This window comes from Cornus florida, unplaced genomic scaffold (genome assembly GCF_030987335.1).
Source record: "Cornus florida cultivar Cherokee Brave unplaced genomic scaffold, ASM3098733v1 CherokeeBrave_3.0.0_Hap2_Chr07, whole genome shotgun sequence".
NCBI classification, from domain to species: Eukaryota; Viridiplantae; Streptophyta; class Magnoliopsida; order Cornales; family Cornaceae; genus Cornus; species Cornus florida.
In genome coordinates this window covers 20,774,480-20,831,856 of record NW_026775577.1, presented here as the reverse complement: position 1 = coordinate 20,831,856, position 57,377 = coordinate 20,774,480, and the positions used below count along the sequence as shown (strand labels likewise).

Here is a 57,377-nt window from a genome sequence, read left to right as displayed (position 1 = left end):
GCTTTGTAAATCACCCAAGTTCACTCTCCGGTTCTCTCTCTGTTTTCCTTCTGTATCTCACAATCTCTGTTTTTTTTTACAGAACTTACGTTTATTTTTCCGAAACCCTAAACCACCGTATTGCATATATTTATAAGTGTAAATTAACAATAACCCAATCCATGTACAATTAAAGACTAAGCCCTAATTCTAATCCTAACAGCCCATGAAACTATCTCAGTTGTAACATACGGCGGCTTACCTATACGTAAATTTTAATCCAAAGTTTAAAACTGTAACTTAAAAAAAATACTAACTCAATTTTAAGACTACAAGAAATATAGTAATTAATTACCTAAGTTTAAAACAGTAAAATACAACTAATTAATTAAAACATTTAAACAATTAATTCCAATTAAATAATCCAATTAAATAATTAAAACACTTAATAATTAAATAAATAAATCAATTAAGTCAATTAATCACCATAATAGAAAATAAATAACCAACTAATCTAATAAAATGACACATAATCCAATAAAATGCGATTAAATAATAAATGAAATAAAAATTAAATACCAGGAATATCCTTTTAAAATTAGGGGTATTATAGTGGTCCACCCATCTCTTCCACGAAGTTCCTGACCCCATGAAGACACAGCTGTCATTGAAAAGACAGAGGGGATTTCCCATTTTGACCTAGAGATGCAGGATCTCAAGGTGAAGATGGAGGATGTGATACAGGCCATGAAGGGGAAAGGCACTGCAGCCATAGATGGTTTGGTGCAGAAGACCAACTTGCCGTTCAGCCCCTCAGTTATGAAATGCCCCATACCTAGCAAGTTCAGGATGCCCTTGTTCGAAAGTTTCGATGGGACCAAAGATCCCCTTAATCACCTAGAGACTTTTCAAGCTCTTATGCATTTACACGTCGTGCTAGATAAAATCATGTGCCGAGTTTTTCCCACTACACTTAAAGGATTGGCAAGAGTTTGGTTTAACAAGCTAAAGCCAGGAACCATCGACACCTTCGAAGAACTGAGTAAGCAATTTGTGAGCCACTTCATTGCAGGTCAAAGGCATAGGAGGCGGGCCACCTACCTACTTACTGTGAAGCAACAGAAAGAAGAGTCTATTCGGGAATACATCACCCGATTCGACACATAAATGTTACAAGTAGAAGAAGTGGACAACAAGGTTGCTTTGACCACTTTCATAGAAGGACTCCAAACCTCCAGATTCTTGTTCTCCTAATCAAAAGAACCTCCCACCAGCATGGCAGAGTTGTTGATCAGAGCGTAGAAACACATGAACGCTGAAGACGCCATGAATGCACGGAAGGGAAAGGGAGGAGAGGATAAGAACAGGTCAACCCCTCTCGTCAGGGATGAAAAGGATACCAAATATAAGAGATCATTTTTCAACCAAACTAATAAGACATATAGTGAGAAGGACTCAGATAAGTATGTCGACTACTCTCCTCTGAATATGTCAATTGATTACATTTTCTTATAGATCCAAGACGATGCGTCATTGAAATGGCCACAGAGGATAAAGTTCGATCCAGCAAAAAGATCTCGAGATAAGTATTGCAGGTTCCATCGGGATCATGGGCACGCTACGGATGATTGTTTTGACCTTAAGAATCAGATTGAGAATCTGATTCAAATGAGTCACTTACAAAAGTTCGTTGCCAATAAAGGGACAAACCCTAATAAGCGTCTTCTGGGGCTGCAAACAATTGGTGAAATCAATATCATCTCTGGATAAGTTGACCTGGGAAAATCCAACTAGGCTCTGAAGGCTAGCGTGATAAAAATTGTCTTACAGCTGGAATTAACCTTATCAAGTCATTCAAAATAAAGATTGGGGGCATCTCAGTTAATCATTTTAAATGGAGGGTAGCTCCCTCACTTGTTATTTTGTTTTCCAATAAAGTCCCCATCACCGATGAGATGGATGACCCTCATTTTTTACGTAATAAAATATTATGCTTTCAGTTACCTACCTATATGGTAGTTAATGCTTTACAGAAAGCTAACAAAAAACCAAACTCCTTTACTAAAGGCATTAAACGAGTAAAGCTCGTGAAAACAGTTCCCTTACTAAAGGGACGAGCTAAGTGAAGCTCGTAAAAAAAAATTCCCTTATTAAAGGGACAAGCTGAGTGAAGCTCGTAAAATCTAATTCCCTTACTGAAGGGACGAGCTGAGTGAAACTCGTAAAAATTAATTCTCTTACTAAAGGGATGAGCTGAGTGAAGCTCGTAAAAACTCATTCCTTTATTAAAGGGACGAGCTGAGTGAAGCTTGTAAAATTTATTCCCTTGCCAAGGGGATGGACTGACTGAAACCAATAAAGTTTACAAATAGTGTATTGGATTTTCAAAAGAAAAATCCAGTTTTACGTTACTAAGAGTTATTGACCATGGATTTAAACACATGCCCTTCCAAAATAAAACCTTGATTTGGTATCTGTATTGATTCCACCATTGGGAATAGTACCCAAGGGAAGATTACCCAAGGGAAGAGTATCCAGGGGAAGATTACCCAAGGGAAGAGTACCCAAGGGAACATTACCCAAAGAAAGAGTACCTAGGAAAACATTACTTAAGGGAAGATTACCCAATGGAACATTACCCAAGGGAAGAGTGCCTAAGGGTACTAAAAATAAAAAAAAATAAAAAAAATTTATTGTTAAGTGAATAGTACCCGTGGCACTATTCCTGAGGGAACAATGCAAGCAAAAACAAAAAAACAAAACTTGCCTATGGGAAAAGTACCCAAGGGAAGATAACCCAAAAGAAGAGTATCCAATGGAACATTACCTAAGGGAAGAGTACCCAATGGAACATTACCCAAGGGAAGAGTACCCACGGAAAGAGTACCCAAGGGAACATTACCCAAGGGAAGAGTACCCGATGGTACCAAAAAAAAAAGGGGAACAGTACCCGAAGGTGAATAAATAAATTTTACATTCCCGTAGCTAGACGAACAAGCTTAGGAATGGGGGACAACTGATAGGGAAAAATAAACCTAACTTACCTTGACCTAACAATAGAGGCAACTAAGTGTTGACCAGCCGCCACACTTCTTCGACTTTCGAACGATGATATTTCCATTGGATAAGAATGATAATATTTCGTTATCCAAGATAAGGAGAATTTAAATGAGAGATAAGATGACGTGGTTCAACAGAGTAAGGATAACCTTGTTACAATTTGAAAGTCAAAGAGGTAAATCATATTCCCAACAAATCTAGCAACAAACGGATCTCCTCTGATCTCGCGCAAACGGATCTCCTCAACCACGGCCATTTTATTACCAATAGGCTTAGACTAGATGGTACAAACTCTCCTCAAAAAGAAAGTTAATTAAGATTTAAACAGCACCATTTTATAAATTTATGATACATACAGAACAAGAAACATATTTCTCTAAATTTATACATTCTTTTTGAAAAGCTTATGGTCATTAAATTGTATATTGTGTGTCATATAACCAGCACGTAATATTTTACGGCAACAAAAATGTATAGTTCAGAATTTTTTTACAACTTTTATAGTTTAGGGATTTTTTGTAGATTGGTCAATAATTCAGGATTTTTTTTGCATTTTACCCTATTTTATATGACAACTTTGATTTGAGGAATATCTTTCGAAAAAAAAAACTTTGCTGAGGGGAAAGAGAGATAGATGGGCTAGCGATCTACGATGAGAGAGAGAAAGAACAGTTGTCGCTGCTGCAATGAGAGAGAAAGGAGAGAGCTGAGCTTTCGATTGAGAGAGGGGCCAGGGCTAGGGCCGCTGCGCGAGAGTGATTCCGAACGAAACTTGTGCATTATTATTAGGAAAAAAGTCACAAAACTCTCCTATACTATCATTTTCGTTCAAAAAGTCTTACTAAAATTAAACACCCCCGAACTAACAAAACCCATCAAGTTGCCCCAAATCGGTATAAAATGACAAAACTGCCCTTATGAGTTAATTGCTAAATTTAAAATTTATAATATTATTATAAAATTACAAAACTACCCCTAGTCTTCGTCCTCAAAACAATGGGTGATGCTGCCACCGACGCAGCACATATATAGAGAGAGAGTTGGTGGGTGCTTGGGTTATGGATGGAGAAAAGAAGGGAAGGAACGGTTTCAGCTTTTTCTGGGGGGTGGTGGTGAGAGTGATGACTGATGAGTTTCAGTGGGGGTTATAGTTTACTCATATAATTAATTGGGTACTTTTTTTTTCCTAAAAATAAATAAGGAAAATTAAATATTCCCCTATTTAATTGTGGTCCCTTCCGGCACCATCCGGCATAGATTGACCAAGAGAGAGTCGTTAAGCCATCAGGTCGCCGACCGAGAGAGTCGTGATGGCCGCTACGATCGTCTCGTCGCAGTAGTTGAGAGTGAACGGCGAGATCTCGCCAATCAGAATTACGTCGTCGACTAGGGCAACGGATGTTTGGTCGGCGAGAGAGCTGGATATGGCTCCAATCGCCGATGAGGCCAAGAAGTAGTATCTGATCGACGAGAATTCGGTGCGGATGAGTCTGAGCGTGTCGATGGAGAATTCTTCCCATACATATGCAAGGATGTAAATTCACACACCAAGTCCAGTGTATATATATGTGTTTATAGAATCTCTCTAATTTTCTGTGAATAAAACTACCTTGAGCTAGTTAAATAGCATTGTTGACAAATCCATATGTCTGAATCTCTCTGTCCTGTGCAAATTTGATATCACTCACCGATAATATACCAAGAATCAAAATGAATATGGAGATTGTACCTTCGCAACTAGGATCTGATCTGAGTTTAATAATCTGAGATCTACCCAGGAAGTTTAAAGAGAGAGGGACCTCTCGGAGTGGGGTTTCTCGACGAGCTCAAACTGCAAATCTCTGCTCCGGTGAGGTTCGACAGTCCAGGAGTCAATGCCGAGAACGAACCCGGCCCTAGACTGAGAGATCTCCTCGACGCGTTTAACTTCCTCACTGTCACGTGAAGCTTCCTGTCATCTCCGATTTCTGCATCGGTCCCCAGAAAGTCGTGTCCGTCGAGCAAGACGACGTGGGACCCGACCTTGAACGAGACTATGGACGCGGCAGTCTCAAACAAGAACAGGGGTACCAGATAATGCACTGTAACACCACCCACCTGAACCATGAGGCTGCCGAAGAAGTCGCCCGTACATGGTGATCAAGAGTGGGATACCCACCAACTCGGGTAGTTTTGTAATTTTACAATAATATTTAAGTTTTAGATTTAACCATTAACTTATAAGGATAGTTTTGTCATTTTATATCAATTTGAAAGGTTTTATCAGTTCAAAGGTGTTTTATTTTAGTGAGGACTTTTAAAACAAAAATGATAATATAGAAAGGTTTTGTGATTTTATTATTATTATTATTAGTAGTAGTAGGAAAATTACAGTGACCTTTCTGAAATTTTTATTTATTAGTTATAGATTAATTTTTTAAAAAAATGATGCTCAACCTCCCTTAAAGTTTGCTTAATTTAACCCTGACCACCCTCTACTAAAGTCAAGTAAAAAATGCAATTTTTCCTTAATACCGGCAAATCTGTTCCTGATAATGATAATGTTTTGAAACAATCAAGAAATGGGCACATTACAAAAGATGAAAAGAAAACACCACTTTAAATAAACAGAAACTTTTTCCATTACCCCTGTTTGAAGTACAAAAAGGGTCGGAAGGCACGGGCTACTACATTTGCACATTTAGATGTCAATGCCGTACTATCAGGGGGATTCGTTGCCAAAAGCATCTATGTAGCAGTAAATCCTTTAGATTCAATATCAACATTATGAAATTGTGTAAAAAGTTAAAACGAACTTTACAACGTTACAAAGATCTTCAAGACATTATAGCTATCATTGGGTTGGACAAAGTATTCGAAGAGAATAGTTTGACCGTAGCACGAGCACGAAAAATTGCGCGTTTCTTATCACAACCTTTTTTCGTAGCTGAAGTGTTTATGAGCCAGAGAAATTTGTTGGTCTAGCAGAAATAATTAGAGGGTTTCAATTGATCCTTTATGGAAAATTAGATTGTCTTTCCGAATAGGCCTTTTATTTGGTAGGTAACATCGACGAAGCTACCCACAAAGGCTATAAACTTAGAAATGGAGAGTAATTTGAAAAAATGATTTTAAATCTTTGTATACTGACCCCTAATCGAATTGTTTGGGATTTAGAAGTGAAAGAAATCATTTTATCTACTAATAGTAGTCAAATTGACGTATTACCAAATCAGGCCACTATTGCCCCAGTTGTCTATATAGATATTTTGAGAATACGCCTTACCGACCAATGGTTAAGGAGGTTCCACGGAGCTGAAAACTTAGAAGTAGTAGTACAAAAAAGAGCTCAAATGTAACCAAGGTTTTGGTGGTAAAATGGGATTTCATGCCTAAATTGCTACAGATGATAAGTCATTTGGCCGGCCAAAACAAATAAACATGCCATTAACAAGCTTGTTAACGAGTACAGGTAAAATCTTGCAACAAATGGTCGATGATTACAGAGGTTCAAGGACAACTTAAGGACTTGTCTAACTGCAGGTGGACCATGTGACAGAAGAGGAAGCCTCGGTTGGAGACATTGATGGTGCAGCAGCAGAAGTTACAGCAACTACAGTAGTATTGGGATGAGGCACCACTGCTGGAGCCTTTTTGGGAGCAGGGTGAGAGCCGGTGAAGAACTCAGTAAACTTGACCTCATCAGAGGACACCCGAGGATCTTCATAAGGGTAGACAGCTTGTGAAAAGTCTGGGTTTTTTTTATCTTCTTTTCTCTGTTCCTCAAGCAGTTTGATGAGTTGTAGTTCATTATAGGCTTCACAAACTGAAAACAGTTTCTGAACTCGAGGAAAACAGGCATTCGAGTAAATTAATGATCTTCTTTGCAGCCTCTGATTTTATTTTTCCCCTATTATTGTTAATTTTTCCGTTATGTCTGTAGCATAAACTGGTGAACAGACCCTTGTCAATTTCATAGAGGCCGCAATGCAGTGTGTCAAAAAGTGGAGATATATGCCAACAAATGGATTGGTGTTTTTTTTTCTCAATAAAAGAGGGTTCATGAACCCTCTCAGTGATCATTCAAAATTTAGCTACTGAAATTTTGAAAGCAGTAAAGCATTGAAAATTACTAGGGCACCAATTTTCTCTCAAAATTAAGACATTTGGATCAACCTTATTTGGAAACCCTCTAGAGACTAGAGTACTCTAAGATACAATAGCACATCTTGTTGGATTTTTTTAGTCGTTAGATTCGATTTCATTATTATTTATTCTCCCTACCACTAAAGAAAATCCTGATTTCTTCCATAATGGCATATATAATCATATTTTCTATGACAAACTTTGATTTTAGGAACAAGATTATAAGAAGCGCATTCAAAAAAGGATGTCAAAAATAATACTAGGACTTGTTTTCCTCCTTTCTCTTTACTTTTTTTATGTTTTATTTTTTTGTTACAATTAATTATAATAGTAAGTCCATGAAGATCACTAATGAATTTTCAACATCCAACAAAAGGAAGCAGGAAGTGTTCATATGGCCTTTTAAGGTAAGTTTGTATATAAAAAGAACTGTACAAACACGGTAGAACCAAACAAGGCATAGGCCTACACAGACAACAACTCGGGCTAGTTGAATGGTTGGAGAACTTAGAGAAAGAAAGCTACTCGATCTCCTCCATCAAGAGAACCTTGGCTTGATGTCTGAGTTGCAGAACAAACTCTCTTTTCTGCTATAATTTAAGTTACTGGACCACAGTCACATGCATTGTGTTGTGGGCGAGGAGGGAATCGAACCCCCCCCCCCCCCCCGACACCATGATTCGTAGTCACGTGCTCTAATCATCTGAGTTACAGATTCCACCCCGTCTCCACTGAATTTGTTTTCGGGAGTACCCTAAAAAAAAAAGAACCTTTCCTGTCCCCAGCCCTTTCGGGTTAAGATGATATGAAAGTGCTTTTTTATTCTGTAAGAACGGTGCGTTTCAAAGTGTGAAGTGGGAAAGAAAGTGTCATAATCGGGGTTTTGAATAAGACGATTTTTTTCATTTTTCATTTTTTCTTTTGCATATTGAAAAAGTAATTCAATAATAAGAATGAGAGCTCCATAATTAATAAAAGGTAGTCTTATTCAAATAAGAATGAGAGCTACCGGGATACTTTGCACATCATCAAAGTATCAGGATAGCTCCATAATTAATAAAACACATCATATAAATTACAGTTATGTATTGATAATTAAAAAGGGTAAAAATATTAAGTAAACCTACCCAAGATCTCCTCCCTCCCACTCATTATAGTAAGGTAAAGCGTAGTAGTATGTTGATACAAGTTCCCAATAGTTTGGAGAAACTCACTCAGCTTCTTCTTGATCTCATCCACGGCTACCATCACACCCTCCTCTTCTCTAACATCAAAATCAGCATTCTTCAACACTAGTGCTTCAATGCAGTCGTCCAAGTCCCCGATTTCAATCGGATTATGAATCTTTGATGAAGGAGTACTCATCATCTCTTCGTGTCCTTTCACCAAATTCTCATACTTGTTACAAAGGGTATCAATCAATTCACCCATCCGCCCCAACCAAGTAGTAGCACCCGTCAACACCATCAGAATCGCCGCCACCGCTGCCACAACAGAAACTATCAGAACAGAATCAAAAGCCACCGCAAAAGTTAAGTTCTTCCACTTCTTAACAAGCTTACTCTTCTTAGCTTTCAATTTCTTGAACATTAACATTTGCTTTGTGTAAACAGATTGAAACAAGAAGAAGAACTCTTGTATTAAAGGGTGACCTACAGTCTTGTGATTCTTCAATTCGTGAAGCGTGTTCAAATAGATTATCTTCTTCCCATGGAACCCTAATTCTCTCCCTTCTTCCTCAAATTTGTCTAAAGCAACTCGAATTTTCGTGAATTGTTTGTCTTGGAGGCACTTGTTGAGAGCAGTGCAAAGTTGCAAAAACAGCATGTTGTTATCCACGTAGACTTTCACAAGAAAGAACAGGTCTTCTTCATTCTTCCATATGTCCTCTAATTTTTTGCATTCGTGAATGGACTCCACCACTTGTTGTTTCGTTTTGAGGATGCAGTCTGTGTGCTCTCCCAGTGAGTCCACAGAGAATGAGCCACCCTCTCTGAGGGTGTTGATGACTCCGTTGCTGTTTTGTTGGAGGGTCTCAAGATATGAGTCTACCGACGTGAGCTTTGAATATGGATTTTCTTCCCTTAGTTTGCTATACAGGAGACCCATTGTGGAGTCACAGTGAAATTAGAAAAACCCTAAATCGAAATTTCAAAGCTTGGGATGTGTTAGACATGAAGATAGATAGCAGGGATGATGATAATCACCATATTTTTCAGCTGCAATGACACAGAGAAAGATGCTTAGTACAATAACTAATTACAGAATTTTTTTTTTTTTTTTCATTTCAAATTTTGATAGTCTAAATTCATTTTATTTGCATTTTCGTTTTACACATAAATGATGGGTTTAAAATGATTTTTCAAATATAAATCATTCTCTTTCAAATATATATTTTTTTTATTTTTATTTTTGCCATTGTAAAAGTAGTAGCATACATGTCATTAGAAAAATAAACGTCAGACATTGGATGAATTAATAAATAAATAAACTAACAGTGGAGATGATTCATATTTTTTCATATTATTTTGGACATAGAACATGGATACGATTTGGATACGATAAGGCACAATGACAACACTATATAAACTCTACAATATAACAAATTAAAAAAATGAAGACATAATATGATATTTATTACAATAAAAAATTGATTTTTGCTCATTTTATCTACATTATTTTATGAATATAATTACTATTTTGGAGATTAGAAAGGGATGAGTATTTTATTGTTTTTTGCAACTTTATGTTATATTAACCTATATATATATATATATATTTTAAAATTGCATTGGAACCTCAATTCAAAACTCTCACAACAATATTACACAAATCTAGCAGCAGCAAATCAAAACCCCAGAACAGCTTCATTGAATTAGCTTATGCATCTAGGCCGTGATCCGTTGGTTTGATGTAAAATATTTTTAAGAAAATATTTTTATTTTTATTTTTTTAGTATTTGGTTATCAGTAAGTAAAATATTTTATTAAAATCTAATAAAAATAACTAAAATTTTAAGAACAGAAAATAAAAGATAAAAAATATATTTTATTTGAAAAAGTTTTATATTAATAACAGTTTTTGAAAAATATATTTTAAAGCCTGAGAATATGTCTATTGCATATACATATATAGAGTGGAGGAGGAACGAGGGCAAATGGAGGGAGAACTCAAAGCCTAAACCCTAGAAATTAAAATAAGCTTGAATCTTACCTAAACTGAAAACGATGATGAATTCGTGGTTGAAAATTTAGAAGCTGGTTTCGTCGCCGTCGTTGGTTGTTCCTGAGGCCGTGAGGCGCACGCTGTTGCCGTGCGACTGAGATGCTAATCTGGTGTGAACTGAGAGTGGGAGAGAGCGACAGGGAGATAGATGACGTAGCCGAAGGTTCGGTGAGGAAAGATCGGGGGTGACGCCGGTGAGGTAAGACGATGGTTGAGGAGCAGGAGGTCGCGGCGGTGAGGACAGAACGCGTGTGTGCATTAAGAACCTTGTTTGGAACCAAAATTTTTAAAATTTGGATTTAGAATTTAAAAAGGAACTGAATTGTGATTAAAATAGAATTTCATTTATATACTTGGAATAAATTGGAAATTAAATAAAGTAAATTACCTTTTTGTGTTTAGATCTTAAAAAGAAGTTGGAAAAAAATAAATAAATAAATTGCTTTACCCTAAAGATATATGCACACGTATAAAAGCATCCATTGGCCTATTTTTTTTTAAATATATAATAAAATAAAATAAAAAAGACATCCAAAAAAAAATGTCCAGTAAATTTAGAACTGTCCTATAATTTTGTCAAGTGCCTCAAACAACTCACCCTTATTATAAGCTTCCAAAAAATAAAAAAATACCATTATTATATTTATTTTCTCTCTCCTTCTATATCTCTATCACTCTATTTTCTCCGCACACCCCCATCCTCTAACTATGGCCATCTCCGTCTCTTACACCTCTACCCTCTAACAATGGCCATCATCCCTCCCATCTCAACAACTTACCACCACCTCCCTCTCCACCAACCACCATATTTATTGCTTCTAAATCCATATGTATAAATCTAATTTGAATAAAAATCAATACATTCACGCAAATACACTCGTGAATCAAAACATATAATATATATATAAAATCACACATTGTTCTTCTCTGTTGAAAATCTTTTATTTTTTCTAAATTAATTTTTAACAAGTTGATTTATTTTGAGGGCTGATTAATATTTCAAAAATAAAATACACCTTAATTAGTTTTAAGTATTTTTTTAACTTAAGGGGACTGTGATTGACAAAAGTAACCCTCAACTCAACTATGGCCTCGGTAAGGCTTTTACTTCTTCTTTTATAAAGAAGAAAAAGAGAAGCACAGGCTATCACTTCTACTTGGCTATATGATAGTATTTGGAACTGCATTTTAGCTTTTAATGTTAAAAGAGTTTTTCTTTTTCGGTCTGTTTGGCAAAACGTTTGCTAAAGCTCTTCTACTACTAATATAACTATTTTATCCTTAGATTGGGAGGAAATGGATTTTTTTTTTTTTTTTTTTTTTTGAGTGTTTACCAACCTAAATTGAAAATAAATAAACCTAAAAAAGAAAATTAAATACAACGTTTTACATACAAGTTCACCTAATTTATTTTTTCTTACAAGTTCACCTTTTTTCCAATTCAATTTTGAGGTGAAAAAAAAAAAAGAAAAAAGGCTAAAGATGGAAATATCTTGAGGGGAGTATGGAACCTACAAGAACAAGAAAACGCAGAGATCCACCTAAGCTAAAGCTCTTATGCAACTCCAAACCCAAATCAAAAATGGAAGAATTCTTAACCCTGCCACCAAAGAACTATGATCCCACTATGTGGGCTGAAGCACATGATTTTTCATGTTCCAACTTGGGTAGCTATGGGCTGAAGAACTATGATCTCTGCGTTTTTTCGTAGCCCCGTGATCTTTCTTTTTATTTATCAAAAATAAAACAAAGAAGAGAAGGAGCCAAACAAGAATCTTCTTTTGGGTTTCCTTCCCGTTGAATGCTCGATCAGATCAGTCTTGTCTTTGAGTATGAAGGGGATATGTACTGAGTGCTAAGGTTTGGAAAGAAAATTAAAGGGACTTTCATAGGGACACGTTTGGAATTACATATTTTTATTAAGTAATAAAAAGGGTACACTTGGCATTTAAAAAGTTTCATTAAAATGCCAGAAGTCTTCCCGTGTTATTTCAAAAGAGCGTTTTTAAAAAGCTGGGGTACCAGCTTCTCCAAAACTCCCTTCCAAAACTCAGAAGTTCTTTTAAAAAACTAGTCAAATACTACTCAAAACAGTTTTCAAGTTCAAAAAGTTAAAAACAACATTTGAAAAGCCAATCCAAACTGGACCTATGTCTCCTCCTTTTTCTCAACTCTGGTCTCTACGGCTCTCTCAAGTCACTGTCACTCTAATTTCCATCTCTTTTCTTTCTGTTTCATTATCCTTCCTTCTTTTCGTTTTTTATCGACTCAATCACGATGACCTATTATTTACAAATGAAAATGAAAAATGCTAAAAATCACGAAAGGAATGTGATAATTTTATCATAATTGCCGTGGATTTTTATTTATGTAAAGAACAAAGTCAAATAATTAGGTCAAATAATAAGAAAGAGATTATTTATTTTTGTACAGAATTAATGGGAGAAAGAAAAAAAAATGTCTCGGAAAAACCAATTTTGCAAATTGTTTTGTCTTACGTCTCTCAATCCGGGGTTAGTTATTCTTGTTCATCTCTCAATTTAGAGTTAGTCTTTTATCTTTACACATGATATATATATATATATATATATAGTAGTGATCTCTTTATTCCATAGGGAATAAGAAAATTCTTCCGCACTTTTTATAATGACCATTAGATTAAATTTAATGGTCAAATTCCAAGCACACCTATATATTTTCCTTTTAATATAAAATTACTATCATTATTTCTAATTTCTAAATTTAAAATTTACCAATACCACTAATTACAACTATAAAAGATAAGTACCAAACAAATAAAAATATAAATCGCTTCACCTCTGGAACGTCTCACCACCACTAATAGAATTTTTATTTTCTTTGATGTCTTTGCTATTACTTTACATATTAGCCGTCTTTTACACTTTTTTTGCTTACAAAAAAAAAAAAAAAAAAAAAAAAAAAAAAAAAATGATGATAATAATAGCAGTTTTAAAGAAAAAACTAAGAAAAACAACTAATTTACAACAGGAAATTTCATAGAATAATATAATTTTTTGTCATGAATCTCCTCATTATGTCAATAAATTTTTGTTGTTATAGTAGAACTAGAAAAAAGATTTTTTACGACTTATTATGACATTTGATTAATTGGAATGTGTTTACAACTAATTAAAATCTGGAATAAAATAAAACAAAATTAATAAGAAAGATGACACAATTTGTGACAAATGGGTTGGAGAACAATAGATTGAATTTCTAATTTTTAAATAGCATGCATTTAGGGAGGTATACGATAATTTAAATTGTGAAGTGTTGTGCAAATCACATGTTACCTTAAGTTAATCAAGTGGATAAAAAAATGCACATTTTTATTTTTAATTTTTTTTTTCACACTCAAACTAATACGCAATGTCAACCTTAGTATCAAGTTATAGATACAATTCTCTAACACTTATAATTTTTTTTTTAAAGAAAATAAAATTCCGATTAGTGATGAGACATAATTTCAAGAGGTGAAGAGATTTCTATTTTAATTTTTTAGTACTTACATTTTATTGTTATAATTAATGGTATTGATAATGATGAGACGTGATTTCAAGAGGTGAAGAGATTTCTATTTTAATTTTTTAGTACTTACATTTTATTGTTATAATTAATGGTATTGATAAATATTAAATTTAGAAGCTTGAAATAGGATGATAGTATGTAGTCAAACCTGGTGAACAATGGTTTTGTATTGAAAGAAAAGCATATAGATGGGTTTAGAATGTGACCATTAGATTTAATTTAATAGTCACTATAAAAAGTGTGGAAGAATTTTCTTACTCCATAGAGAGTAAGAGATCACTACTCTATATATATACACACACACACACAAGATGAACGGATATGTTACAATTTGAATGAAATCTATTTAAAAAAACTCAAACCTAGTTTTGATGTTATTTTTACCAATTCTCTTACATATTTAAAGGATAAGTCACTTTGTTATTCAATTGGGATTGAAAAGATGTAGATAAAGCATGAAAGATAGAATTCATATATATATATATATAATATACTTATGTGAGGTAGTGTTTAACTACTCTCTTGCGAGTAAAAAGTTATATACTCACTTTTAATAGTGGTCTTAGGATCTAATCCGACGGATAACCTTCCTTTCACTGTCTTTAGGAAACTGAATAATTCTTTCAATTACCATCTAATTAAAATGATAAAAGTAGACAATCCCTAAAGGAAACAAAAATAAAAATATTTTATAACTAATTTTAGCAATTGAATACCCCGGAATCAAATAAAAAAATTAGCGAGTCTCTTCTACCCAGAAAATAAAATTAGAGATTATTGTGTACTTTGTGCGAACAAGAGAGAGCAAAAAAATTTGAATTACAAGAATTACACCAAAAAGACTTCCCTGAAGTACACTAAAAAGAGTTATCTGAATTACACTAAAAATACTTATCTGAATTACACTAAAAATACTTGCCCTTCCACTAATAATCACAAGAATTTGTGGTTGATGTTTTGATGGTTAGGGTTCTTTTAAGATACGTGTTCTTTAAATCTAATTCTAAACTATGTTTTTTGGGCACATGAACAATAAAGGTTAGAGATGATACAACCCTAGAGATTACAATCACAACACTGGGGCGGAGCCAGGAATTACAGTTTGGTGGGGGCCGAATGAAAAAAAAAAAAAAAAATTATAATTAGTGGGACCATAAATTTTATATGAGTTTTTAAGTAACACAAGTTATACTTATTTCTAAATTTATAATTAGTGGGACCATAAATAAGTAAGGATATTTGTATAACATAATAATATAAATAGGGGTATAATAAGAATTTAAAAAAAAATTGGGGGTGGCCCCCCTTTGGCTCCGCCCCTGAGTCAACACATGACTTCATAAGAGAGAGAGAGAGAGAGAGAGAGAAGAGAAAAAAAAATATATGGGGCGTCAGATTAACCATGAACTAAATAATTTTAAACCATCTTAGACTTTAATTGATTTTCTGTCAAACATAAATAATTTTACTGGCCTAGAAATCCCTTGTTCTTTTCTCTTCTGTTTTGTTCAGGGTTGCGGTGTATTTTTTCCCTAATTTTCTTCTGCTTTATACAAGGACTGTCATACATGAAAGGAGTCAAACCTATACTACCTATAAATTAGAGTTCCACAAAGATTAGAGGAGTCAGAATGTTTGTTTTGCAAAACAAAAACAAAAATCAAATCTTGAAAATTGTAACATTATATCCATAAACAAACTTATTTTTTATTTTTTAATTGTGATCCTATTTGATAAAAAAATTAAAAATTCAAATCTGAAAATGGCTTATATCTTATAATACACACACAATTTCAGCTAACTATATTTTTTTTTCCCTAGTTATTTCAGCTAACTATGATAATCTCTAATTTTGTTTTCTGGGAAGAAGAGACTAATTGCAAGTGTTTTATTTGATTATGAATGCTCAATTGACAAATTTAGTAGCAAAATATTTTTGTTTTTCTTTCCTTTAAGTAGGTGTCTACTTTTATCATTTCAATTGGATGGTAATTGAAATAATTATTCAGTTTCCTAAAGATAATGAAAGAAAGGTCGTCCGTCGAATTAGATCCTAAGGCCACTATTAAAGTGAGTATACATACTCTCTACTCACCATAAGGCAATTGAACACTTATGCGTGTATGTGCATATATACAGCTAAAGAAAGAAACTAGGGGAAATATGAGAAAAACAAAGTAATTAAAGGACTAAAAATGCATATTTATCATAAATGTGCTAGTTTCGTGATAATGTTACGAAAAACACTGCTCTTTACAAATACCTATTTACTAAATGAGTAGTGAGACACAATAAATTTCATGATTTGGATCTTTTGAGTTCTTTCATGATTTTTTTGTGACAGCATTCTATTTGCCACGTTTTTCTTTTCTTTTTTTTATATCTCCTTATTTTTTTATTTGAAAAGTTTTTATTCCTTTTTTGAAGAGGGAGTAGATACAGATTTATTTAGAGAACACATCTCTCTATATATCTAAGAGAAAAAAAAAAAAAAATTAATACATACACACACACACATATATATATAAAGAGATAGAGAAGCGGAGTTTTTAGTTACACAAAGGATTATTATTCCATGAATATAACCTTCCTATCAAATTTTTGGGATCAAAATCAATATATTTTTCTTTGCAATAAACTTCTTCGCGAATCATTTCTGTGATGTTAATTGAAAAACTTTATATTGTGTTTGGTGCGCAGAAATAGAATGTTCATTAATCTAATCATACATTTATTTGGTATGCAATTTAGAGTGGGAATGGCCATTCCATTGGAATGAAAATTCATTTCATAAATAAACCTATGGAATGACCATTCAATTCCCAAGTAATTTTTTTAAAAAAGTCAATTTCCCAAAAAACCCTCATGCTCCAAGTCCAAAAACCACCACTACCACTTCCGCATTTCACCACCGACTTCCACCACTACCACTGCCTTCCAACACCATCGCCACCACCTTCCACCACCGACACCACCTTCCTTTTCCGCAACCACTACCACCACCTTTCACCACCACCACCGCCACCACCTTCCACCACCGCTTTTGCCTTCCACTGCCACCACCTTCCATCACCGCCACTGCCGCCTTTCACCACTGCCTTCCACCACCACCGCTGCCACCTTCACTTCCTTCCACCACCATCACAATCACCTCCATTGACTTCCACCACTCTCTCTTTCCACCACCACCACCATACTAACTACCACCGCCTTCCACCAACACCACTTCCGCCTTCCACCACCACCGTTGCCGCCACCTTCAACCATTGCCACCACCGCTGCCTTCCAACACTACCACTACCGATTTCTACTTCCACCACCATCCACCACCGCCACTGCCACCATTTATTTTTAAAAAATTATAAAAGAATGTCATTTATTTAATTTATTTGTTACTAAGAGAGATATTTTGGATAGCTCAATTTGAAATTTATTCCATTTTAAATTTTAAATTGGTCCAATCAAATACTAGAATTATTATTATTATATTCCTACACATTTCATATTTATAACTAAAAAATAAAATGAGAATGATCATTTCATTCCATTCTCCCTTGCATTTCATTTCATATCTGCACAGGAAACTTGGGGATTAGTTTTAGTCGAATAAATGGAATCATTCTCCGCACAATTAGGATTAAGGCTTTGAGAAGTCAGTCTAGCCAGTCCTGCATAATAATTCAAGCGTTGGGGGTCAATTTTTATAGTTGTTGGTTAAAATGCTATCAACTGCTTCAATTCCAAATGTGTTTTATATTATTAAGTCATATTATTAAGTTTAGCTTGAGATGCTTGATTACATGAGAATAACACTTTAATATCCAACACTCACTTCCAAAGAAATCTTTTTAAAACTTGTTCAATAAAGTATATAACATGCTTTAAAAGCATGAACATAGCTGCCTAATACACTTGCACTTAGAAAAACAGAGTTTTTATAAATTGCACTCAGCAGCATAAGGCAGTAATTTAATTTTTTATACCGGTGTGAACTTTGGCCATCATTTTTTTACCAAAAGAGGCTTCCAGGAGCTCTAATTTTACGTTTGGAAGCACGCTTAGAAATTGGAATAGGAGAAAAATGAGTTTAAAAAATAAATTAATATCTTCTAATCCCAACTCATGGATTCCATGCTATTTCAGTCCTCAAATTGCACAGTTTGTTTGAGCTAGAGCAAGGCATAAAACTAACATGTTACAGTTCACAACTGCCGTTGAACATCAACCCGTTCAACCACACGATTCCATTTAATGTATGTAATGAAAAAAATATAGTGGGTTGTTTTTTATAATTTTTAAACATCAACCCGTTCAACCACACGATACCCTAATAAACGTCAGATGTTTAACCACAATAATTTATTTACCAATTCCCACTTGCCAAGTACATTATTGTAAAGTTTACCCTTAATGTTAACCAGAAATTTTAGTTTTTAATAAATTTCGTATGTCAAATATTGCATCATATACACGGTTAATATACATTATTGTGGATAGAAGAGAGGTTCGTGTAAGTTAGTTTCAATTTTAGAGGATGTTTCAATTTATAACCTAGTAAATGTCAGATGCATGTTTAACATTAAGAACACATATTATCAATATTTTTGAAAAAATCTTTGATGTTTATAATTTTTGAACAGCAACCCGTTCAACCACCGATACCCTTAATAAATGTCAGATGTTTAACAACAATAATTTATTTACCAATTCGCACTTGCCAAGTACATTATTGTAACCATTGGATCGTCACAATATATTGTATTTTTCTATTAGTTTACTCTTAATGTTAATCAAAAATTTTAGTTTTTAATAAATGTCAGATATTGCATCATATATACAGTTAATACACATTATTGTGGATAGAAGAGAACTCCGTGTAAGTTAATTTTATTTTTAAGAGAGGTCCGAATAATTTCTCAAATCATAAGAAAGGTCCTTATAATTATCGTAAACTATAAGAGAGGTTCATATAATTAACCCTATATTATATATATAACCATAAGAATTGTGTGGTGGTATTTATATGGGGTAAAATAGTTATTTTATATTCATTAATGTTTTGATATTTTCAATCATATAATAATGATGATAGATAAGTAAATTCACTACACAATCTAACATAAGAGTGTCTTTGTTAAAAAAAGCTCTGAATATTGGATTTATTTGCAATTGGACAAACCTTACAACAATATAAATGTGATACATTGCCTTAAACATTTATTTTATATATATACCTGCAATTGCAATTGGAAGAAAAGTCTACATTGAGCGTACAAGGCTGGCTCTCAAATATTGCTCTCAACGTGCCCTTTACCTCCCAGCCCCACATTTACAATAACGATGTATCCTAATCTACAATGGAGATTATTTCTCTAGAATTCCCTCCTAACTTCTTTACTCTTCTCGGACCACTACTTATATCTTCAAATATTTACACAATTTTATTCCAGTTTAGAATCATTCGCAAAACTCTACATTACTCCTGAAGACTTCATAATTACCATGCAACATCTTACTTAAAATAGGTCCTTAAACATTTATTTTGAAAGTCTACTTTGTACAAGCCTAGCTATCAAACATTGCTCTCAACTTACACTTTAGGACTTGATGGTTACAAATGAAGTCCTCCTATTTATAAGCACCACATCTCTAATGGACTATAAAGATGCATCCTAATATATGGTGAAGATCATTCCTCTAGAACTTCCTCCTAACTTCACTACTATTCTCGGACCACTACATATATTTACATAATTCTGTACAAGTTTGGAATCCTTCACAAAACTCTACATTACTCCAGAAACTCCATAATCTCCTCTTACCGTGTAGACACCATGCAACATCTTACTTAACTCGTGTTGCCTGCCTGGTGTAACCTCCAAAGACAGGTGTGACAATATTATGGGTTTCATTCAAATATATGACCAAGTTATATGTCTTCTTAATATTGATAAAAAAATTTGAACTTTGTCCTTTAAGAAAACCTAATAGTACCTAGTTGAATGCCAAGATACTTTCTAAGATCTCCTATTTTTCTTGATAAATTATTACGTGAAGATTCTTACATTAAAATGCTACATTGACATGATATGTACAAAGTGAATGAGGCCATTCAATTTTAAAGAAAAATGTATCCAGTATAGATGCATTTGAAAGGAGTGTGTGTTAACTCAACTACAGTGGTTTTAGTGATGGTCTCCTCCCTCTAAGATGCATAGGGTAGAGGTCATGACTCAAATATGACATTAATTAAGATTTAAACAATACAATTTTATACATATGTGTGTGATACAGAAAGAGGCCTATAATTTGCTGATGCAATGATATTTTTTAGAAGATTGTGATCAATTGTTCATGTTATTTTTCTAAATGCATACATTTTTTAAAAAAATTGATTTAGCCTGACAAATTTATTTTCTTATTCAAAATAGAATTAGCTTCATTTGTTGGACGTTCGTGAAAACTGAAAAGTTTTTGTTTTTTTAATCTACTTTTCTTAGGAAAATACGAATTCGTGTCTTTGCAGCCTCTAATCGACTTGGTTTTATCTGTGGGTGCAATGCAGTGTGTCAAAATGTGGAGATTTTAACCTATGCTAACAAATGGATTGGTGTCTCTTATATATATTTTTTCCATCCATAAAAGAGGGTTAAAGAACTCCCTCTGAATTATTTAAATTTATGTTTCGTTTGAGAGTATTGAATCAACGCCTTAAAACTCGAATTAAACTAAATTTCTCCAATTCAATTTCCAAAACTCGAATTAAACTAAATTTCTCCAATTCAATTTCCAAAATGCTGATTCGATATTCTCAAACATAACTTTACTATAAGCTCAAAGCATTAGAAGTGATTCTCATATTTTGACCCTATTATTGTGCCATTTGGTTTCAACATCAGTTTGAAAACGATCATAAATTTCTCTGAAAAATGAAAATTATGAAGCCACCAATTTTATCTCAAATTAAGTCATTCAGATCAGCATTGTTTGGGCACCCTCTGAGTCTAGGATACAATTAGAATTTAGAACACATCTTGTTGGTGGATTTATTTAGTGGTTACACTATTATTTATTCCCTGCCACTAAAAAAATCCTAATTTGTTCCATTATCGTAAATATGATCATATTTTCTATGGTAACTTTGATTTTAGGAACAAGTTTATGAGAAGCGCATTCAAAAGGAAGTAAAAAATAATACTATTAATAAGGATATGTTTTTTTTTTTTTTTTTTTTTTTTTTTTTTGTCATTAATTATAAAAGTCCACGAAGATATATCATTAATGGATGAAGTTAACAACATTCAAAAATTTCAAAAAAAAAATCTCAAATTTCAAAATCCCAGAAAGAGGAAGCAGGAAGTGTTCACATAACTTGTTTTCCATATTTTGTAAAATATTTAGTCTTATTTTTGCTTTATCGATCATGTTTTCTTTAATCTTGAAAATTACACACACACACACATATATATATATATATATTCATGTGCAAAAAACCACTAGACACGTGTCTGTACATATATATATATATATATAATGGTAGCATAGAGTAAAGCTTCCTTCGGGTTCTTAATTTTGAATCTTCCTTCTCATCTTTGATTACTCAATAATGTCCACATGCACAAATTTCACTTTTTATAACAGAAATTCTTCCACAAAGTAATTCATGTTTTTTTCCTAATTTATCGGTTATATAATGAAAAGTATAGGATTTTGTCACCTCTCCACTACGGTTCCAAGGGATTGGACCACATAATTCAAAATTATTTAATAAGTTTTTTGAATGTATCACCTTCGATATATTTGAGTGTTTAAATTGCAACAATGCATATGGACAGGTGTCTTATGTAGCTAAAAAAACATGAGTAAGTAAATAAATAAGAATGTTGATAAATAGTCTGAAAGTTAAATGTACATAGATACTATTTTATGTAAATGAAGTACGACATTAATATAATGTCATGAAATATTACGATGTCATCATGACGTTATTTTTATTCACATCATTTTAGTCCGTTACCCTGACTCTCACACTTGGTATCATTACTCAATAAATAATTGTTCCTAATTTTGTATTTAGATAACAATAATTATTTAGAATTGGATTAATTTATGTGAGTGAATATTAATGTTATTAAAATAATCACATAAAATCAATAAAAGATTATTCAACTTTATATTATTACTCTTACACGAATGACTCTATTTAAAAAATTAAGAAAATTTATCACATGCTAATAAATTAAATTAAGATAATGAACCAAAAAACTTGTCCCTCGTGAAACAAGCACTATATTATTTTGAACATGCGTTCCACGAGGAAATTAGGTTTGAAAAAGTGGGTCAATTTTGATTGAACGATTAATAAGAATGGGACAATAAAATAGTCTCAAAAGGAGTTATCAAGAGTCTCTTACATTGAAACCAATTGTAATTATTGGTGGTGGGGTCGGGGTAAGTGAGGGGACACCCACCAAGAAATCACACATCAATCTTTCCAAGGTTCGAATTACACTACTAATATTACATGTGAATAACGTGCGGTATTAAAGTAGTAAGATCTCTCTACGCGCAAGGATAATTGATCCTATGCAACTTTAACATACAATCATGATTTTCAAATAACCGATTTTAGGGCGAGGTTAAAATTAGTCAAAATTCGTTAGTGTGAGGTTAAAATTGACAGAATTTATGCAGGGAGTAACTAGAGAGACTGTATTAGCAATTTGATGAGGATACTTTGCACACAATTTGCAGGAGAAACCAACTTTTACAGGCTTCACGTGATCCGGCCATTTATTGGCCAGAATAATGAGACATAAAAACCTAAAAATCACGTGCATATACGTGATTAATCATTGTGTTCTTGGAAAAGTTCTAAGTACCAAAGCTATCACAATTCACAAAGCTATCAACCACTTTTACCTGATTCAATATGAAAATTTGGAATCAATCTATGCACATTGTACAATGAAGGTTACACAATTTTCGCAAAAACCCGAAAATCCATTGAAGAACTGAAACAACACAATGAGCATCAATTCCCAATTACAACACATACAATGAGCATCAATTCCAAGTCCAAAACAGAGCAACAAAATGTGGTACAACAGATCAATTTTCCCTGTAAGCAATATAATTCGACAATGCAATCAATGGCGTGGCCTTCTCCGGATCGAATCCAGCAAGATGACTCTTAGCCTCATCATTCAACTTCTCAGCAAACTCTCTGGACTTGTCAATGCCAATCAGCTTTGGATATGTGACTTTATCGGCCACCAAATCTTTGCCTGCAGTCTTTCCCAATTCTTGGGAGGACTTGGTCACATCAAGAATGTCATCCACAACCTGAAACAACAATCCAATACATCTTGCAAATTTTCTGAGTTTTTCTACTTCTTGATGTGACCCACCTCCCAAAATTGCCCCCAAAACCACTGAGCCCTCCAACAAAGCTGCAGTCTTGTGGACGTGAATGAATTCGAGGTGTTCCAACCCAATTTCAGAGACGACTCCTCCTTCAGAACTTATATCAACCACCTGGCCTGCAACCAACCCTTCTGACCCAATTGACTTCGCCAATTCTCCGATCACCCGGACGATTCTCTCCGACGAAACCCCCACCGTGGCGGTGGCGATGTGTTCGAACGCGAAGGCAAGGAGGGCGTCGCCGCCGAGGACCGCCACGTCCTCGCAGAAGGCCTTGTGGTTGGTGGGCTTTCCGCGGCGGAGGTCGTCGTTGTCCATACAGGGGAGGTCGTCGTGCATCAGGGACATGGTGTGTATCATCTCCACCGCGCAGGCCGCCGGCATCCCAGTGGACTCGTGGCCGCCGACGAGCTCGCAGGCCGCGATACATAAGGCGGGTCGGATCCTCTTGCCGCCGGCGAGGAGTGAGTACCGCATGGATTCCTGGATCTTCATGGGTTCTCGGAGCGAAACGGCGGCGTCTAAGGCTTGGTTGACGGAATTGGCCTTTTCAAGCATGTAGTACTTGAAATTGAATGGTTTTGATAAATGGGTTTGTTGGTTTTCGTCTTCGTCGTTGACAGTTCGTTCTTTGGTGAGAATTGCAGAGACGGAGAGAGAAGAGAAGGAGATGGGTCGTGCTGTAGGTTTGTTCTTCAGAGGTTGGATGAACATGGAGGTTGTGGATCTGGATTTGATTGGAAGGTCATACATGAAATGGGTTTGGACCGTTGTTGTGCTCAGATTCATAGCCATTCTTGTTACACTTCTATATACTTAGATTGGTACTGCTGTGTGTATATTTTGTAGAGAGAGAGGAGGAGGGGAGAGAATTGTAAGTTGAGACCTTTTCAAGCTGCTATAAAATCGACCATGAAGTGTCTGCTATTGGGTACTGGTGAATCATTCCTCAATAACCAAGGTCCGTATGATTGTTCAGATTCTGAATTATTATATGGAAAAAATCTAGAGAGAGAATTTGTACACACACAGAGAGAGAGAGAGAGAGAGAGAGAGAGAGCAGATGTTTGAAGTATGCAGAACAATAATCGACCGACCACAGTACCCGAACATAAGTAATTGTGATGGACGATTAAAAAATAAATAAATAGATAAAGTATTTAATTCATTTACACCCCAGTGTTTTGTCGATATTTCAAGGAGACTCCTTACATTTGCAAATCTTCAGTTATACCCTACTTTTTTTGTCTTTCCCTCATTTAACGGTCAAAGTTAGTCAAACATACTTCTCACTGACATCAACAAAAATATAAATTATAATACCCATATTGCCCTCCAATAGTCATGTTTGGCTACAAAGACTATATACCACTATTAAAGGGCAACTTTTTGTGTGACTGCCGCTCCACACCATACGTGTCAGCAGCTTATTGGTTGCTGACTTTTTTTTGTTTTGTTTGTCATCTCACTGGATCTTCTCCCTCTCACGTATTCTCTTGCCCTTCTTTCTCTCTCTAACCTCTCTCTGCAGACTCATTTTCGCGTGTGAGAGATCATTCCATAGGTTTAGATTAATTGATCACTCGGTTCTTAGATATTTGTAGAGAAATTTGGATTAATTGATCAATTTGATTATTCTGTTCTTGGTTATTTGCAGAGAAATTGTTAACACAAATTTTGGTAAATTTTGTATTAATGACATGGCAACCAATTTGAGTATAAATTGACACGTGGAAAAGGTAACAGAAGCTGCATGCAGATGCAAAGGAAATTGAAGCATTTAAATTATTTAATGGATAGGGATTATAGTGACACTATTTATCTTTTAATTTGTTTCAATCAGATGCTAGTGGTTATCCACAAATTAGTTTAATTTAAATTCATAGTTAGGTATGTTATAAAATTGTAATGCAATTAAAATACTTGCATATAAGAATTTGTTTTTACGTATTATTCTATAAATAATTGTAGAGGCATGTTGTGTTAGAGGTCCAACACTTTCATAATCTTTTTATTATTGTTATTGCTTTCTCAAGCTCTTCCCCCATATCCCCTTCTCTTTGTCTCGTTATATCTCTCTTTCTCTTAATCTCTTTCTATATCTATATTTTCTCCCCTTTCTATTCTCACAAACTGTTACTAATTTAACTTACTTTTGAAAGTCCTTTTTACTAAGGCAATCTTGAACCCACGAATGAGTTCTACGTTCTCTTTCTCCTATAATCGCCTGAAAGTCAATTTCTCAAAGAGACTACCGTTGACTACACATACTTGAACCATACAATTGGTTTTGGCACCCTCGCATTACATCAAATTTAGAATCGACTTTAGCCAGCTGATTTTAGCGTTAACATTCTTGGCACGCCCGGTGGAACCCCACTAGGTAAGTGCTTTATAGTAAAAATATGCAGTCAGCTTCTCAATCGACGTATAAATATTTTGATCAGTCAAATAAGCCAATGTATCAGTATTCTAATCAGCCATGTGGTTGGCCAGACAATTATCAACAACTAATCCCTGATTATCGACAGACGCCAGCAGCCGATTATCGGCAGGTGATAAATCAGCCACAGCAGCCGATTATTGGCAGGTTTCAACAATCGATTATCGGCAAGTTTTAGCAATTGATTATCGGCATGTGGTAAATCAACCGATTCCTCCTGTATATCAGCCACTTTCAATACATGGGGGGCAATCAATGACTAATCAACCATATGATTGGCCAGAATATTAGTCACAACCCGGTGCAAATCAGCCACCAATGTTATACCACTCGCATGCTACCGATCAACACTATTAGCAGCAAAGTTAGTCAGAAAATCAGTTTCCATCGGCAGAGAATCAACTGCTAGCAAAAGACCAAATAAATGGCTTGTCAGATTATTATCAATCACTAATGGCAAATCTGTTACCTTTATTATAAGAGGAGCTACTTATAACCAGTATCGAAATTGGCCAATCTTGGTGATCTCGGTAGGAAATTTTACCAGAAAATCGGCAGTAAAGTTTGTCAGAATATTATCATTCATTGACTGCCGATTATCAGCAAGTTCTAATAGCCGATTATTAACATGTGGTAAATCAACCAGTTGCTCCTATATATCAGCCATTTTCAGTACATGGGGGGCAATTGATGACTAATTAAACATATGGCTTACCAAATTATCACCAATTGCGCTCGGCAATAAATCAACCACATATAGAAATCAACGAGCCTTACCGATCTCGGCAAGAAAGTTTAACTAAAAATCAGCAGTAGAGTTGGCCAGAATATTACCAACCACCAACGGCTGATCAGATGCCAGTGGTAGAGCAAGTTCAACTAGTTGAGAAGAACGAAAAGAAGATCTAACCGATTTTACAAATTGGCTCTAGTCTTGACGAATATACCATATGACCTGTTATGCCATTAGCGCAGATATTAGAGAGGCTCCTCTAGATGGAAGCCAAAATTAGCGGGTTTAATAACAACTTGGATTCCACGGCAGCCCAGATATCGGCCACTCAAAACAGGCCGATGTAGGCAGAAAATTTCAAAGAATCAAAAATCAACCGCCAGTGGTTGATCAATTTAACAAGCGTATCAACTCGGTGGAATTCCCTTGAGGATACAAAGTCCCAGACTTTGTTACCTTTAGTGGTGAAGGAAACCAATCGACCGTAGAGCACATTGGTAACTTTACAGTTCAATATGGGGAGGGCAGTACTGGTCCCTGGTGAAATTAAGGTTGTTTCCAAACTCCCTAACAGGGGGTGGCCTACTTATGGTTTGTTACTCTGCCTTTCAATTCTATCTATAGTTGGCGACAAATGGAAACAATGTTTCATACTCGATTTTGTCTTACCAAACTAAAATTAATAACATGTGATAATCAGCCATTTACCCTATCGTTTTAAAAAAAAAATGCGGTTGATACTAAGAAGAGGGCAGTTGACGACGGCGCTTTAAAGTTTCCTGAAAAACAACTGAAAGTTAAAACAAATAAAAATGTGATCAACCTTCTTACTAGAAAAAATGTTGATCTTGGTAATGAAAAGAAGCAGCCAAAGGTCGTTGAATGGAAAGGTACAAATCGGCAGAGAGAAAATCGGATAAAAACAAAGCGGCCTGTGTACCAAAATTCTTTGCCGATTGTGATATCTAATAATCGGCAAAAACAATCATCAGCTGAAAGAATTGTTTTAGTTCGCTGTCCTTAGCCCAATTTCAAAAAAAATAAAAAATAAAAAATAAACAAACAAACAAACAAACTAGCCTATATTAATTTCAAAAGGTTACTTAGAGCTCAGTTAAGAAAATCAACTGAGGAAAAATCAGCTAATGCAAAATTGGCTGAGACAAAATCGGCTAAAAAACCAGCGGCTGCGGGGGGCATGTGATTGCAAACCCTCAACAAAAGTTAGTTGATCCAAATGCTCTACTTCAACCTGCCGATTATAATGAGGTCATGCTTGCCGATCAAAGGACTTTTGGGCATGATGCAGTCCTGCCGATGGAGCTGAATGTAAAATCGACTAAAGCAAAATCAGTTGAAAGACAATCGGCTGAAAGGAAATCAGCTAAGAAAACTCCTTCCTAGCAGAATGTCATAGAGATAATAGGCAGATCGGCTAGAATGATGCTTCACAATAATTTAATTTCTGCCAATCATGATCATGATTTGTTAATGGAGTTAGAAAATGCATGGGGGGCAAGTCCTTCCCGGGTTTATGGGCAAGCGATATCGGCAAATTTTTTGAGAATCTAAGAAGAAGCCTAAATCGGCAGATTTGGCTAAATAAAGATCATCTTAGGGGTGTTTCAGAATAAATAAAGCTTTGGAACTCGTTGATTTGCAATCTTATTCCAAGTGACTAGCGCATTCCTTGTTCAAAATTTTCTTCCAATGTTCTTTAAATTTCAAATATCTTATCGGCTTGGACAGCAAACAGCCGATAAGACATTTAAAATTGGGGGGCATTGTTAACACCTATTTTAGTAAATTTTGTATTAATGACATGGCAACCAATTTGGGTATAAATTGACACGTGGAAAAGGTAACTGAAGCTGCATGTAGAGGCAAAGGAGATTGAAGCATTTGAATTATTTACTGGATATGGATTGCATTGACAATATTTATCTTTTAATTTGTTTCAATCAGACGTTAGTGGTTATCCATAGATTAGTTTAATTTAAATTCATAGTTAGGTATGTTATAGAGTTGTAATGCAAGTATTTGCATATAAGAATTTGTTTTCACGTATTATTCTATAAATAATTGTAGAGGCATCCTGTGTTATAGATCCAGCACCCTCAGAATCTTTTTATCATTGGTATTGTTTTCTCAAGCTCTTTCCCTATATAATAACCTTGCTATTTCTGTCTCTCTATCTCATTCTCTCTATCTCGTTCTATATCTCTTTCTCTTAATCTCTTTCTATATTTATATTTTCTCCCCTTTCTATTCTCACAAACTGTTACTAATTTAACTTACTTTTGAAAGTCCTTTTTACTAAGGCAATCTTGAACCCACAAAAGAGTTCTATGTTCTCTTTATCCTATAATCGCCTGAAAGTCAATTTCTCAAAGAGACTATCGTTGACTACACACACTCGAACCATACAATTGGTTCTGGTACGCCCGCATTACATCAAATTTAGAATCGGCTCGCGTCAACATTCTTGGCATGCCCGATGGGACATCAAATTTAAAATCAGCTTTAACCAACCGATTTTAGCGTTAACATAAATCGACAACTAATAAAGCTTAGAACAGCAACATTAAGCTTATCTTTACTGGCTTCTTTGCTCAGTTCATCTTTTACCGCCGGTGCCATTCCACCATCTTGGTCGGTGGGTTTTTCGTTGCTCACAATGGAATCCTTACTCGTCAGAATTCTCTTTTACTATCATTGCCGCCGCTTCCTCACCGATAAGACATCAAAGCTCGCCGACATACATACCTCTATCGTTGTCGCCAATAGTAGCAGCAACAAAGCAAAGGCTGAGCGATGGTTCCTCATCGCCGATAAGCTTCTCGAATCCGACCCCCAGCACTTCAATTTAACTCATCAATTACATCATTCTCATCAATATAGCACTAAAATTATCTAATATAACCATAATTCAACCATATGTATCCTTCAAGCTCGTGGTCTGCCGCTATCCTCTTTTTCGTCGCCGATCTGCCGTTGTCCTTTTTTTCATCGCCATTGTCTCTCATTGCTGCTTTTGTTTCAGCCCTAAAACTTGCGTTACACGATTTGGGACAAACAAATCAATAATATTTTATTCAGGGAAAAAGAAATACATATGGTTTTTTTTATTTTAGAAGAATAAAAGGTGTTTGGTTAGACATATAGGATAATCATTGGTAGGAGTTGCATAAAAGGTGTTTGGTTAACAGTTATATGGGAAAACAACAAAAAAAAAAAATGGTAGATTAGTTATTTTAATCACTTATTAGGCATTGTCAGCCAACAATGTCTGATAGAGGGTCTGACTGAAAATTTACAAATATAAAGGGGTCTCCTTGAAGTATTGACAAATCATAGGAGTGTAAATGAATTAAACCTATAATAAATAGGACATGTTTGTTACATATTTTATTTTTGGTGTTTTTGTTTTTGTATGGTGAAAAAAACGAGTTTAATAAAAAATATATATATTATTATTTTGTATGGTACGAAAATGTTTAGTATAGTGACAAAAAATTGAAAAATCAATTTAATGTTTTCGCACGGCAACAATGGAAGTTATAGTACTCAAAAAAGGATCTGAAAATATTATTGGATGATTTCAAATTCACTGTGAACTCATTATGTGTTAGAAGTCAATTTGGTTGCACACGAAACCATAATAAATTAGGTCATAGTCGTTTTCAGCCAATGTGAAACAACACAATTTGATATAATCACCACCCGCCAATTAATGCATGGCTTTTTGTTAGCCATGCCCATGTCCCGAGGTTTGACCAGGAGATTGCTCACACGGTGGCTAAAGGAGAGATTGAGAATTTGAATTTCGTTTAGGTTGCGTGATTTAATTTAATTTTTTAATTTGCCTTTTTTTTTTTTTAATATAAAAATTTTAATTTTATGCAACTGAATATACTTAACGATGCGGCATAAAAAAATTACTCAACATATAATATAATAAGATGAGTGTTTTTTTGTTAAATAATAAGATGAGTTTTGTTATTACATTCCTGGCAAAATTTACCACAAAAAAAAAGGCATTTTTTTTTTCTTTTTTCTTTTTTAACAAAATTTCTTAATCACTAAATCATCCTCCTCACTTTAATTCCAAGTAAATGTTGTCACTTAGATGGATTTTCTTTCTTTTTTTTTTCACTCTTACCAATTAAAAGATAATTCTTCTACTTAATTTAAGAACATTTTATTACAATTTCATTTCATAGTTTCTATCTTCCTTTTTATTTCATACTTACTTTCTATCTCAAACTTCTCTTCCTCATCTTGTTACTTCACTTGCAAAATTAACATTAATCATGAATCTGATTGTAACGAAACTGTTGTATTGACAATTTGATGTAGATTTTAGTTATTGACATGATCAATTCACATAATCCTAAAAAAAAATAACATAAAAGGCACTAACAAAACACACCGAAACTTACTAAAAAAGATTAAACTGAATCGTGCTATAATTATCGAGAATTGATAACTAATGAGACTCAGGCACATGAGTGTGAGATTCACTACAACAGCTCACAGTCCACCTCTCTCAATATTCTATGCAGAATTTTTCTTTAAAATTTCTTTGATCTGAAAATATTTTTTTTTTTTTCCATTGTCATCATAAAAACTTTAATTAATTATGGTTTATGAAGGTAAGTTACGAACTGTATTTGTATGTGAATTATTAAAATTTAGATAAAAAAAATTTAAAATAAAAGAGACTACCCTTTTATCAAAAGAAGATAATGAACCACACGACATTGAATCCTATTTTTAATTCACAACCAATTTCATGCCTTAATTGTTTTATTTTGTCTCCCAACACATTTGATACACGTGATGATATAGAAACTATCACGTAGTGACATGGTTTCTACATTTTTATATTTGTTTTTTTGTTTTTGTTTTTTTAATTGGGAGGGTGGGGAATTTTTTGTGACTTATCCGCAGATGTTTTATTTTTATTTTTTATGTTAATTTAATAGTTAACCCGTGATCCATGCAAGATTTTTTTTATAATTTTTTATTTTTTATTTTTTATTTCCTATGGTAGGTCACGAGTCTCATGACTCATGCATGATAAGTTAAATACGTATGAACTTTTTCAATTATTTATTGATTTATTATTTTTTCATGGCCGAGGCCTGGATCATCGTTTTACAGTCGTATTGGATATACAATTATAATTTGGTGATCAGGACCAAGCTAGAAATTTTCAGATAGGACAGACATTGTACATTATAGTATATATTTATTAATAATAGATATGCATATAAATAAGTGTTTATGAGGTATTTATATAGAGAGATAAGTGGATGCATAGAGATATATATTTTTTAGATAAGATAAATTAATAAATTTATATATATAAAATATAATGAAATAATTTAAGAAAAAAAATTAAAGAAACACTATATAAAAATCTCTAACTGCTTCCTCACACGAGCGTAATCGAAGAGGCCGATCCAATACTGAAATGTTATAACCGATCGCAGCTCTTTCATACCTTTACTTAACTGGTGTTTTGACAAGTTCATATGGATTGGGTTGGAAGCCTAATTGAGATGGGTGGCTAGGGCAAGTCCCTATAATTTGGGGGAAAATGTGGTGGCCTGGTGGTTTTGGGCCTTTTTTTTTTTTTTTTGGTGTGATGTCTAGGTTTGCCATGGTTATTTTTAATTTTTTTTCTACTATTGTAGTGGTGGTGGTGGTACTATTGTCTGGGTATAATTGTGGTAGTTAATTATGGTGATGTCTAGGTTATTGGGTGTTTCAATTTATTTATTTAAAATTTTTTTTTTCTATTGTGGTAGTGGTGTTATTTCGGTGCGGTGTGGGTGGCAGCGTGGGTTATGAACTTCTGGTATAGTGGCGATGGTGATATAAATTAGTATTAAAGATAGAAAGATTAGTACAATTACCCAAATAATGGGCCAATTAGTAATGGGCCAATTAGTTAGAAAGGCCATTCAAGTTATTACAAGATTAGAAAGTTATTGTTGACTTTTCAAAGGGTATTTAAGTCTTTTTGTAGGTTGGGAGGGGGTATGGATGCAAGATTTTACGTTGACCGAATGACATTGACTAGAAGTGTCAATGCAATTAATCCTTTATTTTTTTTATAATATATTCTTAATTTTTATAATATTATTTATTTCAACAAATATAGAGAAAGATAACATGCAACAACAAAAATTCTCGTGTTTCAAATCATTTAGCATTCTATATAAACTAAATTACTCTTTTCGTATTAGATCCTTTTTTTTATTTTATTATTAAGCTATTCTTTTGTGTTTATTTTCCAATCTCTCTATACCTATTTAAATGTCCATTCGTTTTATATATGTATTTATGACTATCAATATTTGATTATTTTTATTTATTTATTTTTTTTTCTTCCATGTAAGTACTTTATATTCATTGTCTTTGATTTTTTTTTTTTCCTTTACCCTTTTTTTTTTTTTTTTTTTGAATCTCTTATGGAAGCATGATATTGGAGCTAATAACTACATGAAGGTTTGGTTTATTTATTTATTTGGTTTGATTTCTATGTATGTACTTTATGTTCATTTTGTTTGATACAATTTTTTTTTTTTTTGTATTCCTTTTTTCCACCAATGTCGGAGTTATATATGGTAGCGTGATATTGAAGCCAATAACCAAATAAAATATAGTAGTAAATAACACTCTATTTTTGTTGCGGGTTTTTTTTTTTTTTTAATAAACTTATTATAAATATTTCTTTTGTTGGATAAAATTTTTGTCATTGATTTTTAATTTTACTTTCTTTACTAATTTCTCCCTCTATATATTTATATATGTATTTAAACGCCCATTCAATTTATATATGTATTTATTTATTGAATATTGGAGTCTTAGTTTTTTTTTTTTCCTTCAAATTTCTATGTATACTCTATGTTCCTTGTGTTTGATACTGTAATTTTTTTCCTTCATTCCTTTTTTCCAAACTCAAGAGTGTTGTCAAAGCGTGATATTGAAGCTAATAATAAAAACATGCATGTTCATAATTCACTTTCTCTATAAATTTTGTCACTTTTCTGCACTTTTAGTAACTAATTGATAGCCATGCATGATCTCATGTAGAATGGCAAAAAAAGGTAAAATCATGAGTTAAATTGGTTTTTTATTACGTGTTCAATGGATGCTTCCATTCAGTGCTGCGTCAAAAAAAAAAAAAAAAATAGATGCAGCACATCGGCCCATTTTGTTTAGGGTACAAAATTGACCATCGAAAATTTAAGTCCCTAAAGTGAAGCAACAACAAAAATAAAAAAATAAAAAAGGATTATTTCCATTCTTATATTATATAAAATCAAAGTGTTATTTCTTATTAAACTTTCTTCTTTTTTTTTTTTCTTTTTTTTTTTTTTCATTGAAATAAATAAAAAAAGAAAACACATGAGTGTGTGAGTTTCTTGTCAAAAAAAATAAAAATAAAATAAAAATTGAAAGAAATTTAACACAGTATAAAATGTATTCCACATATTATGAAACACAAATTAACCCATTATTCATTTGAATTTTGAAAATATATATATATATATATATATATATATATATATATATATATCAGTTATTTATATATATGAAACACAAATTAACCCACTGTTGGTGCAAATATTGGTCTTCCATATATATATATATTTTTAAGATTTATGGAACTTTTGAAAAGTTGTAGTTATCCGTTTTTTTGCACAAAAGTCCCAAGCTACTTGACAAATTCTTGCTCAATTATTGAGTAAGTTTAATATAATCAATCTATTTATGTGCTATATATATATATATATATATTTTTAATTGACAATAGTTTTATTTATTGTATTGCATTAGATGTAAACATCTTGGAGTTTGTTCTTTGAAAGCTTTGTGCAAAATTATTGCACTTATTAAAATACAAGAAAATAAATGCATGCCTAACGCAAACTCTTATTACAATAAATTATACCAATAATGTGATTCCATTAAAGCCATTGACACAAACTCATAGTTTATATTGTATACTCATAGATTTGCAAACAAAGTAAACAAATCAAGTATAAACTATTTATTCTCAAAGGTCACAACTCAATTATTAACTCTTTTTTCTTCTATGATTTGGGTAAAACTGTTCGATTCACAAAAAATCTCCTTTTGATTTTAGATTATAATTGTTTAATTTTCAGCTAATCCGATTGTTATAGCTTTTATGTGTGTGTATATATATATTATTAAATGCTTTTATTTGAGGTAGATGTGTGGCAAGCAATTAAAAAATATATATATTTTTATGAGATGGTATGGAATTTATTAGTATGGTTTAATTATATGTGTGAATATTTGCTTAAGTTTGAGTATTTTAAATGAGAGTTACACTTCAGTTGCTCTAATATTTTCTTTTAGAATATTGTTTGTTTGCAAATAATAATGTGTAAGAAGATTTATTTCGGGACAATAATCCTCTTCAGAAAAGGAGAGGTTCTGCACACCTACGAATTATTGGATTGGATTCTCCCACTTATAATAATACCATATCAATAATTGGTGGGTGTATAATAGCTTTCCTTTTCTTACTATGCACTAGAATGCATTGGTATTAGTTATTAATTAATTATTAATATATATATTTCAATTTAAATTATGAATTTACCAGATTTGTCAACGTGCACCAAGTAGGAAACACTATATAACAAAGTTACAAAGCCCTAGCTTTCTTTGTGCAGAGTTGGCAGACGACTCTCTTCGCGAAAGCCCTAGCTCCTTGCCTCCGACAACTGGACATCGCAAAAGCCTTGGATAGCTCCTTGCCTCCTCCTTACAGCTTTTCTGAAGTCTAAACAAGGTGTGCTCCTAACTTCCTATGTTTGATTGTTTGAACTTTTCTGTTCTGGACTTTGAAATTTTTCTCTGTTTTTTTTTTGGGAATCTGTTAATCTGAAAGTTTAATTTGACTTCTCATCGTGCCCTGATTTGGAACGCAATCCTTTGGTACTACCCACAATATCACAAGTGTCTGTAATCTGTATACCAATCTGACTGACTATAAGTATAATCCTATATCTATAGAGTCTATAGACCTCAGTTCACAACCTTAGCAAGCAATGGGGATATAAATATATATGTCTGTGTATTTATATGTAATTATATATAGAGAGAGAGAAATTAATTGCAATGACAAAGTTTAAAGATAAGTGATGAAAATTGCCGGAGTGAACTATATATGTCTTTTTATTTATATATAGAGAGAGAAATTCTGATTTCTGTTCTGTTTTTGTTCTGTTTCTGTACCGATTTTTTGAGTTCTGAATCTGCTGTGAATTTATCATCCTTTTGAGCTACATTATCTTTTACATTGTAGGAATGTTATTATTATTATTATTATTTGTGTTTTGGCTATGTTCTTGCTATAGTTTACAACTATTATTGCTTAAGAAGTTAGTTTGAATTGTTTTTTTTACAATTTGGTAGAATCTTATCATTCTACGATTCCAATTCTACGGAGCCCAACATGATTCTACATAAAATCCCGATTTTAACAACCTTGATTATGAGTTGAAATATAAGCTTCGTCTGTTTTGAATGTCATGAAATCATGAATATGGTGTCTGACAAGATTCAATTATGACATTAGTAAAAATATACAAAAAAGTAGTATGACTGATTATTTAAGGCCCTTAATGATTAAGTGTACAAGATGACAGAACAGTGCATCAAACAAGTCCATGTTATGCTTTCAGGAGAAACTGATAATACACATGGTTCAGTGTTGTATTTGTTCACTTTTAATTGTTTGTTTTCTTGATATGGTGAAACTTGTTCTTGTATTTCAGTGGATATTGCTCTGCAGTGTCAAAGGTATTTTTGTATTTGTTATTTATATATATATATATATATATATATATATGTATATGTAACATTGTTGCCAGGGAATTGCCCCCCTGAATTTTTTTTTATAGTATTAATAGTACTAATTTCCTTATTTTGAATTACATACCTATTAAATTTTCATATTGCCCCCCTTGAAATTACAAACCCCCCCCCCCCCCCCCCCCCCCAAAAAAAAAAAAAAAAAAAAAAAACCCAATTTCCTGGGTTGGTTCCCGATTGTTTCTGCATGCAATTTGTGTGAAAGCGAAGCATATATGCCTTGCAGGTTAATGATGTTCCCCCCTAAATGTTTTATGCAGGAACAATGATTAGGCTGTTTAAAGTAAAGGAGAAGCAAAGAGAAGCTGAAAATGCCCATGGGAGGGTTCCCATCAAGAAGCAAAGTGCTGGGGAATTGCGTCTTCATAAAGGTTTTTATTCCATATTTTTTTCTGTGGCACATTTTTTATTTTGTTTATCTATGACAGGAACTATGCTTCTGTTATCCTATAATAGGTTTATTTTAGTTTTTGGTAGGTTTTTGTTGAGCATTGTTGGAAGGAAAAAAAAATGTAATTTGAGCTATATCGCAGGGAGGTCAATTGAAGGTTTTTATTTATTTATTTATTTTTTTTAATTATAAATAATAATAATAAACAGGGTTTATTTATTTTTTGAGTTCAGGAATAGATCAAATTGGTTTGGATTTGATCGGACAATGGTATGCCCGTTGGACTTTATACAATATAAATTGGCACTTTAACCATTGAACCATGGCCTACTTTTGGTTCTCCTGAATTTGATGCAATGGGACTCCAACGAATATAGTACATGCTTATGTCTTACCAACGAAGCCAATTCGAACTGGCTAAATGGGCTATTTAACATTTCATTCTATTTCACAACCAAGCTTATCAATAGTAAGGTAAAACCAAAAGTCAAGAAGCTATTAAGAACAAGCTTGAGCAAGAAAGTGCAAATTCCCATATTGCTTTGTTTTCTCGATCTCAATCAATCTAGCAACAACATCCTCTAACAGGATCCTTGTACATGGTGAATTATGAAATTTCAATTGAAATAAAATCCTTATTAGAAATCAAAGTAGTGCAGGTGGAATCAGTGAAAGGACTTTGTTTCAAATCCCTGATTTTAGATGGATTTTGAGATGTTAAGAATTATAACTATTTCATAGATTCATGGATCCAGTATAATTCAGTGAGATCTTTCTTTGACAATTTTTTTCCACCAAGATCGTTGTTATAGAACTCTTTGACCCCTGAATTGGAGTATCTTACTTTCAACAAGAAATTGATATTTTGCGACCAAGGGTATAGTACCTTTTTGTTGTAGCGGTCCTTATATATCATATGACCAATGGTAAGAAAGATAAAAAATGGTAAGCTGTATAGATCTTTGGTTAGTTTTAAACAATTCTTTCAGAACTCTTTCAGTTTCTAGTAGTTCAACACTTCAACTTATATTTACAAATCATATTGGTTTTATAAACTGATATGATTTGTTGAATCTTGGGTCATTTCTAGGGTTGTCTATAATGTCAACAGGACCTCCTGGTTCACAGTTCAGTTCTTTCTCTTGTTTTGGATAGTACGACAAAAGTATCATGATTTTCTAATTTAAAATGGATCCCAACTACTTTGGCTAGCAAGGCTACAACAATTCTTTTCATTATCGAGCTCTATCTAGAGCCATATTCTCTGTTAAATTGTAGGTTCTGTCTTTCTACTGCATGTCAGTCTTTTTTTAGCCTTTGTATTGTCTTCCTTGAATCATCAACTTGAGTTTGCTCCTCCTTATTTTCACACCATGTTCTTCCCTACACAAGGCCAAACCAGCTATATGACAACTTCCCCCCATTTTGACCATCATTGGTTCTATTATGATTCTCATCTTCTCTCTTACACATTCTTTTGTTCAAAACTTTTTTGTATTGCCACTTGTCATCTCAATATACTTTTTTAAACTTTACACCCAAATTATGGACATGTATGTCGGTTGCCTAACTTTTTAAGTTACAACCAGTTGGCTTTTGTTTCATTAAGTTCTTTTTAATTATAAGACTTTTGACCGATATAATTCGAATTTCAAGAACTAATATTTCTTTATTCACTGCCAAGATGAAGTATTATCATGCTTATGTTCCATTCTGTGCTGTGGAGCCTGGGAGACAAGTAGCATGCTGTAAAGGGTCCAGTTTGATTTTTGAATAATTTATGACTCTGATTTCTTGTTAATCTGCATATTTTGTTATTGCCCATGCTATACTCAAGTTGGACAAGTGACTTATACTATAGATTAGATATCCTGGAATATTTACTTATACTATAGATTAGATATCCTGGAATATTTACTTCAAGTCCACAATGGGACATGGGTATGGGTATGAGATAAATGTCCAACACATGTACGTTAAAGAAGTAAAATTTTGAATTTGATAGCAGAGAAGAGTTTTTTAATTTTGATATATATACATATATACCATTTCCTTTTTCTACCAGATTTAATTACATCAAAATCATAATGGAGTATATTCTTAAAAAAACAGCAGTACTAGGCATTACACTATTTTACACAAGATATAATTAGTTTGCATGTGTAGTACGCGTCCAAATACCCTAATTCAGCTTTTGGACACTTTTTCCCGTGTTCCAGGATTTGTGATTAGTAGAGGCCTGACATTTGGATAATATAGATGCACACCCGCACTTGATACCCTTACCAGAGTCCAAATGGGAGCTAGTAAGGCTGGTGCTGTGCACCTTTTATTTTGTATCAAGAAGACTTATTTTACAAAACGATTTGGTGTCTTGGACAGTTTCTCATGCTGCTCTTGTTTATTTTTTATGTTTCCTGCAGTTTTCTGATTGATGTAACCATTATCCTGCATTGGTTTAGCTTGTATTCAAATTAGGTTCTCAAGTACAAACATGTAGTTTCTTCCAGAAGTTTGATTATTTTCTCATATTGGAGGTTCTTATGCTTCATTTGACATTTTCGCATCTTGTAGACATCAGCGAGCTTAACCTACCAAAATCATGTACCATAAAATTCCCAAATGGCAAGGATGATTTAATGAACTTTGAGATCTCTATTCGACCTGATGAGGGATACTATGTGTAAGTAAAATTTAGACTTCATCTGTTTTTTATTTCTTTGGAATAACTAGCATGATGGTTACTATTTCATTTGTTTACATAATTTTTTCGGGTAAGCATTCCCTTTTTGTAGAAAAGAGATTTCCTATATCGAATTTTTGTTTAGCATTGAAAGCAATACTTAGTTGTATAACCTTTGTCTTCTCCCTACAGAAACGGCGTATTTTCGTTTTCCTTCCAAGTTTCCTCTATCTACCCACATGAGGCACCAAAGGTCAAGTGCAAGACCAAGGTAGAGCTCAGTTTGTATTATTTTTTGTTGGCCACCAGTATCTTTTTCAAAGATGATTGCTATTCATTTTGATTGGTGCTTAAGTTAATATTTGCATCCAAAACCCAGGTCTATCATCCTAATATTGACTTGGATGGGAACGTCTGCCTCAACATCCTACGAGAGGATTGGAAACCTGTCCTTAGCATAAACACTATTGTTTATGGACTGTATCATCTTTTCACGGTATAATTTGATTCATTGTAAGTAAATCTCTGTGAATTTTTAACTGTAGGATATCTGCACCTCATTATCATTATATATGTGTGCAGGAACCAAATTACGAGGATCCCCTCAATCATGAAGCAGCTGAAGTGCTTAGGGATAACCCAAAGATGTTTAGATCCAATGTAAGAACAGCTATGTCCGGTGGATATGTGGGGCAGACACTGTTTGCGCGAACCATGTAGCTTTTCTCAGCAGCATCAAGTGTAAATCAACGTACATCATCAATGCTAGAAGGCCCTGGTTTGTAAATCTTAATCGCAAAATAGCATCGACTTTCTGAAGTGGAATTGAGGCATTAATTCTGAGAATGCCATGGAACCAAGACCCCTAAAATTATTAGCTATAACTTTTATGACTTTAGTGGCAATGTTTGCTTTTCACTTCTGGTAATGCATAACAATATTTTCCAGATTTCTATGCATTTTTTTGTTACCCAACCTTCCCGCCCTTTCTTAATATTGGAGATTGGGGGTGTGTGTTTGGAGATCTAGAAAAGAAACTTTTCATTAGGTTATGCAAGGTATTTTGAACACACCTCTTTTGGCTTCTGTGGCATGCTTTTCTGGTAATGGTTAAACTATACAACAGCTATATCCATATGTTAATATCAGATTGTTCTTCAAGGGCCTTATTTAATCTCCAAAAGAATCAGTACCAAGTGTCGTAATAGTAAGGTTCTATTGTGATTTGTACATTCCAGCGAGCATGCGATGTTTTAGGTTTTATGTTTTTCGTTAATATCAAAACACTTTTGTTGTAGAGAAATCGGAACCATATTTGATAACCAAAATTTATTTCGTTAAATTGAAAATTTGCTTTAATTTCTTAGCTACAATGTTAAATTACACAATATTACTAATTTGGTGATTTAGGTTTGAGCTAAAAAAAAAAGAAAAAAAATCTGATATGTCATGAACTATTTACAAAATAATATTAGCCATTTTAAACATAATTTGGTTTAAATTTGGATATTAATATCAGAAAATAATATCCATAGTATTATTATATTTCTAGCGGACTTTCAAAATAATTTATTTTGTAAAAAATAAAAAATTATTATTTTTACAGTAATATTATTTTTATAGTCCCACTTACTACACGAGTGGGCCCGTCTCGCAATTACTTGTCCCATCCCGTCGTTTAGCTTTTTTGAGTGGGGATGTTTTGATGTAATAAAACTTCACCCGGATTTGGTGCCGGGGCGAAGGTGGTCGCCCTACACCGCCCTATTCCATTTAAATAGACAAATTATATAAGTACCATTATTTTATTAGTATATATCTTATATAACAATATTAAAGTAACAAATGAATTTGATTAGAAGGAAAGTTATAATGATATGATGAAGAATTGAAGACGAGGGAAAAAAAAAAAAGAACAAATTTATTTTAATAATAAATAAATTATAGTCTTAAATAAGATGGGACGGGTATCTACAGGAATAAAAATGTTAAAGAGAATGGAGCAAAAAGACTTTCTACTTTTGTGATTTTGGACAAGGACAGAATAAAATTGTTAAACGATTGCATAAATGAAAAAAAAGATACACTCGCCCAAACCGCTGCCATCCTTAATTGTGTTGGTTGATGGACAGCTAGCTGACCCATCTCCATCATGCTTGGCTGTTTCCCGCGCGTGCCTTGGCCACTGCTATTTGCGTCAACTACTACAGTATCATGACTGTTTGTTTATGTTTTACAGTACTACGTATGATACAATTTTAATTTATAAGGAATGTGATATTTATACTACGTAATTTATTTTATCTTTTAACGTACTCGATTTTTTGAATATTTAAAATAACTGAGTTTCTCATGTTTGAGCCGACTTGGGGCATTACTGTAAAAAAAAATTGACGGGACCACACTCATGCAACTCGGTTTAGCCGACACGTAGAATGTCCGAGTGTGTGTGGAGGCGACTGACACTGCAAAAAGTACTGTGCTGTTTAAAAAATGATGACTTCAGTGTGTCTTTGGGTCCCATCAATTTTTTGTCCATTTATGTACCTTTCAAAGTCATCAGACGGAACACAACACACCACGTGTGATTTAAAAACAGTAAAACTCATATAAATGTGTAATAATATATAATATAATTAAATTAAATCACTTAGTGGATACATAATTCATGACTATTTAATAATTTTTTGACAAAATCTTAATGACATGCATTAAGTGATAATGGATAAAGCAGTTCCATATTTATTCCATTAAAATGCTTATCAAAATTGGGGGAAAAAAAAAAAAACTAATTAATCAATGCCAAAAGACAAAATGTTCAATGAAAATCATACTAAGAAAGATGGAAACTTCTCAAATGTTGTCGTGCAAGTATCAGATACTTCAAGGACAATTTTAGACATGTGTTCAACATTTATGAATGTCTTCATAATTTAATTTTATATTTATTTAAATATCATAAGATTAATGTACCTTGAACACTCAAATCTAAAAGAAATTATTATATAGTTATTTCGCCTTTAAAAATAGTTGGTTTCGATGGAATTCGATGGACGTGTCATAAACTGCTGTACTTTCAAAGAAATATTTAAACAATATTTCAGAAGATTATAAGACCAAACGATTGTGAAGAGGTCTAAAATGAACAAATCTGGATTCTTTTTACCTTTGAAAAAAGACTTCGGGACTGCTATTTGGCTAGGAAGAAGTACCTTACTTTTGCAAGTAAATGATTTGAATGTACAATACTAAAATGTAAAGTAATAAAGTGTAGGACTTAGGCTAAACATATTGAAATTGCATTGTAATGAAAAGATAGATTGCATTGAAATGTTGTTGTAGTTGTGTGTGTTGAACAGGCCTTTTAAGAGAGAGGGAAAAAAAAAAAAAAAAAAAAAAAAAAAAAAAAAAAAAAAAAACAGGCTATCCGGTCACCTCATAACACTCATACCAGGTAGACAATATCATAACATTATTCGATTTAATTCATGTCTCATTAAAATACTTCATAAGACTACCATTCAAATGCTTCCTAACTATCATGGACTTCCAAATGAAGAACCTTATAAGTATTTGGATGAGTTTCTTGAAGTGTGTTTCCCCGTGAAATACACAGGCATGCAAGAGACACATTGTTTCCAATGGTCACACCAATCCCCAGCACCTAGAGAAGCATCAAAATAAAGCTATAAAATGGAAAGGAATAGCATAAAACACAATTCTTGTAGTCGGAGAAGAGACAGACAACGAGACTTCACATTGACGTCTATGGGCTAGATGTCAACCGGTTTGAAGAAACCAGTTGACATTTGGAATTTTACATCAACCGATTTGTGTTACAACATTATTTATAGAATTATGAAATGACAGTTTATAAAATAATTCCATTGTTGTAATATTCAAATCCTTCCAAGTGAATTGGATACATCTGCGCAATGTGTCGCATTATTCTCTTCAATTCTTCTGAAGCTTCCATGTATGAGCCATGTAATTGTACTTTTTGATATCATATTATTCAAAAAACTTGAGCCGTGTAATTGGTAATGGTTATATCGTAGCTTTTAGAAGAAACTTCCTATGCATGTTTTTAGGAACTTTAATCTCAATACTCCTCTACTTCTTCAAATCCCAATCCTAGTGTGGACTCCTTTTAATCTCACAAACCTTTTATAACAATTGCTACGTGTCTTCATTTAACTGGACTAATTACTTTTAATATAACCAACAACCACTTCAGATTGAAATTCCCTAATCAATCTTAACATGATACTTCAACAAAAATCTAATTAAAACTTATATTTATTGAAAGTGTTACATAGTAATTGAACGAAGATCATATAATAATTTTTTGAAATGTAAAATATAAAAAATAATAATAGTATAATAAAATAAAATAGTAACGAGGCTCATGATAGTAGGATCATGCTACCCCTAGTAGTCTAGTACCTTATCGGCGTCCCTACTTGAGATTGTTTGGATTGTGAAATCTCCAATCACAACTTTATGTCAATCATGGAGGCTTCCATATCGCAGCCCAACAAAAACAACAAACCATTGGTCAGTTTCCCACTGCGGTTCAACCCATTTTTTGTTTTCACACTACTGCTCTCCCTTTGATTTTAACTTTTGCGTAAAATATACTCCTTCCCTTATGAATTAAGTGTCTATTAGAAGTGACATTTAATTTAGGACCATTTTGAATTACAAATAACAAAAGTAATAGTTAATTCAAAGAAATATTTCTTATAAAGGATTATCTTTTTTAAATAAAATATATTTTTTAATTTTTAATGTTTGATAAAAATTTAAGTCGATATTGTGGTCGAATTTATAAAGTGAAACGTGTAAATAATTTATCAAAAAATTTTTTCTTCCTGTTTTACGACAAACAAATTCCAAAAATTTTAAAAATATTTTGCGCTCAAACAACTAAAGAAACCAGAAAAATCTTCACTTTTTAATAAAATACTTTTTCTTTCTTTTATTTTCTTAAAAAAAAAATTCATAATTTCAATCTTCCTATTTTATATTAAAATAATGGTGTTGATGTCATAAATTTTGAACGTGACAATTTTTCAATCATATTTTATTGTATTTTTTTTTAACAAACTATTCAACCGTTATTTTGAAATTACCATATTATCCCCCACTTGATAAATTCTTGAGTCAAGGAGGAAGAAGGGTCCAAGAGAGGCAAGCATTTGTTATACATTTCCAATAAAGAAAGTGTTGGAGAGAGAGAGGAGTCGCCGGAGGAAGAATGACGGCCGGCGGATCATCGGGGCGGTTGCCGACGTGGAAGGAGAGAGAGAACAACAAGAGGAGAGAGAGGAAGAGGAGAGCCATAGCCGCCAAGATATACGCAGGCCTCAGAGCTCAGGGAAACTTCAAGCTCCCCAAACACTGCGACAACAATGAGGTCTTGAAAGCCCTCTGTGTCGAAGCTGGTTGGGTCGTCCAAGAAGATGGAACCACCTATCGCAAGGTCTAATTCCTTCCCTTTCTTTCCCCAAATTTCTGCTCATCAATGCTCTCATTAACACACTAAATTTGTGTTTGTGTACTTGTGATTAATGGGTTTCTTCATATATGTTAAATCAGATCTATATTCATGCGTTTTACCCATTTATTTTCACTGTTTATAATGATTTCTATTGATCTTTGGTTTTTTTTTTGTATGTTCTTATTTATGTGTGAAATGTGTTGTTTTGATGTCGGAATTTGGTGAGCGTCTCATTCAATTCTCACTTTCTAAGCTGTTTTTTCTTGGAAAATTTCAATTAGTTTCACTTGGTTTCATGGATTTTAAAGTTCTCCTTTTTTCTTTTGGATTGCCTGTATTGTTTTCTCTCTGTTTGATTAAAATCCTATATGGGTTTTTTTTGGAAAAAAATGGGATCTTTGAGGTTTATGAAGGTGCTTTTTGCTCTACTATTGCTGATTTCTTAGGCAATTTTAGTATTATGTATTGAGGTGTTGTATTTTTTTTTTTTTTTTGGGTTCAAATTCATGGATTGTCCTAATTTTTCATTTCCATTAGAAGACATAAAGGAAAAAGGTACCATTTAATTCAACAGATTGTTGATGCATTTAGTCCCTTAATCCAACCTTGTGCTTGACTTTGTGTTGTGACCTCTAACAGGGATGCAACCCACCCCCAGCTGAGATTGCAGGGACTTCAACAAACATAAGTACTGCATGTTCATCACTCCAACCAAGCCCAACATCCTCCTCCTTCCCAAGTCCAGTACCTTCTTACCATGCCAGCCCCTCATCATCCTCCTTTCCGAGCCCCTCTCGTTTCGATGGAAACCCTTCATCCTACATTCTCCCTTTCCTCCAAAACTTAGCCTCCATTCCCACTTCTCTTCCGCCACTTCGTATATCCAACAGTGCACCGGTGACCCCGCCTCTTTCTTCCCCAACTTCGAGAGGCTCGAAGCCAAAACCTGATTGGGAATCGCTTTACAATGGTTCATTGCACTCATTCTGCCATCCCCTTTTCGCTGCCTCTGCCCCAGCGAGTCCCACCCGCCGCCACCATCTCGCACCTGCCACAATTCCGGAATGTGACGAGTCTGATGTCTCTGCTGTTGATTCGGATCAGTGGGTCAGTTTCCAGACGACGGCACCTCCAGCTGCCCCATCTTCCCCTACGTTTAATCTTGTAAACCCTTTGGCTAAGCAGAGTTCTATCCGGGATGCAGTTGAAGGGCATGGAGAATTGGGCTGGGGAGCTGCGGCAAAAAGGGGGCGTTGCTCTGAATTTGAGTTCGAGAGTGGCACGGTGAAGGCATGGGAGGGTGAGAGAATACATGAGATTGGGGTGGATGATTTGGAGCTCACACTTGGGAATGGAAAGGCCCGCGGTTAAGCTTCTTGTTATTCGTATGGGTCATGAAACGTAATAAGAAGTGCAAAGAGCTTTTATCATCTATTCGAATGAAGAGGTCACTCCATTATTAGGAGCCAATTGTGTGGTATTGCTCTAAGATTTCTGGGAGAGACGTTGATTTCAAATTTGATGCATCGTATAATCTTCTCTCATGGAGCCACTATTCAATTCAACTGGTGAAGATCAGGTTTGGGGCAGGCTGTGTAGGACTGTGATTCTCAATATTCATGCAGTGGAACGACAGAAGCAAATGATCACGAGGTTATGTTTAGAACTTTTTTCTTTAAATCCTTAACTGATAATGGGACCATGTTTAAATTGTTATTGCAATGGCCTCCCAATCTTCATATGCAGAGATTGTGTGATATATATTATTGAGGATTTTGTAGACAGTGTGAAGAAACACAAACTCAAACCCTCAAGTTAGTTGATGGTTATTAATAGGATCTATTTTCTGGCATGCAATTCCTTTACCTCTCATTTTTCCTCCTCGTGTTTACTGGCAATTGGCACAATAATTTTTTTTTTTTTTTCTTTCTGTGGCCCATTCATTATAGACCTGAACTTTGTTGACATTGATGAGTAATGATGTGTAGTCCGATAGTCGAAGTTGACAACTCTGACTGCTTTTATGTGGGTGGGGCTGATGTCAGCCCCACCATTGATATAATGATATCTTTGTGACGTCGGTCCTCACTCACATCAAACCACAGTCGGATTAGATATCATTTTGTTTTATTGATTGTTGCAGGTTCAACAATTTTGTGGCACTTTTTTTGTTGGTAGTAATGGAATTGTTTTGATAATCAAAGTTGATAGTGCTAGATTCTTGAAATGTTAAAACACCATGCTCCACCAGAGTGGTCTCATCTATTGAATGGTACAAACAGAAAAAGGGTGAAATAGGCAGTAAAAATATTCAAGAAAAAGTGATATGGACAAGAAGAAAAGAACAAGTATGAAAGGGAGGGCAAAAGTGAAGGAAAATTGAGATAGATGTGAAAGGGACTCTCTCTCTCTCTCATGCTTAGGCCATTTCTTGCTGTTTGAAGGTTATCCATATGTCACATTCTGCTTTATGCAATTTGTTGCCTTTTGGTCAAACTTAGGCATCTTAAGACAAAAACATAAAGTGGGCCCTTTTAATGTGATATGTATTTTTTATACCTTTGGTTTCACATTTCTTTACTGAGATACTTGGACAGATTAATCCTGAAATAAAATTTAAGAACAGAACCGTGCGAGTCTCATACCATATGATAGAGAAGTGCTAATTTTGATCTAGATCGAACAATATCATACTATCTGTGAGTTCTAACCTAAATTAAACAATATCATAATATTGTATGGAGAAATTGTGCAGGTCTTGACTTAAACCGGACAATATCATATCGTCTGCTGGAGTGGCGTTCGTAAATATGATTAGAAAATGCAGTGGAGTTGGGGAAAACCAAAGACTTGTATCTGGTGTTTGGATGCATGAACATTTGATTGGACAGTTAACATGTTGAATTATTTGGTTTATCACAGGAAACTCCTTTTTTTCATGTTTATTTGATTGCAATCAACATGAAACTTCACCGGCTCAACAACATGATTTATCAAAGCTTTTGAAGTATTTCACTCACTTCCATATAAAACTGCTAGTTTATTCAGTTTTTCCTTAGTCCGTCACTTTTTTTTTAGTCCATCACTTCGATTCTTTAATGCATGGTCTTCCACTAGCTTATAAAAAGGAGAAAAAAAGATGCTAGAGTTTCACCAAAGTGACACTTTGATTTGTGGGGGCTTAAGAATGTAGATTCAGTTTATGATAATCATTTTTTAATCATAATAAAGAAAGTGAATATAATTCCCAACAAGAATTGGAGTAGTATGTACTCATTTATGTGACTGAACAGTTATGAGATTGATCATGTGCAGACAAACCTAGAAAATTATAAATTATGTGAAGGGGTGAAAATATTTGACATGACACGTTAACACGATACGAGATAAAAGGGTTTGAGTTTAAGTTAATTGTGTTCGTGTCAGACACGGATTGACCCGTTAACTAAACGTGTTCGAACGTGTAGACACGATTATGACATGATTAACTAAATATATCAGATAAATATGTTGTGTTCGTGCAAAAAATATCCCATTTAACTAAACGTGTAGAATAAACATGTCGTATTCGTGTTATTTTTAGGCATGTCATCGTGTTACATGTGTAATAATAGTATCGTATTCGTAATCGTGTCGACACAACAATTTGAATTGCCCCTAATTATATATATATATATATATATATATATATATATATATAAAGCATCAGGGGAAATTTTTTTTTTTCAAAATATTCAAAATTCCTAGAGAATGACACGAAAGTGAAACAATCTTATTTTTGCATGGGAGGGGGTATTCAAAAAATTTCTTGACGAAACAATCATGGATAAATAATAATAAAAAATAAAATTATTGGGAATATATAACTAAAAGATTATCATCTTGAATTTTCACAAAGAACTCATATTGATTCGGAAAGTTGTCTTCTTTAATTTCCTTGAATTTACAAAAAATTATCGCGTCATCCATCAAAAACCACCCTTGAATTTGCACTACAAAAATTGTTTTCTTGAATAAATTTTCAGTGTCAATTGAATCTTTTTCATATATATATATATATATATATATTATAAAACTAACTCTTGATTTCAAAGATGAGACAAATATGAAAGAATAAAAAGGGAAAAAAAAAAACGAACCTTGATTGATTGTATAAGCGAAAAAGGCGCGAGATTAGGCTCGAGACAATGGAGGATGAAGAAGATGGCTTCAATGTCTGTGTGCGTAAAGAAGGAAGCCATCTTCATCGCCATCCATTGCTTCGGAGACTATATCTCTCTTTCCACAATTGCTTAAAATCACAGCACTGTTTGGTCACGTAGAAAAGGCATGCAAACACACACACACACACATACAATATATAGCAAGTTTTTTTATTCATTAGTATATCTTTAGGTTTGATCTTTTGGGCTGGTGGGCTTGGTTTGGTAATTTGAAGCCCAATGGTAGTATTTTCCCTACCCAAGTCCAACCTGATCCAGAGTCATATAATGTAAATCTAAATCTAAATCTTTTCAAGCATATATTATATGGAAAATCACCATTAAGCCTTTACTTTTGAAACCTGTTTTTTTCCACATAAGTTTTTAATATCTCAATATTTCATTTATACCATTGTAAAATTAAAACTATTTTTTAATAATTATATATAGGGGAGAGTCTGAAAAATACCATGTGATTTTCATTTTGTGCGAATTATACCATTTTAGTTAAATTTGTTTATATAGATTCATACTAGATATAAAAATGTGCAATTAAATACTTTCGGTGAGAATTCAGATGGAAATTCGAAGTCAATTGGTCATGTGCCATGCTCGTGACCATTTTAAACCTTTTATCTCAAAATTGTCCTTCTTATATTCATTTACTATCCCTCACTATATATATATTTGTATATATAACCTTAATCGCTCTCTCCCTCCCTCATCTCACCAGCAAATTCACTACTGTCAACCCTAATAATGGTCATACAGATATCAACGTAGAAGAGAATAGGTTGCAGAGAGCAATCCGATTCGATCTCACTGGGTTGCTCTCTCACGATTTCTTGATCTCATTTGTTTCTTCATTCAACGATTCCTAAATCATCAAAACAAGATCAAAAATCAAAACCCATCACTGTATCACTCAAATCAGAAGCAATGATGAAATGGGTATTGATTAAAAAGACATATTCAAAGCTTATGAGTGATTCCAAAATCATCAAATCAAGTTCAACAAACAAAATCAAAAGCATTGATGAAATGGGTATTGATTAAAAACACAGATTTAAAGCTTCTGAGAAAATTTTCAAAATCATCAAAACAAGATCAACAAACAAAACCCATCACTGTATCACTCAAATCAGAGGCAATGATGAAATGGGTACCGATTAAAAACACATATTCAGAGATGATGTATATACTCTGTACTCACCTTTTGGCTTTGTCCAACAATTTCTCCCCCTAAATCAAGAAATCACATTCCATCTCCAATCGCAACTTCTGCACCCTCTGGTTCCGGCGTTACGGCGACTCTTCTGTGGACTGTAACCGCACCAAAATCTAAAAAAGTTGGATATAAGATGGTATGAGGTGTGAATTTCCCAAGATGGATGTTGTCTCAACTTGAAGGGAGGTGATACTGATTGAGAGAACCAAAAGAAATGGAGACAAGTTTGAGAAACAACCATTACAATTGTTAGTTCGTCTTTACTTGAGAGTTATTTTAGTCTTTTTGTAACTCCGGTACAAGTCAATAGAGGTCAACGCCCAAAAGGTACTAATCAGCACCATTTTAAAAGTATACGGGAATAAACAAACAATAGGGGATTATACGCACTATATTGCAGGGGTGTAAAGTGCAAGCAAGCCTTATATATATAACATTGTTGGACACGTTTATTCATTAAACGTGGTGTGGCCTATATTCTTACACTATTCTAACCACTTCTACTAACACAACGTTATTAGGAAGTTACGACTACGTGGTTTTTGGGAAGTTACGGTGCTTTTATAATACCTGCCATTTTGAATCAAAATAAAAAAGAGGGCTTGTATGATGGATTACTTGCTTCTCGATTTTATTTTTTACAGAATTCTACAGAGGTCCCATGTCTAACAAGTATAGTCTGTGTTGTCTCCATCAAGTACACGCATAAGACTTGGATTTCCAAATTTGTTTTGCAGGCATTAACCAAACTGATTTCATGGTTGGAGGTAATGCGATCTCTTTGGACTTGAAAGTTTCTTTCATTTGGTACCAGAGCGATACCTTTTGGCTATGTTATCCTTTGGTTTGTATGTCTGTAATATTTGTTTAGCGACTGTGTTGCCGTTCTTTTTTTAGCCTGTAATATTTGTTTAGCGGCTATGTCGCCGTTGTCTTTTTGGCCTGTAATATTTCTTTTGTGTTCTATTTGTTCTGCATTATTTTTGGTGGGTGTGTTTGTGTCGGTAATATTTTTCTGGTACTGTTTTATCGTTTTTGTTATGTTGGCTGGAATGAAGTGGTAGAATACTACACCCATAAGGATTGCGATGAATAAAGTGTTCAGACCTGAGTGGTTTAACGACTGCTTTAAATATGAGAGAATGTCATTGTGAATTTATACAGTGGGAACAACGTTGGCTTTTTTGATGGTAAAAGTGATTCAGACCCGAGCGGTTTCACGACTGCTTTAAAAAAGGGTGAATCTTATCATAAAACCATAAAGATTTGTTTTAGAATGAATTTCTATTTATGCAGAATACTTTGGAGTTGTATAGTTTTGGAAATTTCTATATAAATGAAGAATACTCCAGAGTTGTACAGTTACTGCATATTAAAAAAATTCATGTCCAATATATTCTCATACACGCAGTTTATTAAAGTATGAGTATTACTACTATTTTAATGTGTATTTTTAACCAGAGAGTAGCCACAGCATCTTTGGTTGTTGGTTTTGTGATATAAAATAAAAAAAAATAAAAAAATAAAAAAGTTTTAATATATGATATTTATATCACATAAAAATTATGCATTAAAAAAGGTTATAATTCAGTCATAAAAAATGTTTTATTCTGCCCTACAGGGAAATAATTATTGTTTATGAATAAATGTGGATAAAAATGATTTTGGAATTAAACTGACAATGAATACAAATGCCCACAGGACTGTATTATTATTAGTTTAATATCCTTATTTATTCCATTATGGTTTTATTTTTAAAAACATTATTGTATTAAAACCTTTATCCACAGGAAGGTTATAATGACACATTATTTTTGATATGAAATTTTTTAACGTGGGTTAAGAATTTCAATAAAGTTTATTGTATAGTAGAGTAATGTTTGGTATGTTTTCTTTTTTGCAGTAATTTCATCTGGTTTTGTCAATATTGGTTCATCTCATATCCCATTTTAACTGGTGATAATTATTCGGATTGGAAGGAGAAAATCTTTCTAACATTGGGATACATGGACATTGATTTGGCACTTCGTGTGGATGAACCACCCATCCCCACGGAATCAAGTACGCCAAGTGAAAAAGGCTTCTCATGAGAGGTGGGAGCGATCAAATCGCTTAAGTATGTGTCTCATTAAAAGTCATGTTGGGAAAAACATAAGGAGTTCAATTCCTGAATGTACTAAGGCAAAAGAATAGATGACAGCAATTGAACAACAGTTTGTAACTTCCGATAAAGCATTGGATAGCACCCTAATGACCAAATTATCATCAATGAAGCATATGGGTAATAAAGGGGTCCGTGAATATATTATGGAAATGAGAGATATAATTGCCCAAATGAACTCATTAGAGTTCACTTTTTCAGAGACATTCCTTGTCTAATTTATACTCAACTCCCTGCCTACAGAATATAGGTCATTCAAGATTTCTTATAACACACATAAGGAAAAATGGCCAGTTAATGAATTGCTTACCATGTGTGTTCAAGAGGAGGGGAGATTGAATCAGGAGAATCTAGAAAGTGCTCACCTAGCGACTCATGGAAAGGGACATATCAAAAAGGGTGTGCAATTTAAGAAGAAGGGGAATGCATCAACTAGCAAAGTTGACGATAAGGGTACATCAAGTGCTTCTTCTGCAAAAAGAAAGGGTACATGAAAAAGGAATGCCTTAAGTATAAGGCTTGGCTGCTTAAAAAGGGTAACCTCTTTTCCTTTGTGTGTTATGAATCAAATGTAGTTAATACATTTAATAATGCTTAGTGGATTGATTCTGGTTCTACAATTCACATTGCCAATACCATGCAGGGTTCAATCAACCTAAGGAGACCGACGAAAAGTGAACGTTTCATCTATTCGGGAAACAAGATGAGTTCACATGTGGAGGCAGTTGGAACCTACAGACTCATCTTACCATCTGGCTCTACATTAGAACTTGAAAGAACTTTTTATATTCTAACTTTTTCTAAAAATTTGATTTCTATCTCGAAACTTGTTGGATTTGGTTTTAGTTTTAATTTCTTTAATACTTCTTTAAGTATTGTAAAAGATTCTGTTATTATTGGTAATGGTATTTTGGTTGATGGTTTATATAAATTAGATTTAAACCCTGATATTGATCATAACCACTTAACCTTGCATGGAAATATTGGCATCAAGTGTAAGGCTAAAACAGAGAAATCTTCTTCATTATGGCACAGGAGATTAGGACATATCTCCTTACAAAGAATTAAAAGATTAGTAAATGATGGAGTACTTGATACTCTTGATTTTTCTGATTTTGGTATTTGTGTGGATTGCATAAAGGGTAAGCAGACTAACAAAACCAATAAGGGTGCCAGAAGGAGTTCTCAAGTTTTAGAGATCATACACACTGATATATGTGGACCTTTTCAAATTTCATGTTTCAATAGTCAAAAATATTTTGTCACCTTTATTAACGATTGCACACGTTTTATGTATCTTTACATTCTAAATGATAAAAGTGAAGCACTTGATGCTTTTAAATCATATAAGGTGGAGGTAGAGAAACAAAGGGAAAAATAAATCAAGATAGTGCGATTGGATAGAGGAGGAGAATATTATGGTAGGTATACAGAATAAGGACAAAGACCAGGTCCATTTACAAAATTCCTTAGAATGGCATTATAGCACAATATTCGATGCCAGGCATACCAAAATAAAATGGTGTAGCAGAAGGAATCGAACGCTAATGGACATGGTAAGAAGTATGATTAGTAATTATTCTCTCCCTTTATCTCTATGGAGTGAGGCCTTAAAAACCGTTGTGTATATCTTAAACAGGGTTCCAACTAAATCGGTTCCAAAAACACCCTTTGAGTTATGGAATAGTTGGAAACCAAGTTTAGGACACTTACACATATGGGGTTGTCCAATTGAGGTCAGGGTGTACAATCCTATAGAGAAAAAGTTTGACTTAAAGACAATAAATGGGTTTTTTATCGGCTATGCAGAAAAGTCCAAGGGGTTCAAGTTTTATTGTCCTTTGCATAAACCTATTATTGTTGAGGCGAGAAATGCTAGGTTTCTTGAGGATGTTGACATTAGTGGGAGTGAACAACCCCGGAATTTAATTTTTGAGGAAATACGGGATTTGGTTGTTAGACCTGTGACTAAAGAACCTTTACTTGTACTTCAAGACATTTCTTAAGACGTTATTATGGAAGAACAGGTAAATCAAGAAGTTCATACTCACGAGAATCCTATTGTCAATGAACCTGTTCTAAATGAACAAATAGAGTTAAGAAGGTCCTCAAGAGTAAGAAAACCTGCAATCCCCTCTGATTATGTTGTATATCTACAAGAAATTGACCATGATATTGGAATTGATAAAGACCCAATTACGTTTTCACAAGCCATGAGTGGAGAAAATTCAAGGTTATGGTATGATGCCATGTTAGAGGAACTAGACTCTATGGCTAAAAATCAAGTCTGGGATTTAGTTTAATTGCCAGAAGGGGCTAATGCAGTTGGCTGTAAATGGGTTTATAAGACTAAAAGAGACCCAAAAGGCAAGATTAAACGATATAAGGCCAGACTTGTAGCCAAAGGGTATACCCAAAGGGAAGGCATTGATTACCATGATACCTTTTCTCCCGTTTCTACAAAGGATTCCCTTTTTATTATCATGGCATTGGTAGCTCATTTTGATTTAGAGTTACATCAAATGGATGTGAAAATGACATTTCTTAATGGGGGCTTGAATGAGGAGGTATACATGAAACAACCTGAAGGTTTTCATTTAGATAAAGAAAACAATATGGTTTGTAAAATCAAGAAATCCATATATGGGTTGAAACAAGCTTCACGTTAATGGTATTACAAATTTCATGATGTTATCTCTTCTTTTGGGTTTAAAGAGAATATCGTTGATCAATGTATATACCTTAAGGTTAGTGGGAGTAAGTTCATTCTCTTGATCCTATATGTGGATGATATTTTGCTTGCTAGTAGCGACTTAGGGTTGCTACATGAAGTTAAAGAATTTTTTTCTAGAATTTTTGATATGAAAGATATGGGTGAAGCATCCTATGTCATTGGCATAGAAATTTATAGGGATAGATCCCAAGGATTGATTGGATTATCCCAAAAGGCCTATATCAATAAAGTTTTAGAGAGATTTCAAATGTTGGGTTATGCTTCAAGTGTTGCTCCTATTGTCAAGGGTGACAAATTCAGTTTAAATCAGTGCCCAAGAAATGATTTGGAAAGGGAAGAGATGGAAGTCATTCCTTATGCATCTGCAGTAGGATGTCTAATGTATGTGCAAGTATGCACTAGACCAGACATTGCATTTGCAGTAGGAATGTTAGGTAGATACCAAACTAATCCAGGAATGGATCATTAGCGAGCTGTAAAGAAAGTGATGCGATATCTATAAGGGACAAAGGATTACATGCTGACATACAAAAGATTAGATCTTTTGAAAGTGGTTGGATATTCTGATTCTGATTTTGGAGGATGCATTGACTCTAGAAAGTCAACATCAGGATATGTATTCTTCTTTGCAGGAGGCGCTATCTCATGGAAAAGCTTAAAATAGAAATCAATCATTTCCTCTACTATGGAGGCGGAGTACGTAGCATGTCATGAGGCTACAGGACATGCCTTATGGTTACGGAATTTTATCACAGGTCTTAAAATTGTTGATTCCATCTCTAAGCTATTGAGAATCTATTGTGATAATTCCGCTGCAGTTCGTTTCTGTAACAACAATACAAGTGGCAGTTCAAATAAGTGGATTGACATAAAGTTCCTTGTTGTTAAAGAAAAAGTTCAGAATCATCAAGTGTTAGTAGATTACATAGGAACAAGGTCGATGGTCGCAGATCCTATGACAAAGGGTTTGCCACCCAAATTGTATAAGGAACATGTAGGACATATGGGGCTTATTGATATGTCTTGTGTTTGATTTACTGAGACGCTTTAAAGTTTGCAATTGCATTTATGTTATGATGATTCTTAGTTTTATTTTTATTATTTTTTTTTATTTGTCATTTTTAAGGAAGTATACATAAAGTTTATAAATGACAAATTATCCTTTTGGATAATAAAGTAGGACCTTAGAATAGGCTTATGGGAGCTTATTCATACAGATAGTCCATTGGGACAATAAAGTTGACTTCCTTGAATAGTTTTTGAAATAATTATTTATAAAGTACAACCACATAAAGATGTTTATCTAAAGAAAGACAGTTATATAATGATATATGGAAGGTAGTACTCATTTGTATAGTGTAATTTCCGCCATGATTTTATACACTGAAATTCTATAGATAAATTTTTTTTAGTTCTCAAACCCATAAGGGTAATGAATGTGTTAATATTGGCCAAGTGGGAGAATGTTGGACACGTTTATTCATTAAACGTGGTGTGGCCTATATTCTCACACTATTCTAACCACTTCCACTAACACAACATTACTGGGAAGTTACGACTACGTGGTTTTTGGGAAGTTACGGTGGTTTTATAATAACTGCCATTTTGAATCAAAATAGAAAAGAGGGCTTGTATGATGGATTACTTGCTTCTCGATTTTATTTTTTACAAAATCCTACAGAGGTCCCATGTCTAACAAGTATAGTCTGTGTTGTCTCTATCAAGTATACGCATCAAGACTTGTATAGGCGTGAACATCATTAGGATTTCCAAATTTGTTTTGCAGGCATTAACCAAATTGATTTCATGGCTGGAGGTAATGCGATCTCTTTGGACTTGATAGTTTCTTTCAAACATGTTTTAATATTGGTTGTTGCGGTTTACACCCCTATGAATATCGCCTATAACCCCTCATTATTTGTTCACCTCTCCTATATGTTAAAAATAGTGCGAATTAATGCCTTTTAGCCGTTATGTCCTCTATTGACCGGTACCGAAAATTCTTGAA

The 57,377-nt window shown here is 33.8% G+C and overlaps 3 protein-coding genes across 3 annotated transcripts; 2 read left to right on the top strand and 1 right to left on the bottom strand.

Moving 5' to 3' along the window:
• Positions 1–22,864: 22,864 nt before the first annotated feature.
• On the bottom strand, positions 22,865–24,475 carry LOC132266751 (geranylgeranyl pyrophosphate synthase, chloroplastic-like). The gene has a single exon (XM_059767736.1). It carries the CDS (start codon positions 24,157–24,159, stop codon positions 23,050–23,052), a length of 1,110 nt encoding a protein of 369 aa, XP_059623719.1. The 5' UTR covers positions 24,160–24,475; the 3' UTR covers positions 22,865–23,049.
• A 10,754-nt stretch (positions 24,476–35,229) lies between these two features.
• Positions 35,230–40,611, top strand: LOC132266750 (NEDD8-conjugating enzyme Ubc12-like). The gene is made up of 6 exons (XM_059767735.1): positions 35,230–35,382; positions 36,728–36,838; positions 39,433–39,541; positions 39,734–39,812; positions 39,921–40,037; positions 40,124–40,611. The coding sequence occupies exons 2-6, from the start codon at positions 36,733–36,735 to the stop codon at positions 40,259–40,261; spliced, it is 549 nt and encodes a 182-aa protein (XP_059623718.1). The 5' UTR covers positions 35,230–35,382; positions 36,728–36,732; the 3' UTR covers positions 40,262–40,611.
• A 4,103-nt stretch (positions 40,612–44,714) lies between these two features.
• Positions 44,715–46,901, top strand: LOC132266749 (BES1/BZR1 homolog protein 2-like). Its single transcript, XM_059767734.1, has 2 exons — positions 44,715–45,026; positions 45,684–46,901. The coding sequence occupies exons 1-2, from the start codon at positions 44,802–44,804 to the stop codon at positions 46,413–46,415; spliced, it is 957 nt and encodes a 318-aa protein (XP_059623717.1). The 5' UTR covers positions 44,715–44,801; the 3' UTR covers positions 46,416–46,901.
• Positions 46,902–57,377: the final 10,476 nt, after the last annotated feature.

Excerpts from the sequence above, each read along its gene's own strand:
- LOC132266750 (XM_059767735.1), top strand. The coding sequence starts at position 36,733 with ATGATTAGGCTGTTTAAAGTAAAGGAGAAGCAAAGAGAAGCTGAAAAT. Across the intron at positions 39,542-39,733 it reads CCTGATGAGGGATACTATGT|AAACGGCGTATTTTCGTTTT; the intron begins GTAAGTAAAATT and ends TTCTCCCTACAG. Across the intron at positions 40,038-40,123 it reads GACTGTATCATCTTTTCACG|GAACCAAATTACGAGGATCC; the intron begins GTATAATTTGAT and ends ATATGTGTGCAG.
- LOC132266749 (XM_059767734.1), top strand. The coding sequence starts at position 44,802 with ATGACGGCCGGCGGATCATCGGGGCGGTTGCCGACGTGGAAGGAGAGA. Across the intron at positions 45,027-45,683 it reads ATGGAACCACCTATCGCAAG|GGATGCAACCCACCCCCAGC; the intron begins GTCTAATTCCTT and ends GACCTCTAACAG.
- LOC132266751 (XM_059767736.1), bottom strand. The coding sequence starts at position 24,159 with ATGGCTATGAATCTGAGCACAACAACGGTCCAAACCCATTTCATGTAT.